Source organism: Triticum aestivum, chromosome 4A (assembly GCF_018294505.1).
Source record: "Triticum aestivum cultivar Chinese Spring chromosome 4A, IWGSC CS RefSeq v2.1, whole genome shotgun sequence".
NCBI classification, from domain to species: domain Eukaryota; kingdom Viridiplantae; phylum Streptophyta; class Magnoliopsida; order Poales; family Poaceae; genus Triticum; species Triticum aestivum.
This window is the reverse complement of record NC_057803.1, coordinates 213,257,264-213,329,352: the sequence shown is the minus strand read 5'-3', so window position 1 is coordinate 213,329,352 and position 72,089 is coordinate 213,257,264.

Here is a 72,089-nt window from a genome sequence, read left to right as displayed (position 1 = left end):
ACAGGTGTCTCCAAAGGTAGATGTTGGGTTGGCGTATTTCGAGATTAGGATTTGTCACTCCGATTGTCGGAGAGGTATCTCTGGGCCCTCTCGGTAATACACATCACATAAGCCTTGCAAGCATTACAACTAATATGTTAGTTGTGAGATGATGTATTACGGAACGAGTAAAGAGACTTGCCGGTAACGAGATTGAACTAGGTATTGGATACCGACGATCGAATCTCGGGCAAGTAACATACCGATGACAAAGGGAACAACGTATGTTGTTATGCGGTCTGACCGATAAAGATCTTCGTAGAATATGTAGGAGCCAATATGGGCATCCAGGTCCCGCTATTGGTTATTGACCAGAGACGTGTCTCGGTCATGTCTACATTGTTCTCGAACCCGTAGGGTCCGCACGCTTAAGGTTTCGATGACAGTTATATTATGAGTTTGTGAGTTTTGATGTACCGAAGGAGTTCAGAGTCCCGGATGAGATCGGGGACATGACGAGGAGTCTCGAAATGGTCGAGACGTAAAGATCGATATATTGGACGACTATATTCGGACTTCGGAAAGGTTCCGAGTGATTCGGGTATTTTTCGGAGTACCGGAGAGTTACGGGAATCCGCTGGGAGAAGTATTGGGCCTTGATGGGCTTTAGTGGGAAGAGGAGAAAAGGCCTGCTGCGCCCCCCCTCCCCTCTAGTCCGAATTGGACTAGGGAAAAGGGGGCCGGCCACCTTTCCTACTCCTCCACTTCCTTCTCCCTTCCTCCCCTCTTGGTGGACTCCTACTAGGACTTGGAGTCCTAGTAGGACTCCACATCCTGGCCGCGCCTAGCCTTGGCCGGCCTCCTCCTCCTCCATCCTTTATATACGGAGGCAGGGGGCACCCCTAGAAGACACAAGTTGATCCACGTGATCTGTTCCTTAGCCGTGTGCGGTGCCCCCTGCCACCATATTCCTCGATAATACTGTAGCGGAGTTTAGGCGAAGCCCTGCTACTGTAGTTCATCAAGATCGTCATCACGCCGTCGTGCTGACAGAACTCTTCCCCGACACTTTGCTGGATCGGAGTCCGGGGATCGTCATCGAGCTGAACGTGTGCTCGAACTCGGAGGTGCCGTAGTTTCGGTGCTTGATCGGTTGGATCGTGAAGACGTACGACTACTTCCTCTACGTCGTGTCATCGCTTCCGCAGTCGGTCTGCGTTGGGTACGTAGACAATACTCTCCCCCTCGTTGCTATGCATCACATGATCTTGCGTGTGCGTAGGAAATTTTTTGAAATTACTACGAAACCCAACAGTAAGGACATCCATGGCAATAACGAAGAGCAACGGGGAAATTGAGTCCCCTTGCCTCAAACCTTTAGCGTGCATGAACTTGTCGCCTGCACATCCGTTTACCAGCACTCTTGAGCTGGCAGTGGTAAGAAGAATTGCAATCCAAGATATCCAACGTTCCGAGAAACCTTTAGCTCTTAACACTTCAAACAGGAACGGCCAAGCCAGGGAGTCAAAAGCTTTAGTAATGTCCAGCTTAAGCAGAACGCCTTTCGCTTTCCTTCGATGCATAGAGCGCGCCATTTGCCTCACTAGCAGAAAATTATCGTGCAAGCATCGCCCCTTAATGAAAGCAGACTGGTTCGCCTTGACTAGCTCTCCCATGCGCGGTCTGAGCCTGGCGGTCAGAAGTTTGGAAGCAATCTTGGGCATGCTATGCACTAGGCATATGGGTCTGAAGTCGAAAACAGTGCTAGCTTCCGGGGACTTTGGCAGAAGCGTGATCAAAGCTTGGTTAAGCCTCCCAAAACCTCTTCCGTTACCAACAAAAAGCTTGTGAATCGCGGCAATGATATCCACCTTGATCACCTCCCAAGCTTTCTGGAAAACAAGCCTATGAACCCGTCCGGCCCAGGCGCCTTGTCTGAGGGCATGTCCTTAATAACTGCCCAGATCTCGTCCTCAGTAAACACTCTGTCCTGCTCAGAGAGGTCAATGTGACTGACTCCCAATCCCTCCAAGTCCAGGGTGAATTCTCGTGCCACATCCTTGCCCAACATGTCTTTATATGCCTTGTAAAAGGCTTCCTCCTTGCCTTTCTGATCGGTGATAATATGACCATCCACATGCAAAGAAGGGATATAATTCTTCATACGTCTCCCATTCGCCACCAAGTGAAACAGCTGCGTGTTTGCATCCCCTTCTTTAAGCCATGTAATCCTCGACCTTTGCCTAGCAATGGTCCTCTCTAAGGAGGCTAACCCTAGCGCAAGCTGCTTAAGGGTTCTTCTAAGCCATCTCTCCTCCTCTGTAAGCATACGATTTTCCTGAGCGCAGTCGAACCGCATGATGACAATGTTAGCGATGGCAATTTGCAGCTTGATATTTCCTATCTCCTTTTGACCCCATGCAGCAAGAGCTCTAGCCGTGTTGCGAAGCAAGATATCAAGCCGCATGAAGGGGTCGGTAATGTCCGGATCACAAGTCCAAGCCCCATTGACTACCTCAAGAAAACCATCCATTTTGACCCAGAACTTCTCGAAGCGGAACCTCCTCTTAATATGCATGGACTCTTGGAGTGTTAGGTGTAAAGGGCAATGATCCGAGTACTCGGTGGATAAAGCTTGGAGCATGCACTCCGGGTGGTCGAGCTCCCAATCGACGGAGACGAATGCACGATCAATCTTAGTAAGTGTGGGCGCCTCCCTTTCATTGCTCCAAGTGAATTTGCGCCCATGCAAGAAAAGCTCCTTCAGTGCGTTATTGTCAACAAAACGTTTGAACTTCCCCATCATTCTCCGATCCAAGTTGGAGTTGTTTTTGTCTGCCGCGTAAAGAATAAGGTTGAAGTCACTGATGACAAGCCATGGCCCGGGACTAAGCGATCTCCTCTCCGATAGCTCATTAAGGAAGTTAATTTTTTGATCATCATCTTGCGGTCCATAAACTACAGTTAACCACCATGGCGTCCCCTCAATAGGCGATACATACCCTGTAATGCAATGGGAGTCGTTGACATAGTTTGTCAACCGGACCCTCGTGGTGTCCCAGGCCACGAAAATACCTCCTCTAGTCTCCGACGCCGGTAAATAAGTGAAACCATCATAATTTGGTCCCATGCATTGCAAAATTACATACTTGTCCACCACTTCTAACTTAGTTTCTAAAATACAAACGATCGCCGCACGGACAGAGTCCACGAACCCTCGAAGAGCCTTCCTCTTGGCTGGATTATTGAGACCCCTAACATTCCAGCATACTAACTCCAGGGTGTTGCACGACATCAGAAAATGATGACTCCAACCCCACTGCGGCCAACGCCTCTACTGCGCCAAGAGTGGCTCGGCCATCCCTGTCTCCTCCGCTAGGTTTAGCGGTATTGCCTTCCCGAAAATGGCCGCTATAGCCCTCAACTGCGGCTCCTGCAGCGGCGAGTCGAAGACTGTACGTAGCTAACCTAGTGCATCCTCAGAGACCGCCAGATCATCGCAGTCAAAACCCAGGGTTTTCAGCAGCACCGTTTCCGCAGCCGATGCCTTCGTCTTCCTGGCGCCACCCGCACAAACGGACCGGGTAGTGCGGCGTGGCGTGAATGGGTCTTGGCCCGCCTTGACGCCTCTCATCCCCTCGAACTCCTTAAGTAGGGGTGGTGCAAGCTTCTTGAGCAGACCGGCACAGAAAGCCTTGATGTTACCCAGCGCCACAATTTCCTTGGCCGAAAGGTGCCCCTCTTGTTGTTGTGTTGCCACAACACATGCCATTGCCAACTCGTCATTAGCACCATTTAGCTGCTCATGCATGCAAGCACCCGTCGTAGTCACATCAGTGCGTCCCATGCTAGACTCAGCCAGCTCCTGTAGCCTGGGTCCCTTGTCCAGCGAATCTCCTCCTGGAAACACCTCCCCTTCCTCTGTCATTGGCTGGATCAGGTCAGTCACCGGTGCCCACCCTTCTGCTGCCGTGTCGGTCAGCTGCGTCTCAAGAGGTTGCATGGCTGTCTCCACTTCGGGATTCGCCGCATGCCCCACGTTCCCATCCACCGCACATGGCCTAGCCGGGTTTGAACCCACCAATCCCGTAACTTCCTGAGCCCCACTCACAATCACCAGCTGCATGCAACCAATTGTGGCCTCTCGCTCCCCAGACGCTCCTTGGTCAAAAGCCTTATCAGCCGGCCCAGACGGATCACGCTGCACCGAATCAGCCACCGTAGCCTCGTGCGCCAGCATGGCCCCACCTGCCTGGCCCGGATTTGCTGTGGCATGCTGCGCTACTGGTGGCGTGTGTTCAACCGCAACCTCCGTCTCCCGCTGTGCAGCCACACCCTCAGCCTCCCGCTGTGCAGCTTGTAGCACAGGCGCAGCCGTGACCTCCGCCTCCCGTCTCACTCCCGTCGCCGTCGCCGTGGTGTTCCTCACCGGCGCGCGTGCCGTCACCGCCCTGCCACTGGCCATGGGCGGAATCCTCCATTCCGAGGGGCCGATGCGCCCCATCAGAGAATGTAGATAGGTGCCTCCGTGCGCTCCGCTGGCCGGCGCCCCACCGCGGTGATCGCGAACTCCTCTTGTCCACGGCAAGACACACCACTGACCCCGACCCGAGAAATCCTCGAAGTCGTCCGGCATCCCACTTTGGCCACTTCCATCTGAACTTGGCGGCCGCAGCCAGCGCTCGGGTCCCTCGTGCTCTCGCATCCGCCCAATGTGAATGAGCGTCTTGTACTCCAGCAAGGCACGCGACGTGGGCTGCCGCGCCGCAGGACCTCCAAACATCTCCGGCTCCGGCACCCAAACACGCTTGGCCACTGGCACCTCGTCCGGATCGACACACCATGCCCGAAGCTTGAAGAGGGACAGGTCCTCTCGATTCTCTGTCTCCGGCGCCAGGCTCTCCACAAGACACGACGAGCCAAGGAGCTCAGCCGCCGTCTCGGTCGTCCACGCATGAGATGGGATCCCCTCAATCATAATGTCCACTTGCGTGCGCATCATTCTCGTAACGGCTTGAGCTTGCTTGAGCCATGGTTTGACGAAGAGCTTGAAGAACCCGTGCTCGACGGTGCCCGCCGTCAAAGCCCTGTTGCGTAACTCCGGCGCCGCGAAAACTACCAGGAAGTCTTCAGGGTGGTACTTGTGAACGGAGAAGCGGTGACGGGGTATGCGCAGTTCCGCCGACTAAGCTTCCGCCGCCTCCTGGCATGACACCGCTGGCCGGGTGCCTCCCACATAGGCCACCACCGCCAGCCTCAGGCGTTGTTCGAGATCCTCCATCTCCGGCGTTCGGCGGAGCACGCAGATACCCCCTGTAGCGGCAGCCGATGCCTGCCCAGACCCCACAGGTGCGGTGTCAGCCGGGACTGGCGAGGGCCTCTCCAGGGGAGTGGCCTGCCTAGCCGCCGGTGACAGCCTGTTCGCAGGTCCGGCCTGCATCGACGGCTGCGACGCACGCGCTACCTTGGCCACCGCATCGCGCCGGAGATCCTCCTCTGACCTGGGGCTCCTCGGCCGCTTGCAGTCAGTCGAAATATGACCCTCCAGGCCACACCGGATGCAAAGCGGAGGGAACCAGCAATCTTCCCTACGATGGCCTTCGCGAAAGCACTTGAAACAGAGACCAAACAAGTCCGCCGGAATCTCCCTCCGCTCCGGCGACGAAGCCGGGGATCGCGAACCCGGCCTAGCACCACCTGCCGCCGCCTGCTTCCGCAAAGCCTTTCTCTTGCGCCACAGCGCCTTGCGTGACGGCCCTGGCTTGCGCCACGGCACGGCGGAGCCCGCGGCCGGCCCAGTGGTCACCCCAGCTTGCGCGCCTCCAGCACCGGTCGAGAACTCCTCTGATCCGGACGACGCCGATAACCCCAGGCCGGAGACGATGGGCTGCAACCTTGAGGAGACCGAAGCTGGGCTAGCAGAGCCGGAAGCCATGGATTCCACGGTTTAAATCTGGGCGGTTTTGCGATTAGGCGCAAAGCATAGCATCACGCCGAGCCTTGGATTCCACGGGAGGGCTGGAGACAGCGGCTGCTTGGAGGAGCTGGACGGCACGTGCGACTGGACTGCGTTACGGCTTCGCACCAAAGACAGTCTCCAGCATGGGCCGGTAGACTGTGGGCCGACATTTAGTCCTCCCGGCAGTGCATGTGCGGGAAACTGTATCGGCAGTTGGTGTGCCGTTGCTATAGTTCTCCCGGCAGTTAGGCCACCTTAACATGCTTCTAGCGGCAGTAAGACATTTTCCGGCAGATAGTTTGTCCTTAAACATGTTTTTCTCCCGGCGATTAACTGCCCCCAATTAAGTGTTGTGGTGTAGTGATATGACAATGATGGAGCGTGTCATAATAAACGGAATGATGGAAAGTTGCATGACAATATATCTCAGAAAGGCTATGGAAATGCCATAATAGGTAGGTATGGTGGCTATTTTGAGGAATTTATATGGTGGGTTTATGGTACCGGCGAAAGTTGCGCGGTACTAGAGAGGCTAGCAACGGTGAAAGGGTGAGAGTGCGTATAATCCATGGACTCAACAATAGTCACAAAGAAAGCACATACTTATTGAAAAAATCTACAAGTCATCAAAACCAAGCACTAAGCGCATGCTCCTAGGTAGATAGATTGGTAGGAGAAGACTATCGCTCGTCCCCGACCGTCACTCATAAGGAAGACAATCAAAGAAATACCTCATGCTTCAAATTTATTACACAACGGTTACCATACGTGCATGCCACGGGACTTGCAAACCTCAACACAAGTATTTCTCAAATTCACAACTACTCAACTAGCATGACTCTAATATCACCATCCACATGTCTCAAAACAATCATCAAAAATCAAACTTCTCATAGTCTTCAATGCACTTTAATGAAAGTTTTTATTATATCCCTCTTGGATGCCTATCATATTAGGACTAAATTCATAACCAAAGAAAATTACCATGTTGTTCTAAAGACTCTCAAAATAATATAAGTAAAGCATGAGAGTTCATCTATTTTTTCAAAATAAAACCATCATCGTTCTCTACAAGATATAAGTGAAGCACTAGAGCAAACGACAAACTATTCCGAAAGATATAAGTGAAGATCAATGAGTAGTTGAATAATTATGCAACTGTGTGAAGACTCTCTAACATTTAAGAATTTCAGCTCTTGGTAATTTATTCGAAGAGAAAGCAAAACAAAAGAAAATAAAATGACACTCCAAGCAAAACACATATCATGTGGTGAAAAAAAATATAGCTCCAAGTAAAGTTACCAATGAACGAAGACGAACGAGGGGATTCCATCCGGGGCATCCCCAAGCTTAGGCTCTTGGTTGTCCTTGAATATTACCTTGAGGTGCCTTGGGCATCCCCAAGCTTAGGCTCTTGCCACTCCTTATTCCATGGTCCATCGAATCTTTACCCAAAACTTGAAAACTTCACAACACAAAACTTAACAGAAAACTCGTAAGCTCTATTAGTATAAGAAAATAAATCACCACTTAGGTACTATTGTGAACTCATTCTAAATTCATATTGGTGTAATATCTACTTTATTCCAACTTCTCTATGGTTCATACCCTCCGATACTACTCATAGATTCATCAAAATAAGTAACAATACAATGAAAACAGAATTTGTCAAAAACAGACTAGTCTGTAGTAATCTGGATATTTCCAATACTTCTGTAACTCCAAAAATTCTGAAAATTTAGGACCACCAGGATAAAAAAGTATATTGATCTACTGCAGTTTGAATTGGTATTTTATCGCTCTCTGGTAAAAAATGATAATTATTTTCGTGAGCGCATACTTTCTGTTTTTATCAGCAAGATCAAACAACAATCACCCAAGAAGATCCTAAAGGCTTTACTTGACACAAACACTAATCAAAACATAAAAGACACAATCATAACAGAAGCTAGATAGATTATTTATTACTAAACAGGATAAAAAGGCAAAGAACAAAAATAAAATTGGGTTGCCTCCCAACAAGCGCTATCGTTTAACGCCCCTAGCTAGGCATGATGATTTCAATGATGCTCACATAAAAGATAAGAATTGAAACATAAAGAGAGCATCATGAAGAATATGACTAGCACATTTAAGTCTAACCCACTTCCTATGCATAGGGATTTTGTGAGCAAACAATTTATGGGCACAAAAATCAACTAGCATAGGCAAGCAAAACAAGCATAACTTCAAGATTTTAAGCACATAGAGAGGAAACTTGGTATTATTGCAATTCCTACAAGCATATATTCCTCCATCATATTAATTTTCAGTAGCATAATGAATGAATTCAACAATATAACTATCACATAAAGCATTCTTTTCATGATCTACAAGCATAGAATTTTTATTACTCTCCACATAATAAAAAAAATTCTTCTCATGAATAGTAATGGGAGAAAACTCAACAAAATAACTATTATCTGAGGCATAATCCAATTGAAAGTTGAAATCATGATGAAAAGTTTCATGGATATCATTATCCTTTATAGCATATGTGTCATCATAATAATCATCATAGATATGAGGGATTCTTTCATCATAACAAATTTGCTCATCAAAACTTGGTGGACAAAAAATATCATCTTCATCAAACATAGCATCCCCAAACTTGTGGCTTTGCATATCATTAGCATCATGAATATTCAAAGAATTCATGCTAACAACATTGCAATCATGATCGACATTGAAAGATTTAGTGCCAAATATTTTAATGCATTCTTCTTCTAACACTTGGGCACAATTTTCCTTTCTATCATTTTCACGAAAGATATTGAAAAGATGAAGAATATGATGCACCCTCAATTCCATTTTTTTGTAGTTTTCTTTAATAAACTAAACTAGTGATAAAACAAGAAACAAAAAGATCCAATTGCAAGATTTAAAGATATACCTTCAAGCAATAACCTCCCCGACAATGGCGCCAGAAAAGAGCTTGATGTCTACTACACAACCTTCTTCTCGTCGACGTTGTTGGCACTACTAGGAAAAGGGCTAAAGATGAAATTGACACTAATGGCGCACCAGAGAAGTGGTGCGCCACTACTATATACTAATGGCGCACCATGTGGAGATGCGCCATTAGTGTGGAAGACACTAATGGCGCACTAGGCACACGGTGCGCCACTAGTAACAAAATGTTTTTTTTCATTTTTTCAAACATACTAATGGCGCATCCGGGCAGAGTGCGCCATTAGTAGTTAGAACTACTAATGGCGCACCAGCCATAGAGTGCGCCACTACTCTATTTTTTTACTTTTTTGCAAAACTACTAATGGCGCACCGTTGCATAGTGCGCCATTACTAGTTTAAACTAGTAATGGCGCACTGTGCCATGGTGTGCCATTAGTATAAAAATTATTTTTTTTAATTTTTTGCAAAACTACTAATGGCGCATGTCTGTGTGGTGCGCCATTAGTATGTTGGGTTACTAATGGTGCGTGGCTGTGTGGTGCGCCATTAGTAACCTGGGACTATCTAGATATTTTTGGACAGCCACACCTACACAATCACTTTACCCACTTCATTCCCCCCACCTCCTTCTCTAAGCTTGTCGGCTGCCTCCTCCTCCTCACCTCATTTGCACCATAGATTCATCAAAATTAAGTGTTGAAATTACCTTTTTTGATAGGTAAGTAAGGGGAAAGCTATCTTCATGTTGTAGATCTACTTTTTTTCTCCCTAGCTCGCTCCAACAACGTGCACATGCACTTTTTGTGGCCTAGCTAGATCTATGTATGTTTGTGGTGTTGCATATGTTTGTGGTGTTGCATATATGTTTGTGTTTGCAGGTACCGGTATTTGAAATGCGATAGTTGCCAATATTTTGCCGGAATGTTGATTCATTTCTGTTTCGGCGAGAATTTTGGCACTATGCATTCTTTTTGGTCCTATTTTTAGGGAAAGTCATGCCAAATTTTTTCTTGGTTCTAAAATATCGTTTTGCTCTACCCCGCAGACGACCATGGTCTGCACGATGACCGAAGGCATCGTGAATAGGTTTTTGAGCTCCGCGAAGGCCGAGATGCTTCAAAAGAACGAGATGGAGATAATATGTCCGTGTCGAAGATGCAAGCTGAAGAGCCTTATTGCGGACCCGGATTCCGGGCAGGTGCGGGACCATCTGCTCTTGCGTGGTTTCATGGATGGCTATCAGTGGCAAGGTGATGAAGATGACTATGAAGTCGTCCATGGGGGCCGGGCAAGAAATGAGGAAGGGCAGCAAGACAACCACCGCGGCTCGGGTGGGCGAGAAGACGAAGAATCTCGAGGACATGATCACGCACACAGTCATCATGTAGAAGATGCCGGACATGATGATGAGGAAGATGCCAGAGCAGATGAAGGGCATGATCATGAAGATCAAGATGCCGGAGGAGCAGACGACGATGGACCATTGACGGGCTGGGTGCAGGACCCTCATATTCAAGAGCTGCTTCTCAAGCAGACGGATAACACAAGAGCTGCCGCCCGAGAGAAAGCCAAGCTGGATCAACTGGAGATAGACGCGGTTACTCCATTGTATGAAGGATGCAGACCCGAGGATACCCGCCTGAAAGTAACGCAGATGAAGGTAAAACACAAAATGACCGACGCATGCTTCGACAAGAACATGTCATTCTAGCATGAACGTCTTCCCAAGGGGAACAAGTGCCCGACCAGTTTCGAGGAGGCGAAGAAAGTCGTGTGTCCTCTGGATTTACCGCACGTGAAATACCATGTGTGCATGAACAATTGCATCATTTATCGGGGCGAGCACGCGGAGTCTACCATATGTCCGGTGTGCGGCGTCACTCGATACAAGAAGAGGAAGAAAGCTCCTCGAAAAGTGGTGTGGTACTTTCCGATCACTCCTCATCTGCAGCGGTATTTTGCGGACCCTAAGGTAGCAAAGCTCCTACGTTGGCACGCAGATAGGGAGGAGAAGAAGCGAGAAGATGACGCAAATGATCCGGAGATAAATAAAAAAGATAAGATGCTGAGTCACCCTAAGGATGGGAGCCAGTGTCAAGCGTTGAACTTTGAACACCCATAATTTGGGAAGGATCCAAGGAACATCATGCTGGGCACAAGCACCGATGGAGTCAATCCGTTTGGCAGCCAGAGAAGCACACATAGCACCTGGCCTGTGTTTGTGTGGATGTACAACCTTCCCCCCTGGTTGTGCATGAAGAGGAAGTACATTCACATGAGTATGCTAATTGAAGGGCCGAAACAACCAGGGAACGACATCAATCTGTATCTGGGGCTGCTAAAAGAGGAGCTAGACACGCTATGGAAAACGCCAGCCAATACGTGGGACGCTGCAGAGAAATAATATTTCCCTATGAGAGCCGCACTGCTCACGACGGTGCACGACTATCTCGGTTATGGATATCTCACGGGGCAGGTGGTCCACGGATTTTTTAGATGCGTCAGGTGCATGGATGACACAACGTATCGCCAGCTAGATAGAGATCCTGGGTCTTTGAAAACCGTGTTCATGGGACATCGAAGGTGGCTTCGCGACAATGACCCGTGGAGGAAACGCAAGGATCTGTTCGATGGTGAAACCGAACTCCGAAGACGCCCGCGTACGAGGAGGGGCGAGGAAATAGACGGGCTGTTGAAAAATTGGAAAGATTGCCCATTGCCGGGAAAGAAGCAAAAGGCGCCAGAGCCGGGAAAGAAGCGAAAGGCGCCAGAGCCGCTGCTGAAGGTATGGAAAACGAGGTCTGTTTTCTAGGACTTGCCGTACTGGAAGATCCACCGTGTGCCTCACAGCCTTGATGCCATGCATATCACGAAGAACGTGTGCGAGAGTCTGCTTGGTACCCTGCTCAACATGCCAGAGAGGACCAAAGATGGGCCGAAAGCAAGGGCAGACTTGAAATCAATGGGCATCAGGCAGGAGCTTCACGCTAATGATGATGATGATGATGATGATGATGATGATGATGATGATGATCAGGCGAAGCAGGACACAGAATGTCGTCGCAAAGGCAAAAAGACCAACAAGACCAGAAATGACTACCCTCCTGTGTGCTTCACTCTAAGTCAGGAGGAGATTGAGCAGTTTTTCAGCTGCCTCGTAGGAGTAAAACTTCCTTACGGTTGCGCGGGGAAGATAAGCAGATACCTAGACCCAGCGAAGCAGAAGTTCAGCGGGATGAAGTCTCACGACTGTCACGTGCTGATGACGTAGATACTTCCAGTTGCAATCCGTGGGATCATGGACGCGCACGTCCGTGAAACGCTATTTGGCCTATGCAACTTTTTTGACGTCATCTCTCGGAAGTCGGTTGGCGTGAGGCAACTCAGAAGGCTACAGGAAGAGATCGTGGTGATACTATGCGAGCTTGAGATGTACTTCCCGCCCGCATTCTTTGATGTTATGGTGCATCTGCTGGTCCATATCGTGGAGGATATCATCCAACTCGGGCCGACGTTCCTGCATAGCATGATGCCATTCGAAAGGATGAATGGTGTCATCAAAGGATACGTTCACAACATGTCACGTCCAAAGGGAAGTATAGCCAGGGGCTTTCTGACCAAAGAGTGCATCTCCTACTGCACGAATTATCTAGGCATCGAGAACCCCGTTGGTCTGCCCGTCAATAGGCACCTCGGCAGGCTCACTGGATGGGGTCACCGTGAGGGTCACCGCGAAATGCATGTCGACTTCGAGGGTCGACTCGCCAACTTTGAAAGAGCAAACCTAGTCGCGCTACAACACATAGACGTGGTCGATCCTTGGGTGGTAGAGCACAAAACCTTTATTGAGAAGATGTACAATGACCGAGGCCAACAGAGGACGGACGGAGATATAATCAAAGAGCACAACTCATGTTTCATGCGTTGGTTCAAGCAGAAGCTTCTGTCGTACCCTTTACATGAGGATTCTTCCGCGGAAGAAAAACTCATATTCGCCTTGTCACAGGGCGCCGAGCACAACCTGATGACCTATGAGGCGTACGATATCAACGGCTACACATTCTACACCGAGGACAAGGACATGAAGAGCGATGGTTATCAGAACTCTGGGGTAACGATGGAATCCTACACCGGTAACGACAAGGATAGATAGTACGGAAGGATCAAGGAGATCTGGGAGCTGAGCTACACTGGAGAGAAGGTCCCGATGTTCCATGTCAGATGGGCCAAGAGCGTCCTAAAAGAAGACCGGTATTTCACCACCATGGTTATACCCGAAGCCAAATCCAAGACCACGGGCGCAAACGTCACCGCGAAAAATGAGCCATGGGTACTGGCTTCCCAAGTGGACCAATGCTTCTTCATTACCGACCCGTCAAAGCCCAGTCGTGTTGTCGTGAGGAGAGGCAAAAGGAAGATCATCGGAATGGATGGAGTAGCCAATGAGCAAGACTTTGACAAGTACGGCGACCCGAAGATCGAACATGACGACGATGATGAAGTAGTAGCAGCATACACCACAAGAAGAAGCAGGACCACCCTACCTAAAGGACGTCCGTTCCATAGAAGAACTCCATTTGCAAAAAAGAAGGGCAAGAAGATTATGGACAGATAGCTAGCTAAGATCGACTGTATTTAAATCATAGTCTTCATTTCTCGGTTGTATTTCATGGGCACTTTTTGATATCATGAATATTTTTAAATTTCATGGGCACTTTTTGAATTCATGAATATTTTTTCAAATTTGATGATATTTTTTCATATTCAATATGATAAATATTGAATGTTCATGAGGACACTCGATCTCGATCCTCCTCCATCTCGATCGCTATCCCCCTCCATCTCGATCTCGATCCCACCCGCACCCTCCCCCGCTAGCTCCACCGCCGACGACGACCCACCGCACCCTCCCCCGCTCCACCGACCGCGGGTGGGCCATTAGTAAGATCCCCCTAGCTAATTCCCTCCCTCTCGCCAGATCCCCTTTGTCCCTCTCCCTCACCAGATCCACCCGCGCGCTGCCTCGACCCCCGCTGGACTCCACCCCCGCCGCCCCCGCACTCCCGCGCCCCCCACCACCGCAGCTCCCCCACACCGCCACCCCCGCGCCCCCACCACTGCAGCTCCCCCGCACCCCGAGCCGGAGGAGGAGGACCAGGATGTAACGCCTCGGACACACCCGCCGGTGGTCGTTACTCCTGGCGGGATCTAGACTGGCCCCACAGATCAATACTAGTCTTTTCTGTGCACTTTGTCCTCACTCGTGCGCACCCGGGAGCAACTTCCCGGTCGGTCACCCATCCTGACACTACTCCAAGCTGAGCACGCTTAACTTTGGAGTTCTGTCCGAATGGGCTCCCGAAAAAGAAGGAATTCCTTATTGATATGAGTAGTCTACCATCCCTAATAAGCTAGGCTATCACATACACCCCCACTCAGAGGAACCGACGTCCTCGTCGGGCCACATGAACATTCCCTCTTGGCACAAACGTCTGTGCTTCCAGTCCGGTACATGTGCCATGCCGGGTGCCACGACGGGTCACAAACGTCATGAACAACATGACCACGCACCTGTCCGCAACCATCCGTGTAACCACGAGGGTCGGCTCTGATACCAACTTGTAACGCCCCGGACAAACCCACCGGTGGTCATTACTCCTGGCAGGATCTAGACTAGCCCCACAGATCAATACTAGTCTTTTCTGCGCACTTTGTCCTCACTCGTGCGCACCCGGGAGCAACTTCCCGGTCGGTCACCCATCCTGACACTACTCCAAGCTGAGCACGCTTAACTTTGGAGTTCTGTCCAAATGGGCTCCCGGAAAAGAAGGAATTCCTTATTGATATGAGTAGTCTACCATCCCTAATAAGCCAGACTATCACACAGGAAGAGGACGAGGAGGAGGAGGAGACGACGACCGCCTCTACCCCGCCGGACTCCACCCTCGCCGCCACCTCCCCTTCTCCGGCGGCTTCCCGTAGGTAATTTCGCACCACCTCCTCTGATGTCCCCCCTCATCTCTCCTCTAGTTCTAGGGTTCGCACCATCACCGCTGAGCTCCGCCACGGTCGAAGAACTAGCTTCTTGATTTGCCTATATGCGACGGCGCGCTCTTGCTCCATCCATCTAGGGTCCAGACCTCCATCCGCATCTCCCTCCCCGGCGAGGTCCGAGGGCACCATGGCCGTCGCCAAGTTCACCTCACCTTAGCCTTTGTCGTTTGTAGACATGTATATATGTAGCTGCTTATCATCTGTAAGTCGTTGAAATACTAGTGCTGAATGATTGCCAGAATTGAGTTTGTGATGCTCTTTTCTGTAATGCAAGAATCTAGGTTGATGATCTAGCGGCAGTAGGTTACGTTTCTGTATCAGGTGCATTTCTGCTGCTACCTCACTGTCATGTGCTGCCGTGACTTGCTAACCAAATTGGTTTGTGTCAATTTCATAAACTTGCAGGCTTATAGAATTAGAAATACTACTGTATTAGATACCCTCACTGTCATGGGCTTTCTATTATTAGTCAAGTAGTATGCTTAGAATCTTGTTGGGAGAGTAAAGCTTTGCTTTCAGTTTTTTCTTGTATGTGGGGATTGCTACAGCTCATACAGGAGAAAATTGATAACTACTATGTCATTGTGTACTCCCTCCGTGCCAAGTGTAATGTCAAGTTTAGATTGGTCAATATGGTTCTCGTTTTTAATTTTTTTACATGCTCTCATTTTTTGTGTGGGTAATGTTTTATATGCTCTTTATCTCTTCCCTTGACAGACATTCGACGAGGCAGTGGGCAATATAGCTTTGTAGCTCCTTAGGGGGGTTGTTCCTCTTTACAGGTGTGTTAAACAGGGTTTTATGTGGTCATATGGAGTTTATTAGGTAGAGAAAGTACCTTGTGATTTTTCTAATTTTGGACATATATCAAGTCTCACCAAGACATCTTCATTACAACACACAGGAGTGAAAATATATCAAGTGTAATGTGATACAAATGCTGTCAAAATGAGAAAATTGTTAAAAAACACTCAGCTTATCCAGGACATCTTCATTACATTCTAGACAGGATAGAAGCCTACTTTGTTTAGAAATAGAGTCAGAATTTGAAAAGGAAAACCCTTAAGCCAAACATACAACCTAGCTCTGCATTAGTTATTTTGTGCTTCAAGTGTCCCAGTCAAGGACAAACTGAGTGGTTGCAAAATAATATTATGTGGTCAATGTGGATTTACTATTTTCTGGTGATAGTTCTGAACTGGTAAATAAGTTAACATGTGTAAGTGAGACTTGGCATTTTAAAGCTTAGGGTCTTCAACTTCAACCATGAATTGGGATGATAATGTTATTTTGCCTTCTTAACAGAATGGTGTCATAATCAGAACAAAGCTGCTGCAAATGCATACCTTTTTTTACAAGTGCATCTGAACCTTCTGATCCATTTAGAGTTATCATAAATATATTTCCAAGGTTTTTTTCATTTCACTGTAGAGTCTGTGCTTCTGGACTCAATGCACATTCATCAGTCATATGAGATAAATACTAGTAAGTCAAGGGCACCAGAATTTGATCATGCCTCTTTTGAGAAGTATGTCTATTGATTCAAAATTGATCATACTATTGATGATTTTTTGTTGGGTGACCTATTATATCTGGAATGGAAGCTCACATAAGTTCAACTGATTTTTTTCCATATGAAAGCAGAGGACCATATGGTCTGTGGCTGGGTTTTGTCTCCGACCATTGTGTCGTGATGAATTTGCAGGTACCCCGAGAGGCCCTTGAGTTTGCCGGAATGTCGATTAACTTCCGTTCTGGCAAATTCAAGTACTCCATATGTCCTATTTTTAGCAAAGGTCATGCTGAAATTTTCCGTGAATTTTAGCATGACTTTGCTAAAAATAGGACATATGGGGTACTTGCGACTAATGCATGGGCCGGGGTATCTTAGTACTTAGTTAAGTAGGATCAACTGCCCCGCCATTCTTGCTACATTAAACCATAGGTGGCAATAGAGCCAAGTGATTAGGCCCAACTTAGAATTCTCCTTAGCATCGATAAACCCTAGATGATAAACCCAACATAGGTGGCAATAGAGCCAAGTGATTAGTGCCAAGTGATTAGGCCCAACCTAGGGTGCCTCGCATCGATAAACCCTAAATGATGAAAACTTAACTTGGCTTCTATAGGGTGCCTTGGTGTCGATGAGAACCTAAATGATGTACGCTTAGGCTTTTAGGGTGCCTCGGCGTCGACAAACCGTAAATGATAAAAGCTTAGCTTTTAGGATGCCTCGGTGTCAACAAACCCTAAATGATGAGACCATGATCTTGTTCCTTGACAATAACCAACTTTTTGACCAAACTTTTTTCCTATTTAGAGCGAAACATGGCCCACAACGATGAGGCCGACGGTTCGGGCGGCAAGCAATTCTGGGAGCTGTCCCAGGAGTTGGAGGAAGAACCTCACCGCTATGAGGACACCCCGGAAGACACCGATCCTGACTACACAACCCCTAGTGGCGTTGGGGATGACACGACTGATGATGGTGCCGCGGATGCCACCACTGATGATGGAGGCGCACGCACAGATGGCAGCCAACCGAAGAGGCAACGAAAGGACCGGTGCCCGAACGTGCTCGGCACCGTCAGGGAGGAATTTACTGAAGTGAACTCCAACGGGCATCCGACGGCGCCCAAACACGTAGTCAAGGGGTACTCGGTTCAGATCGGGTGCATTCTCCGGAGCACCGCCTCGATCAACACTGAGAACCTAAGGCATAAGGACCGAGGGAATTTGCACAGCCTCCTCTTCACGAAGCTGCACGAACGATACAAGTTCCCCGCTGAGTTCGCAAACACACGCCTCTCGGGGAATAAAGTGAACGGTGCCGCCCTCACGAGGATGAGCACGGCCCTGTCTACTTGGAAAAGCACGGTGAAGGCAATGATTGACAAAGGTGATAGTTATGAGAAGATCAAGGCGAAATATCCTTTGATTAGCGAAGATGACTACAAGGAGTTCAAGATCAAGTGCAAGAGCCCCGCAACCTCCGAATCAAGTCAGTGGGGGAAAGAAATGAGGCAGTTGAACTTAGGGGTCCACCAACTCGGTCCCGGCGGTTACAGAGTGGCGGAGCCTATATGGGACAAGGAGGACGCGGAGCGTGTCGAGCAAGGCCTACCGCCCCACTTCGACAAATACCGTGACAAGTAGACCAGGAACTTTCTCAGGGCCCGGTACAAGGAGGACCCGGTAACGAAGGAGCTTACCACGGATCCGAAGACCAAGGCGCTTGAGCTTGTTCTGGTAAGGAATACACCCCCGCGTAATTAGCTCCATATGGTTGCATTCTAATTAATCCCCAATATTTCTAAATGGTTCATGTTCCTTCCGCAGGACAAAGAAAGCAGTAGTGCGGGGTCGTCCTAGAGCTCCCCTTTCGACACCCCTTTGAATAGGGCGTTGAACGTAATGAAAAACAGGGATAAGCTCAGTAAGCCAACGTCAGCTGGTCGTGTGGCCGGCAAAGGCTTGTCCACAAAATGGTCGTCATACTATACCGCTGGTGGGCGAAAGGAGAAAAAGACCAGCTCGAAAAGCCAGTTGCGCGAGGTTGAAGCACTCAAGGCGCAAGTGGCGCGGATTCCGGAGATGGTCCAAGAGCAAGTGCAACAACAACTGGGATCGACACTCACCGGCATTATGCCTACCTTGATTCATGGGATAACAACGTGGATTGCGGGTGGCCAACAGGGGCCACCCCCGTTTCCCAGCTTCACGGCCAGCAACTCACACAATGCACAGGCGGCGCCATTGGTCTCTCCGGCGGCGGCGGTATTGGTGTCTACGGCGGCGGCGCCATTGGTGTCTCCGGCGGCGGCGGTATTGGTGTCTCCGACGCCGGCATTGGAGCTTAGTGCACCCGGGTGTACGCCGACCGGCACCTCGCCGGCAAGCGGCCCCTCCGTCAGTTGCACGCCCGTCGTTGGCGGTGCCTCGACATTAGCCGAGCTCGACGGCATCACGGTAACTAAGCCTCTCGGCCGATGACTTCATCTCCTTGCCTTTGACTGGGCATCCCTGACGCCCTACATATTTTCGCAGGGCACCGCCGACGTTCCTTGCACTCTCCTGCACTTCGTGGGCGGTGAGTTGGTCGATGTCGCCAAGGGCAGAATCTTTCAACCGGGCAACCCCGTGTTCCATGGTAATCCGATGCCACCCACAATGTATAGGGTTGAAGTGGTTCGGGTGCTGCCAGGCTGCGACGAGCTGTTACCTCCGATTCGACCCGCTGGGGCCGACGAAGAAGATGAGATGACCCTCAGCGCCTGCGTAAGTTGGCCCCTGCTTTGGCCGAAGAGCCAGATTCATTTGGGTGCGGGGGACACCACCCCACAGACATGACGCCCAGTCGTGCCGGCGCCAAGCCATGGCAACAATGCCGCAACACTACCGGACATGCCGGACATCCCTATGGCACAGGATCCGGACATGCATATGGCACAAGGTCCGGACGACGACGACAACGGTACATTTAACAACGTCGATAAGTACTTTGCCGAACATGGGTACGATGACAAGTTCTGCAGGCCTCCTTCTCAAGAACCCAACCAAGACGACCGCGATCTAGCTAGTACGTCGGAGAAACCCAGTTGCAACAGGCGTCGTCTGGCGTTCAGTTCTCAAGAGACGCCTCCAGCTACCGCCTTCACCGAGCCTCAGATAGCTGAGGCGCGAAATATTATCAGCCCCAACACGCTCAAGAAGGCGGTCTTTGAGCAGAACTCGGTCCCATTACAACAGATCAAGAAGAAGAGCCGGAAACGGCAGACTAAAAAGGGCGCCGGTGCGAGCCAGCCGGCACCGAGTACGATCCGTGCTCAGGACGGGCCACCTTCACCTAAGGATATCTCAAGGAGGGTGCATGTGGCGGGTAGGGTGATGCTACCGATGTCGGCGTTCTGGGAACGGGGGTCCCCAGACTTGCTTGCCTGCGGCGTGGCTCAAAGGGGGGCCCAGCACGGCCCATCTTCATCGACACAGACCCAAGACCCTCGCGAGGGGCCAAGCCTCGCGGGGCGGACGACACGGAGCTTCCTCAGGCACGGCCTCACCAGGCTGGCTCGCGAGGAGGTGGAGAGATCAAGGCGGGGTACCTCACGAGGTGCCCGTGACGCAAGCCATGACGACCAAGGGCGCCAGGCGGGCGCCAGCCCGCGCAGTGTCCTCCTTTCCCCTTTGGTGCAAAGGGGGCAAGTGCAGCCGCGGAGTACCGAGGCATCAGGCAAAGGTTGCCGTTTCGGTGCAACAAGACCAAGACCAGGAGGACCGCAAGATGGAGGTCATCGTGGAGCCCAAGACGGCGTCACCACCAGAGCTTTGTGCAGGCGAGGACCAACTTTAGTCAGGATAAGTGTACTAGATGTTCCCCTTCAAAATGGCCAATTATTGGCGCACTTCCCGCTCAATATTTGGGAAGAGGCCCAGGGCCATTGCCTATAAATAGGACCAGCCACCCACAAGGATCAGGGTTCGGGTTCGAGGTAAAAGGAAGGTTAGAGACAGAGATCTAGGATCAAGGATCGAATCGAAATTAGAGAGAGAGAAGGGTGACTGAACTCCTCCTAGCAGTTCGTCCCCCCCAGCAAAGAGCAGACCCTCGCGAGGCTGTTCTTCCTTGTATCATTCATCATCATCAGCCTAAGAGGCAATCCACCACACCACACATTGGAGTAGGGTATTACACCACAACGGTGGCCCGAACCAGTATAAACCCTGTGTCTCTTGTGTTGCTCTTTCCTTAGCTTAGATCTTAGCGAGGCGGAGGGGTGCAGGTAGGTAAGAGGCGAAATCTCCGCGCGCACCCCAGTGTTCGAACCTCAAGGGTCTACCGAAACCCGAAATCCGACATTTGGTGCGCCAGGTAGGGGTGCGCCGGAATTCGTCTTCCACCCCGTTCTCCTCCGACCATCGCGCCCATGTCTAACGCTCGTCGGGCCCGCGCCGAGCGCCAGGCAGCTCTCGCTTCCCGCGTCGCCCAGACGGCTCCTGTCGGCGGGCGTCCTCGCTGTTCCCCTTCACCTGCCGTCAACACCGCCACCGGCCCGGCGGGGGACGAGCAGCAAGCATCGTCTCAGCATCCGTCAGTGCGGCAAGACGGCCGCACCGCTACTCCCTCGCTCACCCCAGCTGGTTCTTCGTCCCGCGCGCTCCGCGCACCCATGGAGGCTCGAGCTACGCTCATCGCGGCAAACGAGCTCCTGCGCTACCGTCCCATCGACGACATCTACGAAGAATGGCTTGACCGCGTCACCGAGCTCGTCTGTGCCGCAGGGGGCTCTCCTGCGCCGTCCGTTCTGCTGCACCGCACCCCGCCCTGCGCGGGCGACGAGGCTCCGGCGGTGCCCCGGCCGCCTCCTCCTCAAGAAGGCACCATGTCTCCAAGGCGCGTGGCCCCTGGGCGGAACCCGCTCCGCCAGGTGCCAGCGCGGCAAGAGCAGAGCTGCCAAGAAGTCCCTCGCCTGCAAGAAGCTGCCCAGGCGCTCCCTGCTCCAGCACGTCGCGACCATGCTCCTGCCCCCGCACGCCAAGACCCCGCGGTGCTCCCAGTTGCAACGCGTGGGGACATGCAAGACCCAGCTCTCCGTCACCCAAGGCCTCCCGTGGCCACAGCACGCGGCCGTGCCTTCACCATCGAGCTACACAGCGTCGCGTGGCCCGGCAAGTTCAAGCCTGACCTGCCTCCTTGTTATGACGGCACGGCCAACCCTGCGGAGTTCCTCCAGCTCTATGAGCTGGGCATCGAAGCTGCCAACGGAGACGAGAAGGTCATGGCGAACTGGTTTCCCATGGCGCTCAAGGACGGGGCCCGCACCTGGCTCCTGAACCTGGCCCCAGGCACGATCTCCTCCTGGGACGAGATGCGCACCCGCTTCATCGCCAACTTCCAAGGTACTCGCGACCGGCCACCCGCCGTGAGCGACATGCGCCGCATCAAGCAACAACCCGGGGAGACCCTGCAGAAGTACATCCAGCGCTTCAACAACGCACGCCTCAAGATTCCCAAGGTGACTGAGGAGGCCATCATCTCAGCCTTCTCCGATGGCGTGCGCGATGTCAAGATGAAGGAGGAGCTGGCGATGCATGAAGACCTGTGCACTTCCTTGGAGCTGTTCAACTTGGCAACCAAGTGCGCCAGGGCTGAGGAAGGGCATCTCTCCCTCCTCGAGCTGCCTGCCGCAGACCCAGAAGAGAAGAAGCCCAAGGATAAGGATGTGAAGCGCAAGGGGGCTGCCATGCTCGCGGCAGAACCAGACACCAAGCGGGGCTGAGATCTGCCCGAACCTCCCAAGGGCAGTCGATACTGTGTGTACCACGACCTCCACACCCACAACACCAACGAATGTCAAGAGCTCCGAGCCGTGCGAGAAGGAAGGATCGGCCGTCGCCCCGACCGTGGTGACCGGGGCTACGGTCGAGGAGGAAGAAGGAACGCATGACGCTGGGAAGACCGTGGTCCGCGCCAAGGGTGGCGCGATCAACCTCGCGAGGATCGCTAGCAAGATCCGCCTCGCGAGGGAGACTGGAGGGATCAGCCTCGCGAGGATCGCCCGCAAGGCAACGTAGGCCTCCCTCCGCTGCCGCCGCAGCCAAGGAGGAATGAGGACCGCCACCAGGACGAGGGGGCTGGGGGCTTCCAGGAGCCGCGCGCAATCGCCTGCATCCTGGGCGGGGCTCAAGCCCCAGCCTCTCAACGCATCTTCAAGCAGTTCGCCCGTGAAGTGAATGCAGTCCTCCCCAAGCTCGAAGCCACGCGCCCTCTCAGGTGGTCGGCATGCACCATCACGTTCAGCTCAGCAGATCAGCTCAAGTGTGCGGCTACAGCCGGTCCTCCTGATGCTTTGTTCCCCAATCATCGGCAACATGGTGGTCACCAGGACCCTCATCAATGGCGGGGCAGGGCTCAACGTCATGTCCGTGGAAACATTCAACAATCTCCAAGTGCCCTACAGCTAGCTTCAGCCAACCAAGCCTTTCTCCGGAGTCACTGATGGCTCCACGGTCCTGATTGGGCAGGTCCGCCTCCCTGTCACCTTCGGGGCACGCGACAACTACCGCACCGAGCTCATCGACTTCGACGTCGCTCACATTTGCTTGCCGTACAACGCCATCCTTGGGTACCCGGCGCTGGCCAAGTTCATGGCCGTAACTCAACACGGCTACAACGTCCTCAAGATGCCAGGAAGTGGCGGAGTCATCACGGTGCCCTGTGAAGAGAAGGACGCGGTGTGTTCCCTGGAGCGAGCCTTTCAGGCCGCGTCACTGGAAGACCCGGATCGCGGAAGCAGGAGGCTTCCTGAGACCGCCTCCAAGAAGAAGAAGACATCGTCCGGCCCAGCCCCTCAGGAGGCAGGCCCCTCTGGGCCCGCGCCTGCCCAGGGGGAACCTCCTTCCATCGCATAGGAAAGCGCACCCGGCGCCCTCCTCAGGCAGGGCTCGGGGGCTCTCCCCTGGAGGGCCACCGACCTGGCTAGGGTGACGAGGGAGGCGCTTGGGCACCACATGGAGGCATGTTTCGAAGCACATTTCCCTCAAGAAGGAGTAAGGCAAGGAGAGCCAGACCCTCAGGAGTTCGTCAGCAAGTCCATTCAGGAGCTACATGAGTCAAGAGTCATGAAAGGCGGCTGCCGCCTACCAGCAGTGGCTCCCCATCCAGGCGAGGATGGTGGGCTGTGCGTCTGCGTCGACATACCAAGGCTCAATCGAGTCGCCTCTCCGGAGCGCCTCTGGCCCTCGCGAGTGGGGCGCTGCGGAGGTCCACCCCACAACTATGTTCGCATGCCTTACGGCTTACCGAACATGGCTGCTACATACCAGCGCCTCATGAGGGGCATCATGGAGGCACAAGAGGCCAGGCGTTCCGCAGCCCTGGCGGAGATGGAGATGGTCCGCGAGGAGCCACTAGCGCCTCCGGAGCCTCCCGAGGCCCCTAGGCCTGGGAGCTCGTGAGGATCGGCTTCCGCAGCCCACCGAGTCTGCTACACCAACAGTCCTTCGTCCTCAACATCATCAGGTGACATCTTACAAGTTTCATTTCCAGCTGGGAGCGCCCCCCCAGGGCTGCATTATTCCCAGGCCGCATGGGTCCGTCCCTGCGGCATGTATCCCTTTTATTTCATGTTGTTAGCTTACCTTGTTGGGGGCGCCCCTCGGGCTGCATCATCCCCAAGTCGCTTGGGCCTGACCCAGTGATGTCCGCCTTCCCAACATCTATTTGAATGAATCCACTCCTTCGCGGCTAATGTGTTTGACCTAGTTGCCCGCTCAACTGACGCCAACTGACGGAACTACTCCCAAACGGCACGACGCTTGCGCATGGGTCCGTCCCTGCAACGCCGACAAACCTGAATGGCTGAGCTCTGGCCGCGGCAGCCCCGCATGGCGCCACCTCGTCAAGCCATCAGTGCCTCATCGCCCCTCGGAAGCAACCAACGGCTGACTGTCAATTGTCATGGCAACCCCTCGTTCTTTCTATGATGGGTTTACAGGATCTCCTAAAGGAGCCGCGTCAGGCGAGGCCCTTGTGGTGTCTCCTTCACTCTCATCTGCGTGAACCGCTTGCACGTTAAAGGGGGGGGTGCCCGAGCATCGCGACCCAGGGCTCCTACTGGCTCTCCAGCCCTCACCCTCTGGCCTTGTCCACGGCATCGCGACCTGGCATACCAGTGATGGCTGAGACTCGCTCGAGGGCCGAGACCCGAGGACGTAGAGCAGAAAGGGGAGCAAAGGCGAGAGGGGAGGGACACGGGAGGACCTCACCGAGCAGCCTCACGCCTGCCGATGCACGGACCCGGCGACACACCAGAGAGCGACCCCTGATTCTCGAGATAAGTCACCACCCGGAAGCGCCAGCTACCGTGGCACCATCCCTGCACCTAATGCAATCCCATGTTAGCGACGCCGCTCTCCTTTCTCACCGAACGACGGCTGCTTGAGCGCCAAAGGGGACCTCCTGAGCATCGCGACTCAGGGGCTCTTACCGGACTCCGGGTCGCTCACCTCCTAGCCTTGACCACGACATCGCGACCTGGCATACCAACAACGACTGAAGCCACCTTGGGACTGGGACCTGTCGACGCAGAGCACCAAGCCCTCGTGAGGTTCGGAAGGGAGAACTGAGCTAAGACGGAATGAGCAACTCGCACAATTCTACGACAAGGGTTATATTAACAAAACAGGATCACAGGCACCTTACAAGCCCCCACGGGACGCGTCTTTGATTCCTCGCAGGGAACAGATCCTAAAAGGACGCTAACTACACGCGCCCCTGCAAAAGACGCCATCATCAACAGTGGGCCGTCAAGCACCGGCGCCAACCCCATCCAGATCAGAGGCGGCGATAGCCTGACGAGCCCGCCCTGCTCTAGGAGCGGCGCTGGCTCGGGGGCTCGTAGCTGTCGTCGCTTGTCTCCGGAGTCGCGAAGAGCTCGCCGGAGTCGCTGGAACATCCGACGCTTCCGCCGCCTAAGGAGCCGCCAAGGGAGCGGTCGGCGGGCCCAGTCCTCGCCGCAGTAGGGTCCCGGCCACCTCTCCCGGGGCAGCACTCCAGCCGACGCCCGTTCGCATCGAAGACCTTGAAGAACATCACCGAAGCACCATCATACTCCAAGTGGATCGTGAAGACGCCGCTTGTCCTGCAAACCCGGGCGACTTCGGTCCAGCCTCGAGTCATGAAGACCTTGCCTGGGGCGACGACCGCGACCTCTGCCTCGGTCGCGAGGGTGTTACAACCGGCGTGCTGCAGCCAAAGCTCCAGGAGTTCTCCCTGCGGGATGATGCAGGCGAAGAAGGGAGGAAGGCGAATCCAAGACTGAGGAGGCATGGTGGCATGGAGCACGAACTCTCGGGAGGAGCCCTCGGTGTGGACCCCAAGGGGGACGACCCACACCTTCATGACCCGTCGGCGCCGATGGCGGCGCCGCCCGTGGCGATCAGCATCAACTCCTTCAGGGCCCTCGATGTGGGTGTACAAGGGAAGCGGGAACCCCGGCGGTGCCCGCTCGCACCAGGGCCTCGACACCATCTGATGGGCCCCCTCGTCAACGCGGCGGAGGGCGAGCCGTTTCTTCGGCGGGAGCGGGTCTGGTTCTGCTCGGGGAGCCTTTCCCTTCTCGGCCGTCGAGAACCAGCGGATCGGAGCCATCGCAGCAAGATGGAGCAAAGACCGGGAAGAAGGAGAAGCAAGAAGGGATGGACTGGAAGGGCGCGCGCCGTTGTTGGAAATATGCCCTAGAGGCAATAATAAATTGGTTATTATTATATTTCCTTGTTCATGATAATCGTTTATTATCCATGCTAGAATTGTATTGATAGGAAACTCAGATACATGTGTGGATACATAGACAACACCATGTCCCTAGTAAGCCTCTAGTTGACTAGCTCGTTGATCAATAGATGGTTACAGTTTCCTGACCATGGACATTGGATGTCGTTGATAACGAGATCACATCATTAGGAGAATGATGTGATGGACAAGACCCAATCCTAAGCCTAGCACAAGATCATGTAGTTCGTATGCTAAAACTTTTCTAATGTCAAGTATCATTTCCTTAGACCATGAGATTGTGCAACTCCCGGATACCGTAGGAGTGCTTTGGGTGTGCCAAACGTCACAACGTAACTGGGTGGCTATAAAGGTACACTACAGGTATCTCCGAAAGTGTCTGTTGGGTTGGCACGAATCGTGACTGGGATTTGTCACTCCGTGTAAACGGAGAGGTATCTTTGGGCCCACTCGGTAGGACATCATCATAATATGCACAATGTGATCAAGGAGTTGATCACGGGATGATGTGTTACGGAACGAGTAAAGAGACTTGCCGGTAACGAGATTTAACAAGGTATCGGGATACCGACGATCGAATCTCGGGCAAGTATTGTACCGCTAGACAAAGGGAATTGTATACGGGATTGATTAAGTCCTTGACATCGTGGTTCATCCGATGAGATCATCGTGGAGCATGTGGGAGCCAACATGGGCATCCAGATCCCGCTGTTGGTTATTGACCAGAGAGGTATCTCGGTCATGTCTGCATGTTTCCCGAACCCGTAGGGTCTACACACTTAAGGTTCGATGACGCTAGGGTTATAGGGAAAGTATGTACGCGGTTATCGAATGTTGTTCGAAGTCCCGGATGAGATCCCGGACGTCACGAGGAGTTCCGGAATGGTCCGGAAGTAAATATTGATATATAGGAAGTATGGTTTTGGCCACCGAAAGTGTTCCGGGCATCACCGGTAGTGTACCCGGACCACCGGAGGGGTCCGGGGGTCCACCGGGAGGGGCCACCAGCCCCGGAGGCTTGCGTGGGCCATAAGTGGAAAGGGACCAGCCCCTATGTGGGCTGGGGTGCCTCCCACCAAGGCCCAAGGCGTCCTCAAGAGGAGAGGGGGCAAACCCTAGGCGCAGATGGGCCCTAAGGCCCACCCTAGGTTAGCCCCCCTCTCTCCCCCTTGGCCGCCTCCCAGATGGGATCTGAGGGCTGCCGCCACCCCTAGGGAGGGAACCCTAGGTGGGGGCGCAGCCCCTCCCCTCCCCCTATATATACTTGAGGTTTGGGGCTGCCCAACAGATGTAATTTGCTCTCCCTGTTGGTGCAGCCCTACCCCTCTCCCTCCTCGTCTCTCGTAGTGCTTGGCGAAGCCCTGCTGGAGTCCCGCGCTCCTCCACCACCACCACGCCGTCGTGCTGCTGCTGGATGGAGTCTTCCCCAACCTCTCCTTCTCCCCTTGCTGGATCAAGGCGTAGGAGACGTCACCGGGCTGTACATGTGTTGAACACGGAGGTGCCGTCCGTTCGGCACTAGGATCATCGGTGATTTGGATCACGACGAGTACGACTCCATCAACCCCGTTCACTTGAACGCTTCCGTTTAGCGATCTACAAGGGTATGTAGATGCACTCTCCTTCCCCTCGTTGCTAGATTACTCCATAGATTGATCTTGGTGATGCGTAGAAAATTTTGAATTTCTGCTACATTCCCCAACAGTGGTATCAGAGCTAGTTCTACACGTAGTTACTATGCACGAGTAGAACACAAAGTAGTTGCGGGCGTCGATATTGTCAATTATCTTGTCGTTACTAGTCTTATCTTGATTCGGTGGCATCGTGGGATGAAGCGGCCCGGACCAACCTTACACGTACGCTTACATGAGACCGGTTCCATCGACTGACGTGCACTAGTTGCATAAGGTGGCTGGCGGGTGTCTGTCTCTCCCACTTTAGTCGGATCGGATTCGATGAACAGGGTCCTTTATGAAGGGTAAATAGAAATTGGCAATTCACGTTATGGTTTTGGCGTAGGTAAGAAACGTTCTTGCTAGAAACCTATAGTAGCCACGTAAAAACTTGCAACAACAATTAGAGGACGTCTAACTTATTTTTGCAGCAAGTGTTTTGTGATGTGATATGGCCAAAGGATGTGATGAATGATATATATGTGATGTATGAGATCATGTTCTTGTAATAGGAATCACGACTTGCATGTCGATGAGTATGACAACCGGCAGGAGCCATATGAGTTGTCTTTATTTTTTTGTATGACCTGCGTGTCATTGAGAAACGCCATGTAAATTACTTTACTTTATTGCTAAACTGTTAGCCATAGTAGTAGAAGTAATAGTTGGCGAAAAACTTCATGGAGACACGATGATGGAGATCATGATGATGGAGATCATGGTGTCATGCCGGTGACAAGATGATCATGGAGCCCCAAGATGGAGATCAAAGGAGCTATATGATATTGGCCATATCATGTCACTATTATTTGATTGCATGTGATGTTTATCATGTTTTTGCATCTTGTTTACTTAGAACGACGGTAGTAAATAAGATGATCCCTCATAATAATTTCAAGAAAGTGTTCCCCCTAACTGTGCACCATTGTGACAGTTCATTGTTTCGAAGCACCACGTGATGATCGGGTGTGATAGATTCTAACATTCACATACAACGGGTGTAAGACAGATTTACACACACGAAACACTTAGGTTGACTTGACGAGCCTAGCATGTACAGACATGGCCTCAGAACACAAGAGACCGAAAGGTCGAGCATGAGTCGTATGGTAGATACGATCAACATGAAGATGTTCACCGATAATGACTAGTCCGTCTCACGTGATGATCGGACACGACCTAGTTGACTCGGATCATGTAATCACTTAGATGACTAGAGGGATGTCTATCTGAGTGGGAGTTCATAAGATGAACTTAATTATCCTAAACATAGTCAAAAGGTCTTCGCAAATTATGTCATGGCTCGTGCTTCAGTTCTACTATTTAGATATGTTCCTAGAGAAAATTTAGTTGAAATTGATAGTAGCAATTATGCGGACTAGGTCCGTAAACTGAGGATTGTCCTCATTGCTTCATAGAAGGCTTATGTCCTTAATGCACCACTCAGTGTGCTGAACCTCGAACATCGTCTGTGGATGTTGCGAACATCTGACATACACATTTTGATAACTACGTGATAGTTCAGTTAAACGGTTTAGAGTTGAGGCACCGAAGACGTTTTGAAACGTCGCGAAACATATGAGATGTTTCGAGGGCTGAAATTGGGATTTCAGGCTCGTGCCCACGTCAAGAGGTATAAGACCTCCGACGATTTTCTTAGCCTGCAAACTAAGGGAGAAAAGCTCAATTGTTGAGCTTGTGCTCAGATTGTCTGAGTACAACAATCATTTGAATCGAGTGGGAGTTGATCTTCCAGATGAGAAAGTGATGTTTCTCCGAAGTCATTACCACCAAGCTGCTAGAGCTTCGTGATGAACTATAATATATCGGGGACATATATGATGATCCTTGAGATATTCGCGATGTTTGACACCACAAAAAGTAGAAATCAAGAAGGAGCATCAATTGTTGATGGTTGGTGAAACCACTAGTTTCAAGAAGGGCAAGGGCAAGAAGGGATACTTCATGAAACGGCAAATCAGCTGCTGCTCTAGTGAAGAAACCCAAGGTTGAACCCAAACCCGAGACTAAGTGCTTCTGTAATAAGGGGAACAACCACTGGAGCAAAATTACCCTAGATACTTGGTAGATGAGAAGGCTGGCAAGGTCGATAGAAGTATATTGGATATACATTGTGTTAATGTGTACTTTACTAGTACTCCTAGTAGCACCATGGTATTAGATACCGGTTCGGTTGCTAAGTGTTAGTAAACTCGAAATAAAAGGCTGCGGAGTAAACGGAGACTAGCTAAAGGTGAGCTGGCGATATGTGTTGGAAGTTTTTCCCAAGCTTGATGTGATCAAGCATCGCACGCTCCCTCTACCATCGAGATTGGTGTTTGCGTTGAGCATAGACATGATTGGATTATGTCTATCGCAATACGGTTATTCATTTAAGGAGAATAATGGTTACTCTGTTTATTTGAATAATACCTTCAATGGTCTTGCACCTAAAATGAATGGTTTATTGAATCTCGATCGTAGTGATACACATGTTCATGCCAAAAGATATAAGATAGTAATGATAGTACCACCTACTTGTGGCACTGCCACGTAAGTCATATCGGTATAAAACGCATGAAGAAGCTCCATGTTGATGGATCTTTGGGCTCACTCATTTTTGAAAAGTTTGAGACATGCGAACCATGTCTATTGGTGTATATGCATGAAGAAACTCCATGCAAATGGACCATTTGGACTCACCTAATTTTGAATCACTTGAGACATGCAAATCATACCACATGGGCAAGATGACTGAAAGCCTCGTTTTCAGTAAAATGGAACTAGAAAGCAACTTGTTGGAAGTAATACATTTTGATGTGTGCAGTCCAATGAGTGCTGAGGCGTGTAGTGGATATCGTTATGTTCTTACTTCACAGATGATTTGAGTAGATGTTGAGTATATTTACTTGATGAATCACGAGTCTGAATTATTGAAAGGTTCAAGTAATTTCAGGGTGAAAGATCATCATGACAAGAGGATAAAATATCTATGATATGATCATAGAGATGAATATCTGAATTACGAATTTGGCACAGAATTAAGACATTGTGGAAATTGTTTCACAACTAATACAGCCTGGAACACCATAGTGTGATGGTGTGTCCGAACATCATAACTGCACCCTATTGGATATGATGCATACCATGATGTCTCTTATCAAATTACCACGATAGTTTATGGGTTAGGCATTAGAGACAACCACATTCACTTTAAATAGGGCACCACGTAATTCCGATGAGATGACACCGTATGAACTATGGTTTAGAGAAACCTAAGCTGTCATTTCTTAAAAGTTTGGGGCTGCGACGCTTATGTGAAAAGTTTCAGGCTGATAAGCTCGAACCCAAAGCGGATAAATGCATCTTCATAGGACACCCAAAACAGTTGGGTATACCTCCTGTCTCAGATCCGAAAGCAATAAGGGATTGTTTCTAGAATCGGGTCCTTTCTCGAGGAAAAGTTTCTCTCGAAAGAATTGAGTGGGAGGATGGTGGAGACTTGATGAGGTTATTGAACCGTCTCTTCAACTAGTGTGTGGCAGGGCACAGGGAGTTGTTCCTGTGGCACCTACACCAATTGAAGTGGAAGCTTATGATAGTGATCATGAAACTTCAGATCAAGTCACTACCAAACCTCGTGGGATGACAAGGATGCGTACTACTTCAGAGTGGTACGTAATCCTGTCTTGGAAGTCATGTTGCTAGACAACAATGAACCTACGAGCTATGGAGAAGCGATGGTGGGCCTGGATTCCAAAATGGCTCGAGGCCATATAATCCGAGAGAGGATCCATATATGAAAACAAAGTGTAGACTTTGGAAGAACTACTTGATGGTCGTAAGGCTGTTAGGTACATATGGATTTTAAAAGGAAGATGGACAATGATGGTAAGTATCACCATTAAGAAAGCTCGACTTGTCGTTAAGATGTTTTCCGACAAGTTCAAGGAGTTGACTACGATGAGACTTTCTCACTCGTAGCGATGCTAAGAGTCTGTTGGAATTATATTAGCGATTACTGCATTATTTATGAAATCTTGCAGATAGGATGTCAAAACATTGTTTCCTCGACGATTTTCTTGAGGAAAGGTTGTATGTGATACAACCGGAAGGTTTTGTCAATCCTGAAAGATGCTAACAAGTATGCAAAGCTCCAGCAATCCTTCTAAGGACTGGAGTAAGCATCTCGGAGTTGGAATGTATGCTTTGATGAGATGATCAAAGATTTTGGGTGTATACAAAGTTTATGAGAAACTTGTATTTCCAAAGAAGTGAGTGGGAGCACTATAGAATTTCTGATGAATATATGTTGTTGACATATTGTTGATCAGAAATGACGTAGAATTTCTGGAAAGCATATAGGGTTATTTGGAAAGTGTTTTTCAATGGAAAGCCTGGATTAAGCTACTTGAACATTGAGCATCAAGATCTATAAGGATAGATCAAAACGCTTAATGGTACTTTCAAATGAGCACATACCTTGACATGATCTTGAAGGTGTTCAAGATGGATCAGTCAAAGAAGGAGTTCTTGCCTGAGTTGTAAGGTATGAAGTTAAGACTTAAAGCTCGACCACGGCAGAAGAAAGAGGAAGGACGAAGGTCGTCCCCTATGCTTTTGTCATAGGCTCTATACGGTATGCCATGCTGAGTACCGCACCTGATGTGTGCCTTGCCACATATTTAGCAAGAGGGTACAAAGGTGATCTAGGAGTAGATCACCAGATAGCGGACTAAATTATCCTTAAAGGAATAAGGATATGTTTCTCGGTTATGGAGGTGATAAAGAGTTCGACGTAAAGAGTTACGTCGATGCAAGCTTAACACCTATCCGGATAGCTCTGAGTAGAGATACCGGATACGTATAATGGAGCAACAATTAGAATAGCTCCAAGTAGAACAGTTATTTGAAATGGCTCCAAATGTAGCGTAGTAGTTGCATCTACAAGATGACATAGAAATTTGCGAAGTACATACGGATCTGAATGTTGCAGACCCGTTAACTGAAACCTCTCTCACAAGCATAACATGATCAAACCCAGAACTCTTTGGGTGTTAGTCACATGGGGATGTGACCTTGAGTGTTAATCACATATCGATGTGAACTGGATTATTGACTCTAGTGCAAGTGGGAGACTGTTGGAAATATGCCCTAGAGGCAATAATAAATTGGTTATTATTATATTTCCTTGTTCATGATAATCGTTTATTATCCATGCTAGAATTGTATTGATAGGAAACTCAGATACATGTGTGGATACATAGACAACACCATGTCCCTAGTAAGCCTCTAGTTGACTAGCTCGTTGATCAATAGATGGTTACGGTTTCCTGACCATGGACATTGGATGTCGTTGATAACGGGATCACATCATTAGGAGAATGATGTGATGGACAAGACCCAATCCTAAGCCTAGCACAAGATCATGTAGTTCGTATGCTAAAGCTTTTCTAATGTCAAGTATCATTTCCTTAGACCATGAGATTGTGCAACTCCCGGATACCGTAGGAGTGCTTTGGGTGTGCCAAACGTCACAACATAACTGGGTGGCTATAAAGGTACACTACAGGTATCTCCGAAAGTGTCTGTTGGGTTGGCACGAATCGAGACTGGGATTTGTCACTCCGTGTAAACGAAGAGGTATCTCTGGGCCCACTCGATAGGACATCATCATAATGTGCACAATGTGATTAAGGAGTTGATCACGGGATGATGTGTTACGGAACGAGTAAAGAGACTTGCCGGTAACGAGATTGAACAAGGTATCGGGATACCGACGATCGAATCTCGGGCAAGTATCGTACCGCTAGACAAAGGGAATTGTATACGGGATTGATTAAGTCGTTGACGTTGTGGTTCATCCGATGAGATCATCGTGGAGCATGTGGGAGCCAACATGGGTATCTAGATCCTGCTGTTGGTTATTGACCAGAGAGGTGTCTCGGTCATGTCTGCATGTTTCCTGAACCCGTAGGGTCTACACACTTAAGGTTCGATGACGCTAGGGTTATAGGGAAAGTATGTACGCGGTTACCGGATGTTGTTCGGAGTCCCGGATGAGATCCCAGACGTCACGAGGAGTTCCGAAATGGTCCGGAGGTAAAGATTGATATATAGGAAGTATGATTTTGGCCACCGGAAGTGTTCCGGGCATCACCGGTAGTGTACCGTGACCACCGGAGGGGTCCGGGGGTCCACCGGGAGGGGCCACCAGCCCCGGAGGCTTGCGTGGGCCATAAGTGGGAAGGGACCAGCCCCTATGTGGGCTAGGGCGCCTCCCACCAAGGCCCAAGGCGTCCTCAAGAGGAGAGGGGGCAAACCCTAGGCGCAGATGGGCCCTAAGGCCCACCCTAGGTGAGCCCCCCTCTCTCTCCCCCTTGGCCGCCTCCCAGATGGGATCTGGGGGCTGCCGCCACCCCTAGGGAGGGAACCCTAGGTGGGGACGCAGCCCCTCCCCTCCCTCTATATATACTTGAGGTTTGGGGCTGCCCAACAGATGTAATTTGCTCTCCCTGTTGGCGCAGCCCTACCCCTCTCCCTCCTCGTCTCTCGTAGTGCTTGGCGAAGCCCTGCTGGAGTCCTGTGCTCCTCCACCACCACCACGCCGTCGTGCTGCTGCTGGATGGAGTCTTCCCCAACCTCTCCTTCTCCCCTTGCTGGATCAAGGCGTAGGAGACGTCATCGGGCTGTACGTGTGTTGAACACGGAGGTGCCGTCCGTTCGGCACTAGGATCATCGGTGATTTGGATCACGATGAGTACGACTCCATCAACCCCGTTCACTTGAACGCTTCCTCTTAGCGATCTACAAGGGTATGTAGATGCACTCTCCTTCCCCTCGTTGCTAGATTACTCCATAGATTGATCTTGGTGATGCGTAGAAAATTTTGAATTTCTGCTACATTCCCTAACAGCCGTTCCGTACTTATGGCCGGCGAAGGCCAACCGCCGACCTCCACGATCACAGGTAATCATGACCCACTTTGCATGCAGGGGCTTGTCCAATCCGTGCAGTTGCCGAGGCGCCATGGGGAAGTGGAGACGCCCACGTCCAATCAACCGCCACGCGACGCCCAAGACCGCAGGCTGTTAGGGCCCACGGCGCTTCGCTCTTGCCCTTCCGCCTCCCTGCACGGCCAAGTCCGGGCGCGCCTTGGGCCCGGGGGCTACTGTCGGCGTTCTGGGAACGGGGGTCCCCAGACTTGCCTACCTGCGGCGTGGCTCAAAGGGGGGCCTAGCACGACCCATCTTCATCGACACAGACCCAAGACGCTCGCGAGGGGCCAAGCCTCGCGGGGCGGACGACACGGAGCTTCCTCAGGCACGGCCTCACCAGGCTGGCTCATGAGGAGGCGGAGAGATCAAGGCGGGGTACCTCACGAGGTTCCCGTGACGCAAGCCATGACGACCAAGGGCGCCAGGCGGGCGCCAGCCCGCGCAGTGTCCTCCTTTCCCCTTTGGTGCAAAGGGGGCAAGCGCAGCCGTGGAGTACCGAGGCATCAAGCAAAGGTCGCCGTTTCGGTGCAACAAGACCAAGACCAGGAGGACCGCAAGACGGAGGTCATCGTGGAGCCCAAGACGGCGTCACCACCAGAGCTTTGTGCAGGCGAGGACCAACTTTAGTCAGGATAAGTGTACTAGATGTTCCCCTTCAAAATGGCCAATTGTTGGCGCCCTTCCCGCTCAATATTTGGGAAGAGGCCCAGGGCCGTTGCCTATAAATAGGACCAGCCACCCACAAGGATGAGGGTTCGGGTTCGAGGTAAAAGGAAGGTTAGAGACGGAGATCTAGGATCAAGGATCGGATCTAAATTAGAGAGAGAGAAGGGTGACTGAACTCCTCCTAGCAGTTTGTCCCCCCCCAACAAAGAGCAGGCCCTCGCGAGGCTGTTCTTCCTTGTATCGTTCATCATCATCAGCCCAAGAGGCAATCCACGACATCACACACTGGAGTAGGGTATTACACCACAACGGTGGCCCGAACCAGTATAAACCCTGTGTCTCTTGTGTTGCTCTTTCCTTAGCTTAGATATTAGCGAGGCGGAGGGGTGCAGGTAGGTAACAGGCGAAATCTCCGCGTGCACCCCAGTGTTTGAACCTCAAGGGTCTGCCGGAACCCGAAATCCGACAACTGACAAATATGCTCAAGGCTGCAACCGATGCTATGCGGAGTCTGCACGACAGTGTTCTTTCTTTGGAGAAGCGGCGTCTAAGAGAGAATGATGTGGCATACCCGGTTTTCGTGGCCAAGGTGCCAGAGGGCAAGGGCTTTGTGGATGGCGACATCGGGGGTACGATCGTCCTGTGGTTTGATGACATCTTTGCTATGTTTAACCTTCATCTGCTGCACTACACCTTCGTTCGGCTGTTTTCCCTGAGTATGGAGATGCGGATCATTAGAGACAAGACCCCGGACATCGTGATCACCGACCCCTTCTACTTGCGTGCCAAGCTCTTGAGCAGCGCTGGGGACCGCCAAGTCGCGAGTTCACACCTCGAAGACGTCATTCTGGCAAACCCAGATAAGGATAACTTCCTTGTGGCTTACTTTCCCGAGTAAGTCATCCCTTAATCGCCCCGTAACATATGATTTCTTAGATTTCGATCGTTCTTTTTTTTCTAACATTCTGTGTTCTGTGAAGTGACACACATTGCACACTCATCCTCTTAAGCCCGAAATATTCCATGACCACGTATTTCGACCCAAACCGTAACTCCAAGATAGACTACACAAATATCAAGAAAGTTCTTGATGATGTTCTCCCCGGCTGCGCCTAATCTGGAGGCACCTTCACCAGGGCAGTTTGTAAGTACGGCAAGCACGTGTTCGCCCACAATACGACGTTCTTCTGCGTCAAGCAGCCGCCTGGCGGTCAGAAGGATGCCTACTACGCCCTCCATCACATGCGGGCGATCGTAAGGGACCATCATCACCTTCTGCTACCAAATAATCTCAAAGATTGGGCTGCGAGCTTGTCGGCAATCCAGGACGCGGACATCAGACAAGAATTCTTTCACATCCAGTCAGAGTTTGCGGACATCATCCATCAAGATGTCCTTCATACCTCGGGGCAGTTCTACCTCAGATATCAACCGTCCAACAGGGAGATAGACGGAACACTACAAATGCAGGCTGACAACGCCCGTGATTTCATGACCGTCACGACAGACGGTGGCTTCATCCACGCTCCGGTCCCATGAGTCAAGTCGACAGTAGTGATGCTATGTGTAGTTCTGAAACATTGATTGGCTCATGTTGTAATTAAACTTTAATGAACTTGTATGTCTCTTTGGTTTGGACAGTCATTCAACTTAGATGTAATCGATGCTATTTATTAGTAGGACCATGAATCGTGGTATTAATGTCATGCCTTGCCTTTCTCTTCCGATCCTTTTGTTGCATACTTATATATTGCTTATGTATGTATTGTCTGTTGTTTGGCTTGTGCATAGAGATGTCGTCGTATGTCGTGTACAAGGGTAAGGTTCCCGGAGTCTACGACGACTGGGAGGAGTGTCGGAGAGAGGTTCACCGTTTTAGTGGTAACAGTTACAAAGGGTACACCACTAGGGCGGAGGCGGAATCTAGATACGCCCGCTATCTAGCGGGGGAGAGGAGGGAGCGTTGGAGGAACCGGATGAAGACCAATTTCATCGCGATGATGCTCATCGTGATGAACGCAGCTCTCTTCTATGTGATGGTAGTTTATATGATCGATATCGACTTGTAATGTGAAGACAAACTCGATACTCGCGGTCTCGAGACTTGTAATGTTTTATCTTTGTTCGGTCTTTTGAATTCGGAGACTAATATGATGAATTGTATTCGGAGACTAATCTTCTATTGTATTCGATGAATCTGCTGTTGCTGTGTGCTACTGTCTATATTCTGTCAAATAATATATTTTGTAACCTGTGCAAAAATCATAAAAGTAAAAAAAGTAAAACCTAATATTCATACTAATGGCGCATCACTACAGAGTGCACCATTAGCATGCCAAAGTATACTAATGGCGCATCACCAAACAGTGTGCCATTAGTATGCCAAGTATACTAATGGCGCATCCATCCGCAGTGCGCCATTAGTGTGCCAAAGCACATGGTTAAATATGGCCCCTGGGAGGCATACTAATGGCGCATGGTGTTATATACTAATGGCGCACTGGGTGGTGCGCCATTAGTATACCAGATACTAATGGCGCACCAGTGGTGCGCCATTAGTAATAAATACTAGTGGCGTGATACTAATGGCGCACCAGTGATGCGCCATTAGTAGGCAAAACTGGTGCGCCATTAGTAGGCCTTTTCCTAGTAGTGTGGGCCTCCAAGTGCAGAGGTTTGTAGGACAGTAGTAAATTTCGCTCAAGTGGATGGCCTAAGGTTTATCAATCCGTGGGAGGCGTAGGATGAAGATGGTCTCTCTCAAACAACCCTGCAACCAAATAGCAAAGAGTCTCTTGTGTCCCCAACACACCCAATACAAAGGTAAATTGTATAGGTGCACTAGTTCGGCGAAGAGATGGTGATACAAGTGCAATATGGATGGTAGATATAGGTTTTTGTAATCTGAAAATATAAAAACAGCAAGGTAACTAATGATAAAAGTGAGCAAAAACGGTATTGCAATGCGTTGAAACAAGGCCTAGGGTTCATACTTTCACCAGTGCAAGTTCTCTCAACAATGATAACATAATTAGATCATATAATAATCCCTCAACATGCAACAAAGAGTCACTCCAAATTCACTAATAGCGGAGAACAAATGAGGAGATTATTGTAGGGTACGAAACCACCTCAAAGTTATCCTTTCTGATTGATATATTCAAAAGTCCATAGTAAAATAACACGAAGCTATTCTTTCCGTTTGATCTATCCTAGTGTTCGTACTAGAATAACACCTTAAGACGCAAATCAACCAAAACCCTAATGTCACCTAGATACTCCAATGTCACCTCAAGTATCCGTGGGTATGATTATAAGATATGCATCACACATTCTTAGATTCATCTATTCAACCAACACAAATAACTTCAAAGAGTGCCCCAAAGTTTCTACCGGAGAGTCAAGATGAAAACGTGTGCCAACCCCTATGCATAAGTTCACAAGGTGACGGAACTCGCAAGTTGATCACCAAAACATACATCAAGTGGATCACGTGAATATCCCATTGTCACCACAGATAGGCACATGCAAGACATACATCAAGTGTTCTCAAATCCTTAAAGACTCAATCCGATAAGATAACATCAAAGGGAAAACTCAATTCATCACAAGGAGATAGAGGGGGAGAAACCTTGTAAGAACCAACAATAATAGCACATCTCGCGATACATCAAGATCGTGCCAAATCAAGAACACGAGAGAGAGAGAGAGATCAAACACATAGGTAATGGTACATACCCTCACCCCCGAGGGTGAACTACTCCCTCCTCGTCATGGAGTGCGCCGGGAAGATGAAGATGGCCACCGGTGATGGATCCCCCTCCGGCAGGGTGCTGGAACCGGGTCCTGATTGGTTTTTGGTGGCTACAGAGGCTTGCAATGGCGGAACTCCCTATCTAGGTTATTTTCTAGAGGTTTGGGTATTTATAGGAAATTTTAGCGTCGGTCTAACGTCAAGGGGATCTCCTAGTCATCCACGAGATAGGGGAACATGCCCAGGGGGGTAGGGTGCTCCCCTACCCTCGTGGATGGCTCGGGGCCCTTCTGGCCCAACTCTTTTACTTCGGAGGCTTCTTTTGGTCCATAAAAATTCATCAAAAATTGGCACGTAAATTGGACTCCGTTTGGTATTCCTTTTCTGTAGAACTCAAAAACAAGGAAAAAGTAGAAACTGGGACTGGGCTCTAGGTTAATAGGTCAGTCCCAAAATATAAAATAGCACATCAATACATATAAAACATCCTAGATGTGTAATATAATAGCATGGAACAATCAAAATTTATAGATACGTTGGAGACGTAGCACCTTCTTGTAATGGATTGAGTTTTCCCTTTGAAGTTATCTTATCGGATTGAGTCTTTAAGGATTTGAGAACACTTGATATATGTCTTGATTGTGCTTATCTGTGGTTATAATGCGATATTCACGTGATCTACTTGATGTATGTTTTGGTGATCAACTTGCAGGTTCGGTGACCTTGTGAACTTATGCATAGGGGTTGGCACACATTTTCGTCTTGACTCTCCGTTAGAAATTTTGGGGCACTCTTTGAAGTTCTTTGGGTTGGTTTGAGTAGATGAATCTGAGATTGTGTGATGTATATCGTATAATCAAACTTGCGGATACTTGTGGTGACATTGGATTATCTAGGTGACATTAAGGTTTAGGTTGATGTGTATCTTAAGGTTTTATTTTAGTACAAACTCTAGGGATGTTTGTGACACTTATAGGAATAGCCCAGTAGATCAATCAGAAAGAATAACTTTGAGGTGGTTTCGTACCCTACAATAATCTCTTCGTTTGTTCTCCGCTATTAGTGACTTTGGAGTGACTCTTTGTTGCATGTTGAGGGATTTTATATGATCTAATTATGTTAACATTGTTGAGAGAACTTGCACTAGTGAAAGTATGAACCCTAGGCCTTGTTTCTAAGCATTGCAATACCATTTTTTCTCACTTTTGTTACTAGTTACCTTGTTGTTTTTATATTTTCAGATTACAAAAAAATATCTACCATCCATATTGCACTTGTATCACCATCTCTTCGCCGAACTAGTGCACACTACTTCAGGATGCTGCTAACGTGACACTATGATCAGAGACCCTTCGACGAAACTGTGTGCGATGCCATAATCGCAAACAGTGGTGTAAAAACCCATCAAAAAAGGGGCAAAACGTTTGCGATGACAGATGCATCAAACACGATTCTGATTTTAGTTGCATGTGCGATTGAGGGCATACGGTTCAGTTCAATTAACCATTTGAGATGAGGAGGAACAAAATAAACGGGCAGCCAGATGAAGGTGTTTGCGATGTACATCATACGGTTCACTCAGATGAACTATTTCTGATTATGCAACACAAAATAAACGGTCAGCCAGATCAAAGGTGTGTGTGATATACGGCATGCGGTTCACTCGAATGAACTATTTGCGTTGAGACATGAGAACAGAAATGGTTCAAATGAACAAGATGTGTGTGATACGAGGCAAACAGGTCTATAATCGGAAACGTGTGCGAAGACCGATAACAACACAGAGATTACTGTTGACAAGCCGTGTGTGTTGTGAGCAAACGATTGCTGGTACACAATTGTGAGTGATTGATGAAAACATCGCTGAGGGGTTCCATTGTTTATTCTGTGTGCAATGTGATTTTCTTTTTCCGCACAACATCTACGCTCTGTCTACGGAGAATCAACATATATACTTAAAAAGACTGCATTGCATAACCAAATTAAGCATACAATAACACAAGTGACTACACACATAACATTTCCACACACCAAAGAAAGCAATTACATGCATACTGAAGTAGGAGAAACGAGGATCTAATCATCTACTTATTGTTGTGACGATGCTTGCCATTGCTTTGCATCCGGTTGGATCCCTGTCCGTTTTGGGGAAGGAGGCACTTCCTCATGTCCACGATCCGCCTGTACATGTCGTAGCTCGTGCACGCCTCCTTGGCCGCGTACACAACATGAGCTTTGTCGAGTTTCTCCATCTAGGCCGAGTGCCAAGCACGCTTGTCCTTGTTGCACGAATCCTTCATGTCTCTATAGTAGGGGTCGATGATGGCCACGGCGAGGTGAACTAGTGAGTCCTTCTCATGCTCCTTGCTGCCCCAGATCTTGTATTGGCCCTGGATGTCGACAAGATTCTGGCAGGTGATGCCCGAATTCTTGAGCTCCTTTACATCGTTGGTGATGTCCACCATAGCGAACATGTAGTGGGGGCTGTTGACAAACCTAGCGAAACGCTCGCAAGGCCTTGTGGCCAGGCAGTAGTGGTAGACGAGGACGTGGTGGCGCACGCACATCTAGGCGACGGCGACCTTGGGACGAGACCCGGCACGAGCGCGGGTGTACTCAAGGTCGAACCTGACCACCTTGTACTTCTTCACGGCAAGCAACAGCTCCATGATGTGGATGGAGTGCTCCACCTAGACCGGGTCGTTGGTGTACACCACCGAGAGGTCCATGAACCTTCTGTGGGTGTCCACCACGGCACGCATGGTGAACTGCTTCTCGTCGTTGGCAGCCGCTCGGAGCGCCATTGGAGCCACACAGGATACCCTCTGAGAATTTCTCATGGTGGGTGTGCTTCTTGCAATTGTGGGGCGCGATCGAAAGGTTGAAGAGACACAAGGATAGGTTAAATGGCCGCTGTAATAAATGGGGGACGGCCGGCCTGTAATCGTCACGTCTTGTCATGGCATTCATAGCGGAGGATTCCAGTGCACGCTTGACACCACTGCACCGCACACGTGGGATCGAAGAGGCGCCAAATGTATCATCGGTGAGCCTATTCCCGCGCTACCGTGTTGTTTACCATGCAAGCTTCCCTCCCGGCTAGTTTGGCCACGCGTCGGCTAGAAGAGGGACAAATCGTGGGCATTTAGTGGCAAAAATCTTTGTAAAAACAAAGTGTGTGGAATTACTTCGGTCATAAGTTTACCCTTGGGTGATGAGGTCAAAGTTACACAAAAGGGTGATGATGGACACTCGAGTGCGATAATTAATTCTACACTCTACAGTGCACAAGGTGGAAGAAACCAACTGTGTGCAATAATGTCGAAGATCGCATTCGAGTTAGCTATACAGATCATGTGTTGTGAGATCGACAAGGTAAATTGATTCGAGAATGGTTAATACAATCTAAGACCATTGCACATTAAGGTCAAAATAGTGCTAGCAATATATGAGTCTCATACGATGCCATTTCAACGATTGTACCACAAAAGCTTGAAATGTTACAAGGTTCAAATTCCAGAGTTTTATGGCTCAAATTCGAAGATTACAAGGTTCAAACTGATATTAGAAATGAAATTCAGCTCATCAGCTGCAAACGCTCATGCTGATCAGCTGAACATGGATATCAGAGAGGTTCAAACTAATATCACTGCTTCTAAGTCTGGCTTCGAAACCTCACAATTTTTGCAAAGTGGTCAGCCACTGAGAAGTCATGTACGGGGTTGACACGATGACTTCCGATTACTCTGTCATCTGAAGTTCCAAAATGAAATTCAGCATTTTTGGAGCCTACTCCATTCTGCCGCAGGCGCTGGCGCTGGTCAACAAACCATTTTCTGTGAAATAAGTGTAGGGCAAACCTCATTTCCTTCAGCACCCTTGCTCTGAGAACAAAGAACCTGGCGAATATAATCTCCGGTAAGGTCCCTCGGTAGGAGTTCAAAGTAATTTCTGAGATATGCAAATCTAGGCATTCAATGTGATTGTTATATTGTATCACATTATTCACCACTGGGCCTAATCTTATCTGCAAAAGAACAAAACGTGTTAGTGCCTACATGCAGTTTTGAACATTACTACAGGCCTAGCTATTTGGTTTGCAGGATTTGTAAAATGCACTAACATGTCATCTTCGATCTGACATGATTAACATGGGCATTTGATTACGTTCTAGATAAATTTAGCCTTCTTCACAAGAGGTTGGAGTGGATGAAAAGTTCCCTAAGAAAACTAGTACATATGAATCCAAAGGAGAAATGCTTATTGATTGTAACCATATGGATCAAGCAACCAATATGGGGGGGACATGTATGTACTGAAATCGTCCAAATGAACCTTCAGAAATCGTAGTACATTGTCATTGTAAACTTGGAAAAAGGTGTCAAAAATTGAACTCCCTTATGGTTAACATTTAACTGGAAAGGAACATCACCTCGATATATAGGTTCTCCAGGCACGGAAAGCATCTCAGGAAACTGACAACTTGCTCCAGGTCGGGCCCGATAGATTCTAGTGCCAAGACCTTCAGTGTGCACAATTTTGGGGTCAAGCTTGTCGAAATCATTTTTTGAATGACAGACGAACAAACATCTTCAAAATTAGAAATAATATTAATTTGTAGAACAAGAGGTAGAAGGCGGCTGTTGTACCTGAACGGGTGTGGATGCAATAACAAGTTCGAAGCATTTGTTAGACGTGTAGCCCACCACTGTCAATTTTGGCGCAGAAATGACATTGATTCTTGTTGGACCTTCTTGATCAACTGCATGTAATCTCTCAAGTGCAGGTGTGTCCTAGATGACCATACCGTGGTACACATCTTGTGATGTCTTCCTGTTGCACTAGCAACACACATAAATAGTCCGGAGAGTCATGCAGGTGATGTGGAAGGTACTCAACCCATTGATCGCCTGAAGACGGTGGTACTCGAGTGCAGTATAGCCACGGAGCAGGCGCTCCATGTCACCCTTTGAGAGGCAGATGGCGACGAGCTTGAGGTGCTTCAGTCATGGTAGAATAAGAGTGGGCGCCTCATTAAGGGGCGGGAAATGGCAGTTCCTGAACTTGGCGACGCGCAGCGTGGGTGCGAGGTGGAGTGTGGACATTGGCAGTGACCGCATATGCCCATCATCAAAAGTGAGCTCCTCAAGTTGATCTAGGGCGAGGGATCGGAACCAGTCATCAAGCTTGGCTCGGTCCATGCCGTTGGAACAGAACTTGCCCATTCTAAGGCCTTTGGTTGGGCCAAGGTGACTGCCGAGGATCTTGGAGAACGCATCCAAGCTTCTACGATAGCCATGGTAGAGCTTGTGGGTGTCGATGAGGTCGAGAGGGATGGAGTTCTGTCGGTGTTCTGGGAACAGGGGTCCCCAGACTTGCCTGCATGCGGCCTACGGCGTGGCTCAAGTGGGGGGCCCAGCACGGCCCATCTTCATCAGCTCAAGCTCAAGACCCTCGCGAGGGGCCAAGCCTCGCGGGGCGGACGACATGAAGCTTCCTCAGAGGCAGCCTCATCAGGCAGGCTCGCGAGGAGGCAGAGAGATCAAGGCGGGCATACCTCGCGAGGAGCCAGTGACGCAAGCCATGACGATCGAGACCAGGCGGGCGCCAGGCGGGCGCCGGCCTGTGCAGTGTCCTTGTTTCCCCTTTGGTGCAAAGGGGGCAAGCACAGGCCAAGGCATCGGGCAAAGGTTACCATTCTGGTGCAACGAGACCAAGACTAGCAGAGCGGCAGGACGGAGGTCACCGTGGAGCCCAAGACGGCGTCATCACCAGTGCTTTTGGCAGCCGAAGAGCACCTTTGGTCAGGATAACTTGTACTAGATGTTCCCCTTCAAAATGGCCAATTGTTGGCGACCTTCCCGCTCATTATTTGGGGACAGGCCCAGGGCCTCTATAAATAGAGCTAGCCACCACAGAGTAGAGGAGGATCGATCTAGAGATCAGACGGAGAAGATGGACACACCTAGACATCTAGAGATCTAATAGAGCCCTAGCAGAGAGAGAGAGGCGACTGAACTCACCCAAGCAGTTCATCGCACCAGCTCAAGAACACCTCTCGCGAGGCTGTTCTTCCATTGTACTATTCATCATCAGCCCCTGAGGCAATCCACCACACCACACACTGGAGTAGGGTATTACTCCACAACGGTGGCCCGAACCAGTATAAACCTCGTGTCCCTTGTGTTGTTCATTGTTTCCAGCTTAGATCACGCGAGAAGATTGGACGTAGATCGGTAGGGGAGAGATCTCCGCGTGCACCCCAGTGTTCGAACCTCAAGGGTCTATCGAAACCCGAAATCCGACATCTGGCACGCCAGGTAGGAGTGCGCCGGAATCTTTCTGCCGCTCTTCGCGTGCGAGCTTCGGTCATGTCCATGGCTGACGCTCGTCGGGCTCGCGCCGAGCACCGGGCTGCTCTCGCCACCCGCATCGCCCAGACGGCGCCCGTCGGTGGACGGCGTCGTCGTTCCCCGTCGCCTGCCGCCAACGGTGCCACCGGCCCGGTGGGGAACGAGCAGCAGGCCTCGTCCCAGCATCCTTCGGTACGGCGGGAGGGTCGCCCCACCACACCGTCGCTGACTCCAGCCGCTTTGTCGTCCCATGCCCGTCGCGCCCCCACAGACACGCACGCCGCGCTGCTCCTGGCGAGAGAGCTCTTGCACTACCGCCCCATCGATAACCTCTACGAGGACTGGCTCGCCCGCATCACCGAGCTCGTCAGCGCCGCGGGGGGCTCCCCCTTGCTGTCCCTCTTGCTGCCTCGCCCACCATTCCGCGCAGGAGGTGAAGATCTTGAGGTGCCTCCACCACCTCCTCCCCAAGAAGGCGCCCTGGCTCCAAGGCGCGCAGCCCCAGGGCGAGACCCTCCACGTCCGGTGCTTGCACAGTAAGAAAGGAGCTGCCAAGAGATCCCTCGCCCCCAAGAAGGTGCTCGCGCGCTCCTAGTGCCGGCGCGCCAAGATCGCGTCCCTACACCTCCATGCCAAGACACCGCGCTGCTCCAAGCGGCGGCGCACGGTAATCCCCAGGAACAAGCCCAGCACCAGTAAAAGGCGCCGGTGGCCATAGCAGGCTGCCGTGCCCTTACCCCCGAGCTACGCGGCGTCGCATGGCCAGACAAGTTCAAGCCTGACCTGCCCCCTCGCTACGATGGCACGGCGGACCCCGCGGAGTTCCTACAGCTCTACGAGCTATGCATCGAAGCCGCCAACGGAGACAAAAGGGTCATGGAGAACTGGTTTCCCATGGCGCTCAAGGACGGGGCCTGCACCTGGCTCCTGAACCTGGCTCCTGGCACGATCTCCTCCTGGGACGAGATGCGCACTCGCTTCATCGCCAACTTCCAGGGCACTCGCGACCGGCCCCCGGCCATGAGCGATCTGCGCTGCATCAAGCAGCAGCAAGGGGAAACCCTGCAGAAATACATCCAGCGCTTCAACAACGCTCGCCTCGAGATCCCCAAGGTGACTGAAGAAGCCATCATCTCGGCCTTCTCCAATGGCGTACGTGACATCAAGATGAAGGAAGAGCTAGCAATCCATGAAGACCTATGCACATCCCTGGAGCTGTTCAACTTGGCGACCAAGTGCGCCAGGGCTGAGGAAGGGCGCTTCTCCCTCCTCGAACTCCCGACTGCCGACCCAGAAGAGAAGAAGCCCAAGGCCAAGGACGTGAAGCACAAGGGGGCTGCCGTGCTAGCAGCGGAACCAGACACCAAGCAAGGCAGGGATCAGCCCGAGTCATCCAAGGGAAGCCGGTACTGCGTGTACCATGACCTCCACACCCACAACACCAACGAATGTCAAGAGCTCAGGGCCGTGAGAGATGGACGTGTCGGCCGACGCCCCGAGGGCAACGACATGGGCTATGGCCGAGGAGGAGGAAGAGGTGGCGGATGATGGGAAGACCGTGGCCCTCGCCAAGGGTGGCGTGACCGACCTCGTGAGGATCGCTGGCAGGACCAGCCTCGCGAGGGAGGCTGGAGAGACCAGCCTCGTGAGGATCGCCCACACGGCAACGCAGGCTTTCCTCCTCTGCCGCCACCGCCAATGAGGAACGAAGACCAACATCAAGATGAGGGGGCTGGGGGCTTCCAGGAGCCGCGCGCAATCACTTGCATCTTGGGTGGAGCGCAGGCCCCAGCCTCCCAGCGCATTTTCAAGCAGTTTGCTCGCGAGGTGAATGCAGTCCTCCCCAAGCTTGATGCCACATGCCCTCTCAGGTGGTCTGCGTGCGCTATCATGTTCAGCTCAGCGGATCAGCTCAAGTGTGCAGCAACGGCCAGAGTCCTCCCGATGCTTTGCTCCCCAGTCATCAGCAACGTGCAGGTCACCAGGACCCTCATTGACGGCGGAGCAGGACTCAACGTCCTGTCCGTCGAGACGTTCGACAATCTCCAAGTGCCGTACGATCAGCTTCAGCCAACCAAGCCCTTCTCAGGAGTCACTGACGGTTCCACTGTTCCAATAGGGCAGGCTCGCCTTCCAGTCACCTTCGGGCAGCACAACAACTACCGCACCGAGCTCATCGACTTCGACGTCGCCCACATCCGCCTGCCATACAACGCCATCCTCGGGTACCCAGCCCTGGCCAAGTTCATGGCAGTGACTCACCATGGATACAATGTCCTCAAGATGCTAGGAAGTGGTGGAGTCATCACCGTACCCTGTGAAGAAAGGGATGCAGTGTGTTCACTTAAGCGTGCGTTCCAAGCCGCAGCAATCAAAGACCCAGACCACATGAGCGGAAGACTTCTCGAGGTGACCCTTAAGAAGAAGAAGGTTTCGCCTGGCCCAAGCCATTAGGAGGCAGGCGCCTCTAGAGGTGTTGCGTCAGGATCTGCGCCCAATCAGGGAGCGCCACCCTCTCTCGCATAGGAAGTCACGCCCGACGCCCTCCTCGGGCAGGGCTCGGGGGCTCTTTCTTGGAGAGCCACCGACTTTGCCAAGGTCGCGAGGGAGGCGCTCGGGCACCACTTGGAGGGGTGCTTCCAGGTGCGTTTCCTGAGGAAGGTACAAGGCAAGGAAGACCAAACCCTCAGGAGTTCATTGCAAGAAACACCCAGGAGCTACCGGAGTCGAGAGTCATGTGCGGCAGCCGCCGCTTGCCTGCCGTGGCCCCACATCCAGGAGAGGATGGTGGGCTGCGCGTCTGCATCAACGTGCCAGGGCTCAATCGAGCCGCGTCTCAGGAGCGCCTCTGGCCTTCGTGCGTGGGGTGTTGCGAGGGTCCACCTCACAGCTATGTTCGCATGCCTTTAGGCCTGCCGAATGCGGTCGCCGCTCATCAGCGCCTACTGAGGAGCATTCTGGAGGCTCAGGAGGTCAGGCATTGTGCGGTCCTGGCGGAGATGGAGATAGCCCTCGGAGACCCGCCTGAGCCCCCGGGGCCTCTCGAGGCTCCTGGGCCTGGGGGCTCATGAGGGTCGATGTCATCATCGCGCATCGCCATCTTCTTCACCTTCAACGACACCAGGTGACATCTTCCTAAGTTCTGTTTTTAGCTGGGGGCGCCCACAGGGCCACATCATTCCCAGGTCGCGTGGGTACGTCCCTGCGGCATGTATCCGTTTTTCTTATGCTCTTTACTTACCTTGTAGGTGGCGCCCCTCGGGCTGCATCATCCCCGAGCTGCTCGGGCCTGTCCTAGCGGCGTTTGCTTTTCTCGCGTCTATTTAAAATGAATTTCCTCCTGCGTGCTTAACGTACCCGACCTAATCACCTGCTCGATTGACGCCTACCTATGGAGCCGCTCGCTTTGGCATGGCATTTGCGCACGGGTCCGTCCCTACAACGCCGATAAATCTGAGTGGTCGAGCTCTGGCTGCATCAGCCCCGCAAGGTGCCACCTCACCAGGCCCTCAGTGCGCTAATCACTTCCCCAGAACAACCAAAGGTTGGCTGGCAACCGTAATGACAGGTATTGTTTCTCTTCATGATTGATGTGTAGGACCAACTCGAGGAGAAACGTTGGGGACGTCGCGAGCTGTCTCTCCCTCTCTCCGGCATGGACCGCTTGCACGTTAAAAGGGGGGCGCCTGAGCATCGTGACTCATGGGCTCCTACTGGATCTCCAGCCCTCACCCCCTGGCCTTGACCTACGGCATCGCGACCTGTCATACCAGCGACGGCTGAGCTCGCTCGAGGGCCGGGACCTGAGGGCGTAGAGCATTAAGGAAAGTGCGGGGGAGTGGGAAGAAGCTCGCAAGGACCTAACCCAGCAGCGCCTCAGCTGCCACCACTCGGGTCGGGCGCTTCGTCAAGGAACTACACCAGACTCAAGAGATAAGTCATGCCCTTACAGGAGTTGGACCAACACAGCGCCTAACCCTCGCCCAGTGCGGCTCTGCCACGACGACGTTGCCTTCCTTTCTCACCCAGCGAGGGCTGCTTGAGCGCTAAAGGGGACCTCCCGAGCATCGCGACTCGGGGGCTCTTACCGGACCTCGGGCCGCTCACCTCCTGGCCTTGACCACGACATCGTGACCTAGCATACCAGTGACGACTGAAGCCTGCCTGGGGACTGGGACCTGTCAGCATAGAGCGCCAAGTCCTCGTGAGGATAGAAAGGGGAAGCCGAGCCGAGACAGGACAAGCACCTCGCATTGATTCATATTAAGATATAATGTTCACAAAAGACATGGCAGGCGCCTTACATACCCCCACGGGGTGTTGCTTCGATTCCTCGCAGGGAACAAGAGTACAAATCCTAAGGAACGCTAATTGCCCTCACTTCCGCAAGGGACGCCATCATCAACATTGGGCTGCCCAACGTCGGCGCCAACCCCATCCAGATCAGTGGCATCGTAGGCCGGACGCAGCTGCCCCGCTCCGAGCACGGGGCGAGCTCGGGGGCTCGTAGCTGTCATCGCTCATCTCCGGAGTCACGAGGAGCTCGGGGGAGCCGTTGGATTCTCCAGCTCCTCCACTGCTGCCTGAGGAGCTGCTGGAGGGCTGATGGGCGGGCTAGGTCCTCGCCAGTTCGTTTCCCCTGCCGCTCTCCCTGGGGCAGCACTCCAGCCGGCGTCCTTCAGCATCGAAGACCTTGAAGAACATCAGGGAGGCGCCGTCATATTCAAGATGAATTACGAGGGCGCCTACCGTCCGGCAGACCCGGGCGATTTCGCCCCAGCCCCGGGTCATGAAGACCTTGCCTGGAGCGACGACCGCGACCTCCGCTCCGGTCGCAAGGGTATTGCAGTCAGCGTGCTGCAGCCAGAGCTCCAGAGCCCCGCTCGGCGGCATCTCGAAGGCGAAGGAAGGAGGAAGGCGGATCCAAGAGCTTGGAGGCATGGCGGCATGGAGCACGAGCTCACGAGGGGAGTGCTCGGCGTGGACTCCAGGAGGAACGACACGCACCACCGTGACTCGCCGGCGTCGATGGAGGCACCGTCGATGTCGCTCGATGCCTTCTCCCCCAGGACCGATGACACGGGCGTACAAGGGTAGCGGAAACCCAGGCGGCGGCCGCTCATACCAGGGCCTCGGTGCCTCCTGTTGAGCACCCTCATCTCGGTGGCAGAGGAACAGCCGCTTCTTCGGCGGAAGTGGGTCAGGACCCTCTCAGGGGGCCTTTCCCTTCTCTTCTGCAGAAAACCGGCAGATTGGTGCCATTGGTGTAAGGAGGAGCAAGAACGAGATAAATAAGGAAAGGAGCAGCAGGAAGGGATGGACTAAAGGGGCTCGTGCAGCCCTGTACTTATAGCCGGAGGAGGCCAACCGCCGAGCACCATGATCGTAGGTAATCATGACCGGTTTCTCTGCATGCAGGGACTTGTCAAGTCGTGCGGTCGCCGAGGCGTCATGGGGAAGCGCATGCGCCCATGTCCAATCAATCGCCACGCGGCGCCCAAGGTTGCATGCTGTTGGGGCCCGCGGCGCCTTGCGCTTGCCCCTTCGCTTCCCTGCTAGGCCAAGCCCGGACGCGCCTTGGGCCCGGGGGCTACTGTCGGCGTTCTAGAAATGGGGGTCCCCAGACTTGCCTGCATGCGGCGTGGCTCAAGCGGGGGGCCCAGCGCGGCCCATCTTCATCAACTCAAGCTCAAGACCCTCGCGAGGGGCCAAGCCTCGCGGGGCGGATGACAGGAAGCTTTCTCAGAGGTAGCCTCATCGGGCAGGCTCGCGAGGAGGCGGAGAGATCAAGGCGGGGATACCTCGCGAGGAGCCCGTGACGCAAGCCATGACGATCGAGACCAGGCGGGCGCCGGCCTGTGCAGTGTCCTTGTTTCCCCTTTGGTGCAAAGGGGGCAAGCACAGGCCAAGGCATCGGGCAAAGGTTACCATTCCGGTGCAATGAGACCAAGACTAGCAGAGTGGCAGGACGGAGGTCACCGCGGAGCCCAAGACGGTGTCATCACCAGTGCTTTTGGTAGCCAAAGGCCACCTTTGGTCAGGATAACTTGTACTAGATGTTCCCCTTCAAAATGGCCAATTGTTGGCGCCCTTCCCGCTCATTATTTGGGGAGAGGCCCAGGGCCTCTATAAATAGAGCTAGCCACCACAGAGTAGAGGAGGATCGATCTAGAGATCGGACGGAGAAAATGGACACACCTAGACATCTAGAGATCTGATAGAGCCCTAGCAAAGAGAGAGAGGCGACTGAACTCACACAAGCAATTCATCGCACCAGCTCAAGAACACCTCTCGCGAGGCTGTTCTTCCCTTGTACTGTTCATCATCAGCCCCTGAGGCAATCCACCACACCACACACTGGAGTAGGGTACTACACCACAACGGTTGCCCGAACCAGTATAAACCTCGTGTCCCTTGTGTTGTTCGTTGTTTCCAGCTTCGATCACGCGAGGAGATTGGACGTAGATCGGTAGGGGAGAGATCTCCGCGCGCACCCTAGTGTTCGTACCTCAAGGGTCTGCCGGAACCCGAAATCCGACAAGTTCGATAGGGGCGACACCGCTGGGAAAGGAGGGTTGTCTGCACCCCATATTTGATTGGGAGGAGGGATATGATGACTCTCAAGATATCATCGGGGAGGCTACTAATTAAGTCTAGGCCTGCTGGAGTCGCTTGTGGTTCTAGCTCGCCCCGCCTCCGCTTGTTGGCAGACCCGTTCTCCACCACCGGAGTCTCCTTGTCAGCGGCGCTTTCTGATAGAAATGGGAGTACATGGAATATTTAGTTAAAATAGGGCAATAGAAAAGTGTATTGGTAACTAGAAGTTATTAGGTAGGAATATATTAAGAAAAGGGAATAACAATTGGTTGCTTAAATACTACACAATTCATTTGACATTGCGGGGTAAGTCAACATATGCAGATAGTTGAAAAGAAAACTTACTTCAAACAAAGTCTGGACGGATGATTTTGTCGGGGAAGTTAGCATATGTCTCATGACCAGGCCCTTTTATTTGCAGTGCAATTTTAGTGCCAGCTTTCAGTACATAAAACTTTGCAATTTCATTCCAAAAGCCAGTGCCAAAATAGGAGTCACCACATTCATCAAGTCTTACAGTAGCAACGATTGTAAATCCATGGTTTGTGTGCAGTATGACATCTGTGGAGCCTTGATCTATGTAAAGGGAAAAATTGTGCACTACATAATCTGTTGCAGAGCGAGGGATGTTCTGCAGAAAATGGTAGGATTGTTAAAGAAAATATGGCAACATGCGAATATGGGCCCAAATTGAAAGAACTGTACAACAATTGAAATCGAAGGACAAAAAATCTATAATTAAACATATAGGGTAAAAATGATGTCATGGAAAAATGAGAGTAATCGAAAGAACAATACATCATTGATTTGCCTAATATAGAAAGAAGAGGGGAAAATCCCCTTTGATGTATATGGGGCATGTGGCACCTTTTATCCAAATGTAGCGATATTTAGAATATGTTTAGGAAAGTAGGCCATGCCAACCGATTTAGGGTGAGATTGAACATACCGCGCGCGTGCTCAAGTTATCTGGTATGGAGAGATGGAATCTCTGGCGGCGGTCGCAAAGTCCTGAAGTGTCGGTGCACTGTACATTCTATGAATGAAAGAAAACCCTCAAATCAGCTCGAATAAAAATGAATTCACGGCGATTTCTGTCGGGTGATTAAAGGAGGCAGATGAATTGGGATAAGAGATGAGATAATATCTCGTTAAACTAGTTACCTTGTCGTCCATGAGAAAGAAACCTCAGTACGGCAGATTCCCCAACCGAGCGGAGCTGGGTCGACTGCGAGATAGGTGGAGATAGGTGGCAGCAAGCGGAAGTGGCGAAATGCGGTGCGCTTTGCCGGCAGCCTGGCAGCAGCGGCAGGCGTCGAGCTAAGTGTTTACCGGCACGATAGACGGTGCCATGGCATAGATGCGGAGGAGCTTGTGCAGGTGTGAATGGGGAACGTACCGGAGGGGCCGAGGGGGTGGCGAGCGGGGTGAGGGTTTTTGTGACGTGGGGATGGTGAGGGTTTTCTTTTTTCTTTTTTGAATTGGGTGGTGAGGGTTTTCTATCCCACAAAGAATTTTGGGCGCGACGGTTTGCTAGAGCGAACCGTGTGTGATTGACGCAGCAGGCAAAATGAAAGTAATTGCACATGGTTCCAATTTTGGGAACCGGTGTGTGATTGACGTACTACCTCCATCCTAGTTTATTGGTCCCCTATTGTAATTTTTACAAAAAATTGGCGAAATATTCAACATACTCAGACATAGATAATAAGCGTACACGTAGATAAGCATAGTTCAACCATAAGTAGTACATAGTTCAACAGTATTAAGCATACTCAAGCGTACATATATAGTTCCATCCATCCCACATCTCATCTCACAGGGCGACACGATCCTGAAGCTTCTCCGGGTACTCGGCGTACGCGCCGTGCGCTACCCTGCGAGAATACTTCTGCTTGAAGGAGCCAACGGCCCATCCTCTTGCATGCGCTAGAACACTTAGATGCGCGTCATGAAGCTTCTGGTTGCAAAATGGGCATCCATAGCCGCCGTTCCAGGTCCTAATACGCTTGTTATGCATTCGCGCTTAGATACACGTCATGAAGCTTCTAGTTGCAAAATGGGCATCCATAGCCGCTGTTCCAGGTCCTAATACGCTTGTTATGAATTCCCGCGTAAAGTAGCCTTAGGATTTTCCTGTTGTACCTCCCCTGGACATCTTCATCCTCGCTGTCCACATCGTCAGACACCAGCTATACAAATAGTAAAACAAATTTGGCATCAAATCAATGATTACATGCCGTGAAGTAGGATTAGGAATTTATGGCTATTTATTTATACATATCCAGAGATTATGGTTCGATTTTTAAGCGCAGTCGTCTATGTACAGACCAGTCTTGAAGAAAATAATGGCACAAACATATGTAGGTCATTGAAAATCAATTTTCAAGACCTGGATAGGAATTATTAGCACGAATACTAACCCTAGTCGGATTACTAGCAGAAATATGCACATATGAAACAACTAATCACTTATCACCTGTACCATTCAAACAATCAATACACTACACAGATCTAACAAAACTTACTCAGATTTCATGGATTGAGAGAACATAACCATAGGATTTATATTCAAAAAAGGGGGAGGCAGGAGTAACCAGAGAAACCCTATGATCTATTTGACACATAAATGGGTATAGATGACTAACCAGCTGTCCGTCGTCGTCGGAGTCGTCGCCGGAGTGGTCAATGGAGTCGTCGCCGGAGTCGTCATCGGAGTCAGTGTGGAACTCTGCCTCCGGCTGTGGAAGCTCGACGTTGTCGAAGATGTCAGGGTGCAGCGATAACTCACCGGTGGTGACGGTAAGCTCTGTCTCCATCTCCACACCGTGCTTCGGTGCTTTAGCATCCCCGTCGTCGCCACTCCATCCGATGAGGCGCTTTGCCGCCATCCTCATACACTGACGGCTTTGAGGACTGAGAGCGGCGTCGAGGATGCAAGAGGAGAGAGGGGATTGTGTGTGCATAGCGAGGATGGGGGTGCGGCCGCTCGGGCACACCATTAATATGGAGTAGTGGGAGTTGTGGGAGAGAGGCGGGCGGCGGTCAAACCGATGGCTCGCCTCCCGGTGAGCCCGCGCACCGGATTGCTGGCATGCCTACCAAAGTTACACATAGCTACTCGCACGCCTCTCGATGAAACTACACAGCGAGCACACCTCCATCAATTCACATACCTGCACGCACGCCTCCCCGTCTGCCTGCGCGGCGGACGCGTCCCATCAACTCACGCCTGCTCACACGCCACACGGGTCACGCGGCGGCATGTATATTATTTTTCTATTTGGATGATTAATGCTGCCGCTTTATTGCTTAACCGAATCATGGAACGTATACGTTGTTAGTCTAACGCTCATGGTTAGAATAAATAATCCGTTTGGGATATTAGTTTCCAATTATTAATAATGTGCCATCTGTAATTAGATAAAGATTACATCAAAACTGGTCTCAAATTTGACAAAAAAGTACAATGCCACTTTGTATTGGTGTCCATATGATAACACGGTAAATTTCATGAACTTCAAATAAGTTTTGGATGTACAAGAATTTAAAAATCAAGATTCTCAGTGTTTGAAATTTGTTGCACGGGGAGTAAACATGCACCCAGCGAGACACATGTGTTTTTGCAATCCATTCAGGTGCACTGTCACGTGTGCATGTAGCTCAAATTTGATTTTTGCACATTATACCCGTAGAAAATCAATCAATCAATGTACTGAAACGTCTTATTGATCTCTATGATTTTTTTGAAATTAAAACGTCCCTCCTTTGGTAACATGTATGTTCACCGCGGGAGAATTAGTTTAAAATGCATCGTAGTTGTGGTAGATTCGCTGTGGGTGTGTGCGTCTGGGGGTGGCGGGTGGCTCGTAGTACACTACGAGTTGTGAGCCACGGTGTGGGTTGGCCATTTTGTTAGGCAGGCTGGTGCCACATCAGAGTTGTGAAATCGTTATTTAAAACATTACACAACCCTGTCATATGTAAATATTTTGGCCACATGCAGTCGATGGTTGTCCTACACGACACTTGATACTCGCGTGTGACGCTTTTTGTGGGCCCGCGAGGTCGTCGTCCATCACTTTGACGAACAGCCGGCAATGAGGTTAATTTGACCAGCAAGGTAGAATCTCTTTTGTTTGTGTTATGGTGGTATATAGTATGCGTCGAAGATGTGGGAGGGGACTAGCATATATACTATACGTATGTGTCTGTGAACAAGTACACCTCACTCAGTGTCGGGACCTTTTGGTTTCCGAGGCACGTGCCACATCAAAATTGCAAAATTGGTTATTCAAACATCACACAACACCTTTTTGGGCCACATGCATATCCTAGCTAGGACACTCACATGTGACGCTTCCATCTGTGGGCCCATGAGGCCATCGTCGATGCATGCATGTATCACTTTGACCTACATCGAGAGAGGTTAATTAATTTCACCATCGATGAGGATTCTTTTGGGTTACATATATTACGGCAGGAGCATATAGTATGCGGTGAAGAGGGGGGAAGGGGACCATCATATGTAGTACGCTTGATATTAACCTCGCTCTGTGTGGGTGCATGGTTTATCGTTTTTGAGTCATGTGGCACATCAAAGTTGTGCATTTTGGGTATTCAACATATATATGTTTGGCCCACATGCAAAGCGGCGGTGGTTGTCCTCTCGCACCCACTTAAGCGGTTATCAGCGATATCGATGATTTCCATTTGTGGGCATGCTTGGTCCATCACTACTTTTTGCCTGACAACAACAGAGGTTAATTTGACTTGGGAGGGGATTATTATTTTTGCTCTGGGATGACATGCATGATACAGCTTGAGGACACACACATGCATGTGTACGCATGAATCCCTCCCATCGAGTCGAAGAGGCTAGTATAATGACACATCATGAACCGATCTCGCCCTGTGTGGGGAGCTAGTGTACGATTTTTGACACATGCGCCACATCAATGTTGTGTATTCAAACATGCATGCACGCATCACCTCCATACATATGCATGTAGTGGTTGCCTTCGAACGGTACACTCCCTCACGTGGTTATCGGCGACAAGCCTATATATTCATGGGCCCGCGTGGGCATCCATGATCACCTGACCAACAACAAGATAGGTTACCATGTCGGATTCTTCATTTGGTTCATGTTAACATAGTATAGGTCATGGTGAGATTCTGACCTAATTAAGTTTGAGCACATATACTATGCACGCATGCATGCATGAATCCCCGTCGTTGGCTTGAAGTGTGGTGTAACATACATATGCATCGTCAACCTAAGCCTCACTCAGTCTGGGGATTTCTAGTTTGAAATCACAGTGCCACATCAAAGTTGTTCCATTGTTACTCAAAAACACACCTCTCCATACATATGTTTGGGCCACACACATGCAGTGGTTGTCTTCGGGGACTAGCTATTTGTGTGATTATTGGCGAGCTAGCCCATCTCCGGGATCGCATGGACGGCCATCACTTTGACCAACAACAAGAGAGAGGTTGTACGACCAAGGTGGATTATTCATGGTCCATTTTACGATCCATCTTGGTGAGATATATGCCTCTCTGGCCCGTCGATTGAAAGTGTGTGTGTGTGGGGGGGGTGCTACTTCGCACTTTGCTAGGTGGACCTCGATTGGGGGGCATTCATTCATAGCTTAGGATTCCCTTCGTGGCGACACGAGGGGGGTGGGGGGTGCTAGCTACTTCGCACTTTGCTAGGTGAACCTCGCTTGGGGGGAGGGGGCATGCATTCATAGCTTAGGATTCCCTTCGTGCCGACACAAGGGGGGGCTGCTAGCTACTTCGCACTTTGCTAGGTGAACCTCGGTCAGGGGCATGCATTTATAGCTTAGGATTCCCTTCCTATCGACACGAGGGAGGGGTGGCTGCTAGCTAGTTCGCACTTTGCTAGGGTGAACCTCGGTTGGGGGGCATGCATTCATAGCTTAGGATTCCCTTCATGCCGACACGAGGGAGGGGGGGCTGCTAGCTACTTCGCACTTTGCTAGTTGAACCTCGGTTGGGCAGGAGCATGCATTCATAGCTTAGGAATCCCTTCGCGCCGACATGAGGGAGGGGGGCTGCTAGCTACTTCGCACTTTGCTAGGGTGAACCTCGGTTTGGGGGCATGCATTCATGGCTTAGGATTCCCTTCGTGCTGACACAAGGGAGGGGGACTGCTAGCTACTTCGCACTTTGCTAGGGTGAACCTCGGTTGGGGGGGCATGCATTCATAGCTTAGGATTCCCTTCGTGCCGACACGAGGGAGGGGGGAGGGGGCTGCTAGCTACTTCACACTTTGCTAGGTGAATGAACCTCGGTTCAGGGGGATGCATTCATAGCTTAGGATTCCCTTCGTGCCGACACGAGGGAGGAGGGGGGCTGCTAGCTACTTCGCTTGGTAGGTGAACCTCGGTTGGGGGGAGGGGCCATGCATTCATAGATTAGGATTCCCTTCGTGCCGACATGAGGGGGGTGGGGGAAAGCAATACAGTGTGCTTTGTGAGAGAGGTGCCACATCGAAGTTGTATTTGGTATTTAAAAATCAAACCACCCTTTTGATACATAAATTTGGTCCACATGCAAGTGTGTTCGTGTTCTGACCCTCTCGCATGCCATTTTTCGCCAAATTTATGAACATTAGATAAGTCGGATGACACAACAGACATGGTTCACTCAAACTAACCCACTACAAGAAATATGTCAACTTGTGACCTTGACTATTGGTCACTGAATGGTCATTATTTTCCATTTGTGACCTTTTTGTGACCAAAAATAGATGGTCAAAAGCTGACGGTCGTAAACTGAAATTAACGACCTTCTCTGTGAGAAGGTCGTAGATGTTTACGACCAAAATATGCCTACTATTTTGTTTTGGTCACTAGCAGCCTCCCCCGGCCACGTAGGCATCCGACGTGGCAATCTGATGTGGCACAAGAATCAGCCCGGTCCAGTTCGGTGTTTTACATGGGCCGAGCCCATTAATTCAGCCTTTTTATATTTTTTCTGTCAATTTTTGATCAGCTACATGGGCCAAGCCCATTATTGCAGCCTTTTTAATCGTTGGGTCGTGGCCTTTTTAATCCATCGTTTTTCTAGTTTCGGGGGCCGTGGCCTTTTTAATCCATCAATTTTCTAGTTTCAGCCATACATATTGGAGCCAGGCCCACTAGTCAGACAAGCACCACATATCATAATCTCATACATAATGCTCAAAAATAATCCTAATCTCATACATCAGTCCCACACGTCAGATATTTCAACATTGCTCGGATTATTTTGGTAAGTGGATCCCACTAATCAGGTTTCCATTTCACAAATTTTTAAATCACTATTTCAAACAAAACAAAACAAACATAATTTATCAAATCTGTTACAATGTCACAATCTCTACAGCCTATTACAGTCAAACACAAACAAATCACTGGCATCATGGCTTTGCACTTGGCTTCATGGCTTTGCGCTTCAAATTTGTCCTGGTGCTCATGTAAAAGAGTGAACACAAATACTTCCAACATTAGTGTATTGCTACTGGTCAGAACCAAACAAATGCAATGGCAACAGAAATGTAAGCAGGAAAGTACTAGAAAGGGCAAATAAAACAACAGACTTGCATAGTGAAATGTTTGCTTTTACAAACCTTATAGAATAATTTGTATGAATTATAAATTTAGTATAGGATTCATGAAGATGGGTAGAAAAATAAGGTACTTCAACCACTTTGCACAACAAGATCACAAGCAGGAAACAATGAGGAGACATTACAAAGTTTGTGGTGGAGAACATGTGTAGCTTCAGCAGCACCATGCATGTCCACAAGCAATATGTTCCTAATAGATATCAGCCCATCTCAATTTAATTTCTTAAGTTTCTAATATTTGACGATAAAAAGAGACCAATAAATCATGTTTTTTCTTGACTAGGCCACAATTAGAACTCACAAGCAATATGTATAATTTCAGGCAATGGTGTTTATGTAGACTTTCACTTGTCACTATATTTTTGAATGGGAATCAAAAGCATCCATTTTAGTAAACACGAGTTTAAGTTGTTGCATGATCATGGACAAGTTTAAGTAAACACAAGTTTAATTTGCTGCATAATCATGGACAAGTCACACAAAATTTCAGTAAACTGTAGATGCTCAAAATTTCAGTGAACTTTGCATAATTTTGCATAAATTTTACTACTGCTGGTCAGTGATTGTTTCTTAAAAGTGAAAAAGAAATAGAATTCCATGGAATACTGCTTGTAGTTTACACTATGCAAAAAATGGCATTCAACATCCAATTCAAATTCAATGAAGTTTAACTGAATGTGCAGTTTCACCATAGACTAGTTTATACAACCCCAAGGTCAGAAGTTTACCTTAAATACAACCCCAAATGAACCAGTTCCAACAGTGACCTACCAGCATAAGAGTTGACAATAAGATTTCTCATTTCGAAATATGCAAGGAGTACAAATTAGGTTTAGTTTGCAAGGAAGCAAATTCAATTCAGTTTGCTTGCCTGCAACCAAACTGTACAATTTCGGCGTACTACTTCTTGCAAGCAAACATACTGTACATGAGAGCAAGCAAGAATTTAAGTTGCAAGGAGTAGAGCAACGATTTTGTAAGCAACTAGAACAACAGGAAGGTACTGAGCACATACAACTGGCTCTAGTATACCGCCATGCATGAGCACTTGTTAATATTTATATTCATCACAGCAACATATAACCACCTACTGAAATCCTAGGTCACAAACCCGATATATCGCATTGACACTGCTTGTGCCATGATTTGGCTCAAAAGTGCAAACAACACGAAACACATACTGTAGCACAACTAAGAACAGCACATGCCATCGCAATAATGTAACCAGTCAAGGGCTACTCTAAGCAAACATAGTTGCACATGCATATTCAACTGTCTAGTTAAATACTCTACAAGTCTTCTAAATTTCTCAACATATAAAAACAGCGCAAAATACTTCATGAAAGCATGAAATCATTACATTGTACTAGTAATGAAACAGAAACAGGAACAAATCGAGCATCGACTCACACGTAGATCGGGAATACAGCAATACAGTATCAAAAATAAACTACTAGAATAGATAGAAATTCCTTGCAGATGAGTAATTCCATAATACAATTTCATTTTTTGAAGAGTTGCATATCACAATAAAAATAGATACAATGTTTAATTTCCCTAGGCCAGAACAGTATAGTAAAGAAAACAGAACATGCAAGGCATGGATCTATCTAGCAAACCATTTTAAGAACAAATCACATCAAGACATGGACAGTAAAGTCAATCATTTTAGAAGGCTTGGACTGCATATACACATTGATCATGGAACTAACAGTACAAACTAGTCAGATCTAGATGATATCAAACCGAAGCAAATCAGCCACATCAAAGAAAGGAGAAAGTGATACAGCTAAAGAAAAAGATGGATGGAGGCAAGATAGAGAAGCAGCAGCCAACCTCATACTGCTCGGTCCATAGGCTGGTCCCAGTGGCCTGCTGGTAGCGGTCGAAGATCCCCTTGATGCTGCAAGTAGGACATGAAGAAGAAGAACAAAACCAATAGTTTTGCATTATTAACCACCTAACTAAGAAGGGTCATGCAGGCAAATTTGATCACATTTTGAAATCGGCATAGGAAATTCACAAAAAAATGAAAAACCTTCGCATTGTGTGATTATATGTCTACAAGGGTGCATATTGGAATGGCAAACAATGTTGCCTAAGGAAGTTTTCATTTTCTTTGGACGAAAAAACTATTTTCCATTTTTCGAGTGCCCAAAAGGAGGTTTTTTTGTGAAGGACCTCCCAAATAATTGTTGCAAAATTGGACCAAATCAATTTTCTAAAATACTAGGGCATACTTAATGCATAACTGACAAAATGGTTGGGTGTAAAAAGTTTTGATCCACCTCTCGTGAAAAAGACAAATTTCCGCTGATTCAGCTGGAAGCGGGTCAATGAACTGCAGCTGCCTCATAGTTTGCTATTTACTTTTTACAAAAATCATTTATAGGTACGAAAGTATCTATTTAATTATAGAAACACCAACAAAATCCAAAATTCAACCACTAGCTAGGAACGGTCATTCCCGCAGTTTTGACCGCATTTTGAAACGGGCATAAAAAATTCAAAAAAATCATAAAATTGTGAAACCTTCGCATTGGGTCATTATATGTGGCCAAGTTCCCAATAAAAATAACAAACTTGTAATACAGAAATTATTTTAAAAAAGTGTTCTCAGAAACGAGCTATCACGTGTGGAGATCAGTGGCTTTCAAGCCAAATGATCAATCTTATGGCCACATTCATGGCATAGTTTGTTCAAATGATCTCATATTGTGCACAAGGGTGCATATTGGAATGGCAAACAATGTTGCCTAAGGGACTTTTTATTTTCTTTACACAAAAAATTCATTTTCCATTTTCTGAGTGCCCAAATTGAGTTCTTTTTGTGAAGGACCTACCATATATTTGTTGCAAAATTGGACCAAATCAATTTTCTAAAATACTAGGCCATATTTGAATCACAATTGACCAAATGGTTAGGTGTAAAAAGTCTTGATCCACCTCTGGTGAAAAAGACAAATTCCCGCCGATTCAATAGGAAGCTGGTCAAATTTGAACAGCAGCTGCCTCATAGTTTGCTCTTTATTTTTTCAAAAAATCCTTTCTAGATACATAAGTATCTATTTAATCAGAGAAACATCAAAAGTTTTCCAAGATTCAACCACTAGCTAGGAACGGTCAAACCCGCCGTTTTGACCGCATTTTGAAACGGGCATACAAAAATAAAATAAAAATAAAAAATTGGGAAACCTTCGAATTGTGTCATTATATGTGACCAAGTTTCCAGGAAAAACAATAAACTTGTAATACGGCAATTATTTTAAAAAAGTGTTCTCAGAAATGAGCTATCATGCGTGAAGATTCAGGGCTTTCAAGCCAAATGATCAAACTTATGGCCACATTCATGGCATAGTTTGTTCAAATGATCTCATATTGTGCACAAGGGTGCATCTTGGAATTCAAAACAATGTTGGCTAAGGGAGTTTTTATTTTCTTTGCACGGAAAATTCATTTTCCATTTTTTGAATGCCCAAAATGACTTTTTTTGTGAAGGAGCTACCATATATTTGTTGCAAAATTGGACCAAATCATTTTTATAAAATATTAGGCCATATTTAATGCATAATTGACAAAATGGTTTGGTGTCAAAAGTTTTGATCGACCACTTGTGAAAAAGACAAATTTCTGCCGATTCAGTAGGAAGCGGGTCAATTTTGAACTGCATCTACCTTATTGTTTGCTCTTTATTTTTTCCAAAAATCATATATAGTTACATAAGTATCTATTTAATCATAAATACATGGTTTGGTGGCGATACGTCGAGGTTTGGATGTGGCCCAGGGCCCCAACTCCAAGGCGTGTAAACTCGCATGCCCGCCGCGTGGTCACCGCGTGACCTTGGCGTTGACATGCGTTCTGGGAGGCCTAGGCATGTCTAGTGGGTTGGGCATTCCCCAGTTAGGTGCTAGGAAGAAAACTACAACAGAAGAATCTCACGAGGAGACTGACCTATGCTCAAAGATGAATTAGCAGCCAAGTGTTTGATTAGCGGTACGGGAAATGCACATGGCCAATGAGCGTGAGTTTTGGCCGAGGATGATCATCTACTAAGGAGAATGTCTTCACAAATTTTTAGCTCAAAAGGAGGATCCTAGGTGGTACTTGCTTTGCAAAGTACCACGCTGGACAAAAATATGAATGTTGAAGCTGGGCTCAAAATAATGAATGGATTGAGCTGAAATTTGGTGGAGGATGGTTATTTGGGCATAGGAAAGCATTGTAGAAAATTTACCATTTGTACATGCCAAAGTAGTACTTCCTTCACAATGCTCTTCTATGGACAGAAACTTGGGAAAACTAGTGAGAGAGATTGGATGAATGAAATGAGCTTAAAATTGGTGTAGGTAAGTTACTTAGGTATGGTCATGTGCTGGTAAATTTTCAGATCATTTGGGTAAGCCTAGCTAGTACTTACTTCACAAAGCTTCTCTCGAGGTAGAAACTTTGGAAATTTCCTGAGAAAGATTTACTAGGAAAATTGAGCTGAATATTATCATGTGGCAATGATTTGGGTATGGAAGAGTGCCCAAAAAGTTTGAAGGTAATAGGAGGGGTCTAGATAACACTTGCTTTGCAACATGCCAATCTGGCCATAAAATATAAATTGAACCTGGGCTCACATAGATGATTTGACTGAGATGCAATTTGGAGGAGGGTGATAATTTGGGCATATGAAGGAACTGTATAAATTTCATGTCATTTCGATATATAAAAAAGGTACTTCCTTCACAATGCTTCTAGGTGGACAAAAACTTTGGAAATTTGCCGAGGAAGATTTGCTAGGCAAATGGAGCTGAATTTTGTCATGCGGTAATGATTTGGATAGGAAAGAGTGCCCAAAAATTCCGAGGGAAATCAAGAATATATAAATAGCACTTTCTTCATAAAGTGTTGTTGCAAACATAATAGGAAAATGAATATTGTTGAATTAGTTTTGAACTAGGCAAGGAAGGATTTTTATATATTTGATGAAGATATGACCCAAAGAATTTATGAGATTTTTTTGGGAATTTTGGGAATGACAGAAATATAGGTTGCTTCACAACCTAGGGCAAAAATTGACACATGGACATGACACATAGGCAAAACAGATGAGGTGGCGCCAAGTCATACCAATCCACCACAATTTAGAAGGTTATGACCATCTATATTGGTCATGATCAGCTAGAAATAAGGCAACAGACTAGTGTTGTCTGCTTTATGAACATTTCGTGTAAGGAAATTATGACCTTTCTGGCCAAAATGGTCGCAATGGTTTAGGGTTTGGAGCCCCCCGAAAAGCTTTTGACCAATTGGTCTCAAATGGTCCTAGATTTATGACCAATTCTTCCAGGGTCACTGACAGAAGGTCACTAGTTGACATATTTCTTGTAGTGACCGTGTGCCATGCCGGTGCACCTGTCACGCACACATCCGCCTAGTACATTGGGCTCCACGAGGCTCCCCTCTCAAAAATATCTGCCTGCCTCAAGGGTTTTTTTGTTTCATAACACACGGTTGTTATCTCCGGACCGTGTGCGATGTTTCTTTTTCCCAATCCCGCCTGCATCCCTAGAAAATATCTGCCCGCCTCGAGGGTTTTTCTGTTTCATAACACACGATTGTTATCTCCGGACCATGTGTGATGCACTATCATCAAAATTTTCAATAGCCCGACATTTCAATCCCGCATTTGACTCCCGCGTAGTAAAATTTTCAGTACCCGCGTCATTTCCTCAAACACCCCGCGCCCCCTCCACACACACACACACACCAAAACCTCCTCGGGCATGCGCGCGCACACACACACCCGCTCCGTCGCTTGAAACCCTAGCAAGGTCCCCCCGCCGCCGCAAGGCCTCCATTGTCAACATCTGCCGGTTTACCCGTGCAGCGTACCCACCGATCTCCATACCTAGGCCTCCCTGAGTTTCTTAGATGACGCCTACCAAATGCCCCCTTTCCCACAGATCCCCATCCCCATCCCCCACTCCAGAGCGTCGCAGCCAAAGCCCGGCTACGCTTCCCTTGGAGCTTGAGGAGCGACTGGCCCAAAAGAAGTGTATAGCGGTCTCTTTGCCCGACGTCACCGAGGAAGCTGACGACCATTACTGGCAGCAGGCATTCAAGCAGCGGGCTAGAGTATGCGGGCATGTCTCGTCCGCCGGCCACGACATTGAGGTCATCGATAGTGATGTCCTGAGGCGGGCTATGTCATAGGTTAAGTGGCCCACCCCAACTCCTCGGGTTCAATCGTCGTTGATCTCATCCATGGCCCCGCCGCTGATCTCCTCTCGCTCGCTATCAACAATTTCCCATTCTACATCTCCATTGAGCCCCTTTTCTCATTTCTGAAGGACACGCTCTGCGACGCTGGCTTGGATCCATAGCTTCCAAGTCAGTCCTCATTGACGGCGACCACGAGGAGGGCACCCTCTCCGGCTCTTCCAAGGGGAAAGAGCCCATCTTCTCTTACAAGGGGAAAGCGCCCGTCTGCGACATTAGGGAGGGCACCCTACAGCCGTGCTCTTCCAAGGGGAAGGAGCCCATCTATGACAACATGGAGCGCATCCAGGGTCCGTGCTCTTCCCACGGGAACGAGCCCATCTGCGACAAGTGAGGAAACCCGTGATTTGTTTTCCCATGCCTCTTCACAGGGGGAACCCATGATTTGTTTTGTTGAGTCCCTTTTGTAGTCTAGTGAGAATATGTCCAGTTTGTATTGCTATATCTGGTTGTTTGCAGTATGCCTTGTTTATGCCAGTTCTTCACAATGTGATGCTCTATATGTGCAATTATTTACTGTGCAGTACATTTCATCAATCCAATTTTAAACATACCGTTAGGAATGCATATATTAGCTTGCCGTTAAGCCTGTTATAGCTAGCATATGCCTCTTTTAAAGTTTTTTGATTGTTCGGTTGTTTGTAGTTAGCATATGTCCAGTTTCAAATGCTATCTTTGGTTGTTCGTAGTATGCCTTATTTATTCCAGTTATTCACAACGTGATGTTCTATATGTGCAATTATGAACTGTTGTGCTTAACATGCTTCTTGATGTACCTACACAGGACAATTTTCAAAACGACTGTTGTTTTCCATCGAGGTTAGTTTCATCCCATGGCTTATATCTGCTCACTGTTATGGATATCGGTAGCTGGTACCATATAGGCCGGCGGCTGATAAGGGGCTTATCAGTGAATCAGACTTTTAACTGAATATATCTGCAACCCATTTGTCGTTAGGTTAACAAGGGCCATATGTAATATATCTGAGGCTACATAGCAACATGCACTGTACTTAATGTCTAAATATGAAATCCTAGGCTACATAGCAACAAGGAAGAGTGTTACATTAATGTTCTAATGATGTCTAGATATACGTAGAAGAGTAGCAGCAGCAACAACAACACAACCCTGTTTGGATACTCAACTTAGCTGGAGGTTAGAGCTAGTTTTCTAGGTCATTACAAACCATGAACTAACTCCATCCAAAGAGTTGTTTGGATGGCAGGGTTAGATTGACAATAAATGCACTAGGAGAACTAGCTCGAATTAGCACCTCTTGGGTTGTATAGTTTTTTGGGTGGGTTATAGATGCAACTAGCTCAAACTAGCCCACGTGTTTAGATATACTTTAGGGCTATTTTAGCCCAAACTAGCTCAAACTAACCGTAACCCCTGGATACAGCAGCAGTTAATCAGCCGATAATTTGTAAGAATGCACTAAACTCCTTCCGGCCCATAATATAAGATGTTAATTCATCTAATATGTGAGTATATTGCATGTTATAAGATACTCCCTCCGTTCCTAAATATTTGTCTTTTTAGATATTTCAAATGGACTACCACATACAGATGTATATAGACATATTATAAAAGAGTGTTGTGCTACATCATTGTGCAATTGTTGTTTAGCTTCTAATATTAACTTGGTGCTTTTAGGTACATATGTCATTGGTAAAGATCCGCGCTTCGACCCTTTCTATGTATGGGGCAATGAGATATCGAAGAACCAGCATCAAGTGAGGAAGCCGATAAAGATTGTTTGTAAAATGGGTCCAAAGATGGCAATTAAACAATTAGTTTACACTTTATCCAAGACAACAACAAACTGTAGGATGGTAAGTAAGAACTACTCAGCCTTCTTTTTACTGCCTATAATGAGTTGTGTTAGATGACAATGTCTGAATATTTTTCCTTTGCAGTGGTTGCCAAAGCAGTTTACTCAAGATTACCTCTCAAACTACAAGATTTGTGGGCATGCAAAGGTTATAGTATTTCTACTAGAACACCATGATTATCTAGATGTTTTCATGAAGACCGTGAAGGATGGGCGGTCGGCCATCACAAGGGGTTGGACTAGAGTCGTGCGTGCCTTCTGCATGGAGGAGGGCACAATATGAGCATTCCGCTTTACCTTGTTCAGCAACCAGAATATATTTTGCCTCTTTCTTTACCGTCTTTAATAGTACAAGTATACAACTGTGGTTCATCATTATTTATTTGGTTCTTATGTAATTCTTGAACATATGTACCTATGAATCGAATAATGCATTGATAGTTTGAACCTAATGGATATGAATAAAGCTGTAGCATACATTCAAATTCAAATTCAAATCTGGTACAACTTGGAAAAGCAGCAATTAAATTAGGGTGAAATTACGCTCTCCAGGTTGTTACGGCACACACGGTTGGTAAAACACAAACATTTGCGATATGCACCATAATACGAGATGGTTCACAGAGAGGAAACGTGTGCAAGCATGCACACAGTTGCCGTTTGCAAACCGTGTGCTATGTCAGACAATATCGCAAACAGTGTAGGCAAACTAAATGTTTGTGTTAGTTGCCTTATCGTACATGATTCACAACCATGAATAGTTTCTGATGAAGTATGCATCGTAAACCTTGCACCACAGGATAGCGTGTGCTATAGCTGTCGTGTACGACAATGTTACGATGGTCCGACGTTTCGTAATCCTGTGCGACACTTGTACGATGATTAGCTAATCTTCTTAACAGTGAACCATTTGTGATGGTCCGCACATCATATAGGTTCTATAATAGTGAACCGTTTGTGATGGGCCGCGCATCGTAAACCTAGCACCACAGAATCCCGACTGTGATGGCAATGCAAGCAGAAACGAGTAGGAGTACTGTAGGGGCCCTATCACCGACGGTTTTTGGGTCCTGTGCGAAGGACACCCCTTATCACCCACACTCACTTGGCGACGGTTCCAAATGCCGTCGCAGAAATGGGTTAAAAACCGTTTGTTTAGGACTGACGCGCACCAGTGGCACCTATACAATTTACCATTGTATTGGGTGTGTTGGGGACACAAGAGACTCTTTGTTATTTGGTTGTAGGGTTGCTTGAGAGAGACCATCTTCATCCTATGCCTCCCATGGATTGATAAACCTTAGGTCATCCACTTGAGGGAAATTTGCTACAGTGCTACAAACCTCTGCACTTGGAGGCCAACACGAGTCTACAAGAAGAAGGTTGCGTAGTAGACATAAGTGAAGTTGTGAACGTCAATGCTACTGACTATGTGGAAGCAACATATCACCATATTGATCTACATGATGCTCAGGTAGAAGAGGAGGAGGAGGTGGTGGTGGTGGAGCCAGTGAGTTTGACCAACATTGAAACAATGCTATGAAATGCTCGTGCATTTCATGAACTTTCACCTGCAAAAGAAAAATGATGGGATCGCATGTTGGAACAATGCAACATGGGTATCACCCCAGGAAATAAGCTGTCACTATTCCCAGTTATCACTACAAAAAAATACACTTCCGTGATGATACGTGTTTGTCACAGTAGGTCACGCTTTTTATCATGCATGTACATCCATGACGATTTTATGACATAATCAAGATAGTCAGAAGTGTGTTGTCATAGAAGTGTTCCATGACAATACCAAAATTATCATCACGAAAGTGTCCACTTCCATGACGATAAAAGGTGCATCATGGAAGTGCTTTCGCCAAGGGTAACTAACACATGCCATCCACCGTAACGGGTCGCCGTTAAGCTATCGGGTTTCGGTTTGGATCCGATAACCCGTTAACAGCCCGGACCAATTGGGATTTTCCATGTGTAAAGTCATCATTGGCTGGGGGAAACACGTGTCGGCTCACCGTTGGGACAGATGTCATCCACTCATTAGACAGAAGGCACCAATGGTACATTGACACGTGGCACGACCCAATAGAGGCCCATTCCTGTGAAAAGGCCAGCCTGTTTAACTTGGTCAAAAGATAGTTGGCCGGCCCACGGAAAGCTTGTTAACGGCCTGTTCGCACATAGCCCATTTACAGCCCGCTAACCCAAGGCCCGTTACGGCCTATCCGAATTAGGCCCAATAGCGTCATCTGGGCCGTCCAATATGATTCTAGCCCGTTGTAACTTCCGGCGCATGTATGGCCCATGACGTCTTTCGGCCCATATGAGGCACTTTATAACTCTTGGCCCATTAACAACCCATGGTGAAACTGGCCGTAATGAATAATATATCGCTTTATGCCCATTAACGGCCCATTATTCCATTGGTCCGTTTCAAGCCCATGTCATCTTTCGGCCTTCTCAGGGCCCATTTATTCTTGGGCTCATTTCCAGCATTCGGTTACTTACGGCCTGTTACTGGCCTTTCTGCTTGTGGGCCAAATTCAGCCAGTGGTTACAGTCGGCCCGTTAGTGGCCCATTAATCCGTTGGGCCATTTTCATAGCATCCTCAAATACGGCCGATTAACGACGGCCCGTTATGGTTGGCCCATGAACGGACGATTCCAACTCTAGCCCGTTTATGGCCCATAATGCGGTCCGTTATTGGCCCATGTTTGGCCAATCGATCGTACGACCCGTAGAAGGCCCATTGATGTTACTCCCCATAGAAAGCCCATTGTTTCTACGGCCTGTAGAAGGCCCATTGTTTCTATGGCCCGTAGGAGGCCCAAGGTCACTACAGTAAATATGTAGCCCATGGTTATTGTGGCCTAGTTTTAAAAAATAGGTTATTGCGGCCACTAGCAAACCGCGGAAAAAGAAGTACACTCACTACAAGCAAACAAATAAACAAGACAACAAGGAAATAAATAAGAAAGCAACTTAAGCTAGGCTATCACAACTATTACACATATTACATCCACGAGGCATCAAAGTTTGCCACCAGTGCAAATATAGGGAACAAAGCAGCATATCACATAGACTGGTTGTCAAAGTTGGCGACCAGTGCAAATAAACACTGCAGGAAAACAAGTCCAGAACTGAAACCACTTTAGAAGAGCTCAAGAAACAATATCCTGGGTACCATAATGCTCGCAAGATGCTTAGCAATCTTATTAACTTTCTCTTGTTTGGCGCTTAAATCCTCCAGTGGTTGCTGTTGCACAAGAAAATATGCATCTGAATTCTGCAGGGACTTCCTCAGTCCTTCTGATTCTTGCCGCATCACAACTGACTGATGCCTTTCAGCTTGTAGCTGAGACTGAAGAAGCCGAGGTGATTCAGGCAGCGAGTTTTAAGAGCTTGGGCCAGCGGTACTCGCCAGTAACTCGAACACTACATCGACGTAGGATTGTGGGGTTTTCTCACTGTCGACAAGATCATTTTTATCACCTTTCTTGGAGACCAATAGGGTTGTCTCACTATCTTGAGCCTTATCTGCATTACTTTCTCTAACATTGTATAGTGGGGTGCTCTTCTCCAATATTCTGTTCGCATACTATAAGAGAAACAAGCAGACACATCATAGGTTTAGCATGTAGTATACGAAACTCATTTTGATAAATCGGTTCAGTAGTAAGGTGGAAAAGATAACAACATGAAACAAACATATATCTATGTAAGACACAACAACATAGATAGAATATAAGTGTGAGAAACTACACAGCATTGGCAACACTTGTAATGTTCATCACATGAGAACATAACTGTTTATACAACAGAAACTGAAATCAACATAGAGGAAGAAGTTAGAACAACAATCCAGTTAAAGAAATAGGTTTAAAACATACTTGTTGCGCCATTCAAGTTTCAATTGGATCATTCAAATTCGAAAGTAGTTGGTATGAGTAAATATTGTGATGCAATAGCAAAGGAGTATGGACCACATCAACGAAATCTGACCTGAGAATAGTTGCTCTTCTGCTTTAAACTTGGAGTTTGGGTTCGCTGTGGTGGT